This window comes from Micromys minutus (assembly GCF_963924665.1).
Source record: "Micromys minutus genome assembly, chromosome: 31".
In the NCBI taxonomy this organism is placed as follows: Eukaryota; Metazoa; Chordata; class Mammalia; order Rodentia; family Muridae; genus Micromys; species Micromys minutus.
In genome coordinates this window covers 22,913,521-22,974,479 of record NC_137966.1, presented here as the reverse complement: position 1 = coordinate 22,974,479, position 60,959 = coordinate 22,913,521, and the positions used below count along the sequence as shown (strand labels likewise).

At 41.2% G+C, this 60,959-nt stretch overlaps 1 protein-coding gene and 3 pseudogenes across 5 annotated transcripts; 3 read left to right on the top strand and 1 right to left on the bottom strand.

Annotated features, from left to right (window-relative positions):
* The first annotated feature begins 6,594 nt into the window (after window positions 1-6,594).
* Window positions 6,595-10,690, top strand: LOC308440446 (transcription factor Spi-C-like; annotated as a pseudogene). The gene is made up of 2 exons: window positions 6,595-6,712; window positions 10,080-10,690. The product of its transcript is annotated as a transcription factor Spi-C-like (transcript).
* A 5,972-nt stretch (window positions 10,691-16,662) lies between these two features.
* On the bottom strand, window positions 16,663-20,610 carry LOC308440198 (large ribosomal subunit protein eL39-like). 2 transcript variants are annotated; one of them, XM_080942211.1, is made up of 3 exons: window positions 20,564-20,610; window positions 20,055-20,138; window positions 16,663-16,849 (listed from the first exon to the last, which is right to left on the bottom strand). In XM_080942211.1, the coding sequence occupies exon 3, from the start codon at window positions 16,818-16,820 to the stop codon at window positions 16,665-16,667; it is 156 nt and encodes a 51-aa protein (XP_080798337.1). In that variant the 5' UTR covers window positions 16,821-16,849; window positions 20,055-20,138; window positions 20,564-20,610; the 3' UTR covers window positions 16,663-16,664. The 2 variants fall into 2 exon arrangements, with proteins under 2 accessions (XP_080798337.1, XP_080798336.1); XM_080942210.1 differs by lacking the exon at window positions 20,564-20,610 and adding an exon at window positions 20,284-20,402.
* A 2,279-nt stretch (window positions 20,611-22,889) lies between these two features.
* LOC308440225 (dynein light chain Tctex-type 3-like) lies at window positions 22,890-23,229 on the top strand (annotated as a pseudogene). The gene has a single exon. The product of its transcript is annotated as a dynein light chain Tctex-type 3-like (transcript).
* An 8,586-nt stretch (window positions 23,230-31,815) lies between these two features.
* LOC308440117 (actin-related protein 2/3 complex subunit 1B-like) lies at window positions 31,816-32,949 on the top strand (annotated as a pseudogene). The gene is made up of 2 exons: window positions 31,816-32,438; window positions 32,523-32,949. The product of its transcript is annotated as an actin-related protein 2/3 complex subunit 1B-like (transcript).
* The last annotated feature ends 28,010 nt before the right edge of the window (window positions 32,950-60,959 follow it).

The window sequence follows — 60,959 nt, the reverse complement described above, 5'->3', positions numbered from 1 at the left end:
AAAGCTATGAGCTATCTGCCAAGGAAAGCTTCACAAAAGGAGTAGAACCTGCCAGGGAGAGAAGTTTGTATGTAACTGAGACAATTTGCAAATAAATATCACACACCAAACTGACCCAAAGTTAACCCAACCTACTGACCTCATATACAATCAGTCCCCTACTTTAAAAAAAAAAGGAAGAAAAAGATAGTAAATATTTTCAATGAAATAATTTGACTTGGGGCCTTCCTAACTCATTCTTATCTATTGTTAGAGCCCTATAAAAGTTTTCTTTTTTTTCAGTCAGTTTTAGTAATTCATGTCTCTTTGGGATTCTATTTCATGTAACAGCACAGCACTAAACTGTAGTTATCTCTTTGGAATTTGTTTAAATTTTACTTTTATGTATATGAGTGTTTTGTCTAAATAAATGTATGCCTGTGCACCATCTGTGTGTCTGGTGCCTCTTCCTTCTTCCCTTACTTAGTAATGAGTTTGAACTAGTTACTTTTTTGATGCTGTAGTCAAGACCTGACAAGAAATAATTTAAAAGAGAAAAGGACTCTTCTGGCTTACAGTTTCAGGGGATGCAGGAGATTGTGATGAAGAGGGCATGGAGGGAGGAGGATAAAGTGGTCACACTGGTCCACATTAGGAAAACAGAGCAGACAGAAGTTGAGTTGGGCTATAAACCTCCAGGCTCATTCCCAGAGACTCTGGTTAATCCTATAAGACTATCTGCTAAAAAATTTGAAACCCTCCAAAACAGAGCCAGTAAGTGGGGACCGAGTATTTAAATACTTAAGCTTATAAGGCAAATGATTCTCAATTGGTGGGTGATGGTTACCCAAACCGCAGACTCATTATGATGCAAAAAAGCAGTAAAATTACAGTTATGAAGTAATGAGGAAAATAATTTTATAGCTGGGGAGGTCACTACAACATGAGGAACTGTATTAAAGGGTCATAACACTGTAAAAGTTGAGAATCACTGCTCTAAGGGACATTTCACATTTCAAACAGCAACATTCATTCCCTGGCCCACAGATATATGGTCATTTAATAATGCAAAATGTAGTTAAAAATCCCATAGTCTTTAACAGTCCAAACACTATTTAAAAAATCCCAATTTTTCCTGAGACTAGAACCAATTGATCTTTCTTTTGTTTGAGCCAGAGTCTTACTATGCAGCCCTAACCAGGACGGAACTCACTACACAGACTGACCTTGAACTCAGAGATCTACTTCACTCTGCTGGTACCACCATGCAGGTCATGGTAATCTCTTAGAGTTCGGATAAAACAAAACGATAAAACCAAACAAGTTACTTTCATACTCCATGACCCCTGAACATCTTCTAAACTGCAAACCAGTGTCATGTGGACAACAATTCTGCTGCCACTGTGGAATGTAGCCTTGCCCTTTTGTATCAAATCTGTAGTGGCCTCAGTACTCTTTGGTATCACAATCTGAGGAAATATTTTCCTAGTAGGTTGTTTTCGAGCCTGGAGCCTCTTCAACAGTACTCAAATTGAACTCTCTTCTTTTAAAGGCAAGTTGTAAGCCAGGTGGTGGTGGGAGGCAGAGGTAGATGGATCTATAAGTCTGTTCAGGGTAACGCACACACGCACACACGCACAAACGTGCAAATTGCCTTTGAAAACCCACTTAACGGCTTATAGGATGTGCAGTGTTCCAGGTTCCCAGCTGTGTGAGCTGTCACCCATGTTGGAGTGGACTTTGGTGATTCAGCCATCTTTTAGTCATTTCTACTACTATAACTAACTCTGAACACATATTCCTATAAGTAACCCCAATAAAACTCATTAGTTCACAAACTGGACTTTGGTGGTATTCATACTTTGGTCTATCATGGGTTCCCTATCTGGGCTGAGTAGACCTGGGTGTTGTCTCCTCAGCAAGGTTCTGTCATATATTATGTTGTAAATGTACACATATGGCCCAATGAGATTAACTTTCTTAGCTATGCTATTCATTAACTTCTAGCTATCAATAAAGCGAAATGCCAAAACCCTAAATTCGTGTACCTATTTTAAATTTTATATTACAATTTAGACATTTTAAGTGTGTATATCTGAGTGTATATGTACACTGTGAGGTAGGAAAGCTGTGTGACTTGGGGAACCAGTTGGGAGCAAAACCTGAACATTTCATCCTGGACTGGCAGAAGTAGGACTGTTTCCTCCTTGCTCTGGGCTTGCATGTCCCAGCACACGTAAGTCTTCTGACCCCCACCCCTGCACCTCTACCATCCTTGAGGTAGTCATGGAGCCTAATGGCCAAACTACAAGTTGAACTTCCTTTCTTCCTATAAGGACAAGTCCAGCAAGGTCCCAGAATTCCTCTTCATGCAAATGAAGCATTCCCACCTCAGCTCCAGCCAATGATGTACATTTACCCTACCCACTCCCTGAGGTTCAGATAGCCCTGTGCAGCCCCAATAAAGAGAGCTGTTTCACTGAAAATTTTCTCTGGAGATGGCTGTATCTCCCCCACTCAGGACTGATAAGATCTTGCTAACCTACCCTCTTGGCTAAGCTTCATACCTTCTAGTCCACCCCAGTCTAAACAGTGCCTGGATACCCTGAGGGCAAAAGCAGACTCCATGGGTAGTACCCATGAAGATCAGAAGAGACCAGATCATGAGATTCACTGAACTGGAGTTGATCCCTTAGGACAACAGGTGGTTATAAAACACCACGTAAGTACTGGGAACCGAATCCAGATCTAAGAGTACTCTTAAGCACTGTGTCAGCTCTTTAGCACCTAAAACTGCATTTACTTATTCATTTAATGTGTATGCCAATGCCAGGAAAAAGTGAGTGTGTGTATGCATTCATGCCCTGAGTATACCTGGAAGTCACTGGACAACTTGTCATAGTTGGTATCCTCCTGCTACAGGATATTTGAATACCGTACATAGAAAACCTAATTGTTAGCAAAATATAAAAGCTTAAATAGAGAGTGATTTTCAGATGCCTCTGACTTTTTGCTCTGCTTGGCCTTAAACTAACACTGGCAATCTTCTCTAACCTTCTGGCTCCTTCTTACTCTCTGGCTCATTCTGTCTTCACAGTGTCTAGCTTGTTCTTCAACCTGCCTCTGTAAAACTATCCTTGTAAAACTGCTCTTCTCTTTTTTGCTGGTTGTTCTTAGAGTTGGGCAGATCCTGTCTGACTCACTCTGTCAGATCTTCCTCCGATTTGTCACTTTGCCTGCCACTCAGTTAGACATCGCTTTCAAACATGGCTGCTTCTTCTACAACCCAAGTTTGCCTTTATTGTTTGGGATTAAAAGTGTGTACTAAAGACCTGTCTGTATTCCAGTCAGAGCAATTAAAGGTGTATGCTAAGTGCTGAGCCACAGCACAACCAGAAATAGTTTTTGGTTTTGTTTTATTTTTTGTTTTTTTTTTTTTTTTGTTTGTTTGTTTTTCAGTAAATAACACAATCTCGGGGCTCACAGCATGACCAAAAATCCTGCAATACAGGATGGCCTTAAATTCAGAGATCTGACATCCTCTACCTCCTAGGTGCTGTGATTAAAGATGAATGTTATTACAACTGGTCAATAAGTCTGAAATTCTAAGCATATCACCATTAACATTTTTTTAAATGTCAGCTATATCTGTTCTTTCTCATACAGTTGTCCCTTCATAGACCTGTAGGTTTCACATCCACATCTTTTCCTAATAAAGAGTTTGGGGTATATATATGACTGTACCTCCAAAGAATAGCTGATCTATAATCACAGCACTCAGGAAATAGAGACAGGAGAGTAGCTATTTCTAAGTAGCATGGAGGAACTCATTTGTTTTGTTCCTATACCTTCTACTTTTGAGACAAGATTTCATGTAAATCAAACTACTGTAGAATGTGCAGCAGACCTACTACAACTACCTATTAAGCTGGTTTTACAAGCATGAGTCACCACTTATGGGGCATTGGGGTTTGGTTTTCTTTTCTTTTTTAAGACAGGTTCTCATTATGTATCCCCAGCTGGCCTGGAACTTGATATGTAGACTAGGCCTGCTAGGAACTCAAGAGATCTGCCTCTATCTCCCAAGTGCTAGGATTAAAAGAGTGCCACACAACACAGGGCCCACAATTTAAAAAATAGATAAAATTATTAATTTCTCTACCTTTGTATGATTAGGGCAAAAAGAAATGGAGTACTAGAATAGTCCTCAGCAACTTTTACCATGGCTGTATCAAACTGTTTCACAATAGTACTAAACACAGTACTGCCTCAGAGGTATATTAATGGAAATTACATTTAAAAGTGCTCTATTCAGCTGGTGACTAGATTTAGAACCACAAACCTCACTCACACCTCACAGTCAAGACTTAAAATTATATCTGACCATCACTTCCCTTCCCCTCCCACTACTCCGTCTCTCTCTCTTTAATTTGGTGGGAATGTTTATGTACTCAGGACTGAATACATAGCTTCATTTATGCTCGGCATTTACCTTACTACTAAGCTAGAATCATTAGCTTTTTCTATACTATTTTGAGACAAGTCCTCATTATGATGCCCAAATTGGCTTTGAACAAACTGTAGTGTTTAGGTAGGCTTTTCAATTATGACCCTACTGGTTCACCCTCCTGAGTAGTTAAATATACAACCCTCAGCTCCTTAAAACTCAGTTTTTTCTTTAGATTCTACATAAGTTCAGAAAAGTTTACCTGTACTTATAAAGATGAGAAAAAAACTACCCAATTCTACTGTTATGTGTTATAGGACAGGTCCTGGTTTAATTTTCAGAAAGATAGCTCAGCAGGTAAAGGACCTTGCCATGCAAGCCTGATCCCTAGAATTCAGAAGCAGCAACCCCAAAGTTGTCTGCTGACCTCCACACATGAGCAGGGACATATACATGCCCACACAAACACAATACTTAAATGCACTTCTTACGTTTTTCTGCTGAGATAAGAGTTGATCTTAGAATATAGCTATCTAGAGCCATACTGTTAGGGAGACAAACTTTAGGTTAGATTCATCTTTTTAAAAAATACTGAGAGATAAAAGGCCACAGTCACAAGACTGTGCAATTAATCTTTCATCTCTTTTGCTTTCATGTTTGATTGATTGCCTCTGCTTTCCAAGTGCTGGGATTTAAATCGTGCCTAATGGAAGTCAAGTTTTTTAAGTAGAGAGACCTCTGTTGTTTCATTTGTTGAGACACATTCTTTGAATTGTTTGCCAAAACTGGAAAAAATGAGAAGAATAAAAAATTGCTATTTTCTTCTTCTGTTTTTAGGGATCATAAAAAAAAATCAACCTCTACCTGAAAGAAGTTCAGCATCCATTCACTATGTCCCAGTGTAGTGGGCTACTGGACTATAGTTACAACACCTAGTCCCAGTCAAAGTTTTGCTAAAATTGTCTTGGGTAAACTGGTTAGTGGTCTTGTAGACCATCCAAAAATTTCTGTACGAGGTGTGTAAGACCTTAAGGCTATGCAAACGGCCTGACCGCATAACTGCTGTCCGTCTGCTTCTGTAAACAATGCTTGCTTGCTCCCAGCCAACACCCATGGCTGTCTTTCAGAGTTCCTCTTTGCCTTTAAAATCTTTAAACAAACCCAAGGACCCGCTGCTCCCCTGCTCCTCTGCTCGGGGCAACCCTGCGGGCGGTGAATAAAATTTCCACAAATTTTGAAAAATCCAGGCTTGATGGGGTGTGGGGGATGTGTTACTCCAGACCACCACCTAGCCAGCTCCTGGTGCCAGCCTTTAACCGGTCCAAAGCGCTACCCCCACTCTGCCGTCTGTCCGCCTAACACAATTCAAGACCACAGGCTCCACCCCTCCCCCGACGCCCCCTCCAGAGCAAACGACCCCCATCCCTGTTCCTAAACACCTGACAATGATCTTGGAAGCGGGCTGTACCTCATCAGTTCACCTGCAGTGCCCAGGAGAGCACCCAGAAAACCGCACAAGCCCGCCCCTCCCCCGCCCGCCACAGGCAGCAGCCGCAGACGCTTCCGGCTTCCCCACCCCCGACCACCCCAGGGGTCCACAGAGCCAGGCTCCTCCAGGCCCCTCCAGTCCGGCCGGGCACATGGTGCACGCCTCATCAGGCCTCCGAGGGCCGAGCGCCGCCATGAAGCCGGCCGCTCCGCCAACCGCCTCGGTCTCGGAGCCATCGCCCGCCGCAACGTACCTGGAGCGACGCCGCGCCTCAGCCGCCCTCACCCGCCGCCCTCAGCCGGCCTCAGCCAGAGCCCAGACCCCAGGCAAAATGACCCCCGGTTGGGCAGGAGCTAGACTAAATCTCCCTCCCTCCGCCCCCGGGCCTCTTGCCAGCCAATGACAGCGCGATGGACAGAGAGCCCAGCCATTCACAGCGGCGGTGGGCGGGGAGCAGCGCGGCTGTGGATAAAGTAAACCGACCGAAGTCGCCCCTCGGTCGCCTGACCTGGAGCTTCAGGGCCCCGCGCTGGGCGCGAACTGGCGAGGGAGGCGTGGCGCGGAGATTTTGGCGGTGTTTGGGAAATTATTACTAGTGAAACCTTCTCCACAGAAACAAGCCCTGAGCAAAAGGGTTGTAGATTCCAACTGTGACAATTCTGCTGGCTTGGAACCCGAGATGGCGATTGGCCAGGGACCTGTGAATTCCAGATACCACAGTGGACTCAAGACTCTGCTGCTTCAGGGAGCCTTCACTGACATTCTGTGGGGCCTTCATTTCCATAGCTCTGTTCAGAGTAGGAACTGAAGAACCATGAAGAACAGTGTTTCTCATCACTATAGCTAGATGTGCTCAGGAGACAGAAAGTCTCACAGCCAAATGGGGGCTATTTGCAAAATGTCCTTGAATAGCTAAACTGCCGCCTGTCACAATCTTCTTCCACACACTGCCCACCATTAGGCAGTAAACAAAAGTCCATTATTTGCATGCTGTGTCTAGATAATTGGTCCACTTCCTTAATCTCAGCAGGTGGGAAGCAGGGAATGGCTAATCTGGGTGAGGTAAAGGCCAGCCTGAGTGAATTCCTGACCCACCAATCTTAAAATAAATTGTATTACAATGATGAGTATTGTGTTGGTTTGTATATGCTCGGTCCAGGGAGTGGCACTGTTGGGAGGTGTGGCCCTTTTGAAGAAGTAGATATATCACTGTGGATGTGGGCTTTAAGACCCTTGTAGCTGCCTGGAAGCCAATATTCTGTTAGCAGCCTTCAGGTGAAGATGTAGAACTCAGCTTTACCTGCACCACGCCTGCCTGGATGCTACCATGCTCCTGTCTTAAAGATAATGAACCAAACCTTTAAATCTGTAAGTCAGTCCCAATTAAATGTTGTCTTTTATAAGACTTGTCTTGGTCATGGTATCTGTTCACAGCAATAAAACCCCAACTAAGACAATATGGTACCAGGGAATGGGGTATTGCTGTGATAGGCATGACTATGCTTTTATTTGGAAAAATGTGGGTTTAGAGACTTTGAGTTTGGAAAGCAATGGGATGCTTTAAGTGAAGCTTAATGGGCTATCCTAGTAGGAATATGGAGGACTTTGTTGCTGAGATTGATTTGAACTATGCAGACCTGGCCCAAGAGGTATCAATGGAGAATTTCAATATGTGACCTGGAGACTGTTTTTGTGATATTTTGGTGAAGAATGTGGCTGATTTTTGCCCTTATATGAAGAGCTGAGGCTAAGGTAAAGAGATTTATATTAAACTGACAAAATCTCAAAACAGCTCAACAGAGACTTTGCTTTCAGGTTAAGTCTCATGAAGAGTATTGTGAACAAGCATAGCAAACTTAGAAAGGAAAAATATAAAATACATAGTTTGAGTATTAAATGGGGCACCAGGAAATATTTGGAACTGGATCTTGTGTTCAAGGATTTTTGAGTTGAATTACAGGTGTAGTGACCTTGGGGCAAATCCCACATAGCTAAATTAAGATCCAGGCAAGGACGAACAGATCTCTGAATTCAAGGCCAAACATATCTCTGAGTTCAAGGCCAATCTAATCTAGAACACAGCAAGTTTCAGGTAAAGAAAAGCCTAAACTTTGGGGAGCACACCTTTAACCCAAGTGCTTAGGAGACAGGCATGCAGATCTCTGAGTTCAAATCAGTCTGTAGAGCAAGTTCCAGGACAGCTAAGTGCAGTGAAGCACTTAGAAGACAGGAAGCTGGTGATAATGTAATAAAAGAAGGGAGCGGGGGGAATATTCCAGCCCCAACAAGCAGCACAACTTGGCAGCTTTGGCCACATGGCTCTAGATTTAGAGTCCATATAGAAGGGGCGAATGGAACGATAGATGCTGGTCAGCTGGAGCTAAGAAATTAGTGGTGATTAAGAAGAGACCAGCATCACTGAGGTGAAATCTTCTGGGAAGTGTCTTCTGAGGACACAAAGAAGTTGTGTTCCAAAGATAGCCAAGGTTGTAGCTCGTGCTGCAGTTATCTTGGTAATGTGTAAGAGTCACCCAGGTGGTACTGGTTCTGAAGGCATGATGGGATCATGAATAGCAGCTGGCTGAGGCTTGGCACTGAGAGGCCAGGGAAGGGCCATTGGTGAAGGTGCAGCCTCAGTTGCAGTTGACAGCCCAGGACTGAAGGAGCCATGCAAAGGATTTGAGGCTTGGCACCATGAAGATAGCCTATGAGAGGCTATTGGTAAAGCCTAGTTGTAGCGGAAGACCCCAGTGTATTAGAGATGCCAGGATTATGGGATGATCTCCAAGAACAGCAGCAGCAGTGGAGTGGATCAACCTAAGCTCAGAGTGTCACAGAGGGCAGAGCTGGAGAAGTGACAACAGCTCTTTGGAGGAGCCCAGAAGATCATGTGTGGATTCCAGACATTGAAACAAGAAGCTGTAACACTGGAGACCCCAAGATGTTCAAGATGCCAGAGTCAAAGGCTACCTGCTGAGGAAAGCTGCTAACAAGGTGTGGGACCAGCCCAGGAGAAAGAAGTTTGTTGCAATCAACAAAGATGAAAAGGAGTGGGAGCTCTGAAGACCTCATTGACATCAGACGTGGAGATGCAGAGTTTACCCAGCTGGTTTCCTGTCTTGCTTTGGGATTACAGTTAAGTAATTGGGTGAATCTCAGAAAAGAATTTGAACTTTGGACTTTTAACATTGTTGAGATTTCTATAGACTATGAGTCCTTTTGAAGTTGAACTAAATTATTTTGCATTATGCTCTTTAGGTATGGTCCCCATAGATTCATATGTTTGAACAAGACTATGGGGTCTAGGGAGTGGAATGTGCTGGTTTGTATAAGCTTGGCCCAGGGAGTGGCACCATTAGGAGGTGTGGCCCTGTTGGAGTAGGTGTGAATTGTGACTGTGGGCTTTCAAACCCTCCTCCTAACTGTCTGGGAGCCAGTATTCTGATAGCAGCCTTCATATGAAGTTGTAAAAACTCTCAGCTTCTCCTGCACCCTGCCAGCCTGGATGCTGCCATGCTCCAATCTTGATGATAGTGGTCTGAACCTCGGAACCTGTGAGCCAGCCCCAATGAAATGTTGTCCTTTATAAGACTTGCATTTGTCACTGTGTCTCTTCACAGCAGTAAACCCCTAACTAGGACAATCCTCATTACTGAGTTTTCCGACGTCAGCCGCCTAAAGTTTTCTATGTCAAATGGCCTTTCGGGCAGAAGAAATGGTTCAGTGGTTTAGAATACTTGTCCTCATGCAGAGAATTCAGTTCCTAGCAGTCCACATGAGGCAGTTCATAACTGCCTGTAATTTAAATTCCAAGGGATCCAAAACCCTTTGGCTTCTGAAGAAACATGCACGCATTTGATACAAATAAGTTCATGGAAAAACACTCACATATTTATTTTAAAAAAATTTAAGAGGATTTCAGTGGAGGAATTTGTCTGCGACTTGCACTATTGGACAGAACTTGTTATTGAACCCAGAGCCTTGTGCAAGCCAGTACACAACATGCTTACTAGCCCCTGAGTTTCTCAACCCAAGACCCAGCCAAGACTCTTCAATTCATGAATGATTTTCATTGAACAAGACAGTCTGGGTCAAGCATTTGAAGACACCTTTGAGGTATTGACCCAACATTCAGTTGAAAAATTCAGTACCCCCCCCCCCCAGAACGTGAAAATTACATGGCTGTCATTGACCCTTGCCCTCACATCAGAGGCAACTCTAGTTACTGTGGAATGTTACCCACAGAGGAACCGCCCCCTCCATGACTGGAGAAGTGTAACAAATAGTTCTGCAGAACTGTATTTGGAAGGAGGCTTCCATCAATCCCTGCAGAACACAGCTGAAAGTCAGCTAGTCAAAGCTCCTTCTTCCAGCAAAAGGGAGGAAGAGGCAGCAGGAAGCTTCGGCTATTTGAATACCTTTTGGATTCCCTGTGAAATTCAGAGATGGTGACTTGTATTCAGTGGGTCAACAAAGCCAAAGGCATCTTTCAGTTTATATCAAAAACAAAAACAAAAAAACAAAAAAAACAAAACAAAACAAAAAACTCGCAGAACTCTGGGGGAAAAGAAAGGGCAACCAGAAACCTATGGTTTATCAGTAGATAGCCAGGGCCCTGAGGAATTATGCCAAATGGATCACGAAAATCTGGAATCTGGAGAAAGCTGACCTACCAGTTCAGTGAAGCTGTTCAACAACTTGTTCCATCTCACTTTCTGGGAAAAGACCTCTTCTACTCACAATATGTCCAGCCTGACCAGCGCGATCTCATTTAAGCCACTGACCCCATCTTTTTGCCTTGCCAGTGTCAGAGAACCCAAGCTTTAGAATTTTTTTCCAAAGACAATAAGGTCTTCATTTTTAGATTCCACATCAATAAGGCAAAAACAAAAACAAAAAATAATAGAAAGAACATAAACAGGACATGTTTAGACTTTTCTAGTCCTGACAATGTTTTAGGTAGTCTTTGCACTATATTGGTGTTAAAGGGGACCTAGATGTTTTAGAAGGGTGCTTACAATTCCTGTGGATACTTTGATACTTGTAATAAATTAATAGGTTTAGTGTCCATAGATTGGGTACCGAAGAACATCCTGCAGCCAGAAATGTCTTAAGAAAAATGTGTGGAAGACACACAAAGAGCCACGTGGTAATTTTAAATAAACATGAATTTGAAGCACACACACACACACACACACACATACACACACATACACATACACACACACACACACACACACATACACACACACATACACACACACACATACACACACATACACACACATACACACACACACATACACACACACACACACACACATACACACATACACACACACACACATACACACACACACACACACATACACACACACACACATACACACACATACACACACACACATACACACACATACACACACACACACACATATATATAGTGTGGCTGTCTAGGGCTTAAGGGTCACTGTGTGTGCGTGGTTGGGCTATATGCCAGATTTGGCTACTCGTCTGCCACAAGCCAAATAAGGGAACCAAATATATAGAGGAAAGCAAAAAAGATCTATTCAATATAGCCACATTGGGAAGAGCAACAAAAAAATCCTGAGACTTCCCTAAGTCATTATTCAAGGTATAATGGGGATCTGACTGTGTTAGCTCAGTTGGTTCTGTAGAACAGGCAAGATATTGCCTGGGAAAAACTATTAACCAATATATGAGAAAGCTATAACTCAGAAAGCTTCAGGAGACAGGTTCCTAGGCAGAGTCAGATTTAGTGAAGCCCTGTGTTTATTAATGTCTTCTTGGGGAAGACCATGTCCTTATGGCCTGCAGCACTGCAGTTGTTTAACAGTTTCTTCCAACATTCCATTCTGTTGAAGCTTATCAAACAGAAGTTAAACAAATCAAAATAGCTTCAGGAAGTCCCTGAAAGTGATTAGATTTACTAGGCCCTTCCCTGCCAAAATAAGAACGAAAAATTGAGGGTCCCTCTGAGACTAGCTGAACATACCTGTAAAGAGGACTCAAAAAAGCTGTTTCCAATATCCCCTATATAGCAGATTGCCAATAAAAGTTCTATTGCCTTTCCAGAGGACTCGAGTTCAATTCCTAACAGACGTTACTGGCTTACAGTCTATAATGAATTCAACATTAAATGATATAACATCAATAAAGTGGGGTGGTTTAAATAAGAATGGTCTGGGCTGGAGAGGTGGCTCAGCGGTTAAGAGCACTGTCTGCTCTTCCAGAAGTCCTGAGTTCAATTCCCAGCAACCACATGGTGGCTCACAACCATCTGTAATGAGATCTGATGTCCTCTTCTGGTGTGTCTGAAGACAGCTACAGTGTACTCACATAAATACATAAATAAATCTTAAAAAAAAAAAAAAAAAAGAATGGCCCATGTGGGGTCATTTAGCTGATGCTTAGTCACCAGGGAGTGAGACTCTTTGATTGCATTATAAAGATTAGGAGGTGTGACCTTGTTGAAGGAAGTGTATCACTTCCTGCAGAGGCAGGCAGATCTTTGAGTTTGAGGCCAGCCTGTTCTACAAATCAAGCCCAGGGCAGCCAGTGCTATTATGCAGAGAAACCCTGTCTCAAGAAACATAACAAAACAAAGACGCTTCCTTTTGTAAGAGTTGCCTTGGTCATGGTGTCTGAAGATCCAGGTTGGTATCAGTCCAGGACACTCCAATACCAAGTTCTCAGCACAAAGGAGATTATTTGCCTCATAGGGACAATAGATAGGGTATAAGAGACAAAGGCAGGAGAAAGAGGGTGAGAGAGAGAGAGAGAGAGAGAGAAGGGATATCTATCGTGGTGAGGGGTGTGGGAAAGGCAACAGAGGACAGCCTCTGGACAGAGAGAAGACAGATGTGGGCCATAGGCAAACAGTGGTTTATAAAGGTAAAGGGTGAAGCCGCATGTTAGGACGAGGTGTTTAATTTTAATTGGAAGTGTTATTTAGGTGAGCCAAACGGGGCTTTCTTTTGATTATTGTACTTCAGTACTTTGATAGGTGGACCTTAGAATTCAGCCTTAGCAGGAAGAATTTGCCAAATAAGGGAATAGTCCTATTAGTGGCTTGTGTTAGGAATGCAATCTAAGGGATTTTAGCAAGGAAGAGAGAATGGGGGAGAAGGGCAAGACCTGTCAGAACCATGTTTGCTATGACTGGGCTGCCTAAAGTTCCTTCTTCACAGCAATATGAAGTGGAATTTTTTTTTTGAGACTCAGTTATGTCATTCCATGTTTGTCTGGAAGCTGTCTTATGAGAGGATGTCTTTGCTGAATTAGACCAGCAGGAAGATGTTTTACTGAGAACAGACACTTGGTGATTTTTGTTTGTTTGTTTTTCGGAAGCGGCCTAGAAAAGGGGCATGTGAAGTTTTGCTAGAGCAGATGCTTGAGAGAACATGTTTGGAAAGGGTGTAAATCACCCAAATACAGAGGACAGTGCTGTATGTTATTGGGTCATTGTTTGTTGTGACTTTGTAGAGACAAATGCACCGAAGAACTTCTCATGATATTTCAGCAGCTTCTTGTGACTTCCATGGACTCGGGCTGCTCAGCAGAGCCTTGGGGTTTCTTCTTGATCAAACTGCTGTTGCTGATTCATGAGTGGTGGTTGTGAGGTGATTAAGCTACGGCTGCAGAAGCTCATGAACTGCACTGCTGATTATCTGACCACAGATTGGATTGGCTACAAAAAAAAACTATTTCTAAACAGACCCACATCTTTCTTTTCCCTATTAACCTTTCCTTTCTACTACCTCTGGTGAGTAGTGGGCTAAAAGGGAGGTTAAAGTATTTAAGTATTCTTATTAAAATATGGCTTTGAAAAATATAAGCCTACAGAGTAGAAAAGTTATGATTAGTTTTGTGTTCCAGCACCCATGTTACTGGCTTACAATGCCTGTGTGAATAATATGTTAAATGAGAGCATAACATAGATTATTATGGTTATGTTAGCAAGATTATGGTATCCAGAATTACTATGAATTACTACTATATAGACTCACTATCTATGTTCATCCCTCTATTTGATTCAAGGAGATAATCCTCAATAATGTGGGTGAACCTCAACTAATTAACTTACTATCAAGGCCTTAATAACAGAATCAGATTTGCCAGATTACCAGGACTTCTGCCGCCACGGGAGTTTCCAGGTTGCTAGGCTGCCATACAAAATTCAAAAGACCACAGCATCCATTTTGGGGGTTTGTTTTGTAATTTTTTTTTTTTTTAAATCAGCTCACTATTTAACTCGGGTTATCCTTGAACTGTGTAGGCCAAGTTGGCCTTGAATTTAGAGACCTTTCTCTACCTCCCATTACTGGGAATAAAGATGTACACCCTGTGCCTGGCTCACAGCATTGATTTGTTTGAATCTGTAGATTTCTCTTAACATTTTACATTTGATAGCCTCCCCGCAACCACATGAGCTAATTATTTGTAAATCTCTTCATATATTTACATGTAGTATTTACTATACTAGTATATATAAATGTCCTACTGTTTCTGTGGGGAACTTTCATTTTTGTGTGGTGGTAGAATAAGGTGTGTCTATGTGTCAATAATACATGTTATAAAGTCAGAGGATAATTTTATGGAATAAATTCTACACATCAAATTCAGGTCACCAAATTTTAAGTGTCATTACTCACTGAATTATCTAACACTCTGGGGAAATATCTTGATAGAACTCTAAAAATCTAAATATAAATGGGACTATCATTTTATGACTATTGGAGGTAGAGGGATAGGAATGATCTGAATCCTTGCCCTAGATAAATCCAGGTATATCTGGAAATACAAGCCTTTATTTACTATCTTGTCACAATGGATCAATGGAATGTAGTGTAATGCTTAATATTTTACTATGGGGAGCCGAATGCAGACGCCATTACAAGATGGCGCTGCTCCCTCACGGTTTGAGGTAAACAACTCCATATATAGTAATGCTCTTGTCAGCTAAGGCACTGCACCCTACGCATGCGCAGTATGTAACCTATCTCCGGCCAATCCTGAGGCCTCTGGTGTTAGCAGACTGGTGACAACCAATCATGGCAAGCCTGTATCCGCTTCTCCCTATGTAAGCGACAACTAGGGTAGTTCGGGCCCCTCGCTTCCTGCTCTCCCCTTCAACCAAGAGGCTCCCACAATAAGCATGATCTGAGAATCCTCTGGTGGTGGTCGTCTTTCCTCGCTGGTCGAGGAGCGCGCCACATTTTACTGTATTGTATACTATGCTCCACGTAGGACACAGCTGTTGTCCTGAAGAAAATCTGCACAAGATCAGGTCTGCTAATATTTTATCATTTAGTGGGGGCCAGGCCTGTTAATATTACATAATTTAGTGGGGACAAGCTCAACAGGCCATATTCCTCCACAGAGGTCAGTTAACAGTTGCTAGGGAAGAGGGACTCATGAGACCCCTCCCTTCCCTGAAGAGAAGTGGCAGTTAATTAACAGTTGTGGGGGTGGGAGCCTAGAGAGAGCTTACAGAGCCCTACTCTAAGGATCTTTTAACAGCAGTTGCTGGGAGTTTTCTTTAGTGATGCAGATACCCAAAAGTCACAGGTTCTTGAACTAATTGGTTCACTAAGCTACAGGTGAAGTTGTTTTCACTGCTCCTGCCCTATGTGGAATGAATAGACTTTTGTTTACATCTCTGTAGCAGAGCATGTATTTTCATACCTATTAGATCAGGATTGATGGAGGCAACTTGGAAAAAACAAACAACTCTAAAAGCAGAATCATTGTTTTGATCAGAACTGAAGAGCTGCAGTCACTCAATGGGAAAAAAGGCACCGTCCACACGGCACAGGGGTCTTGTGGTTTTGTAATGTACTAGGTCACTAAACAAACTATAGTTATATCATGTTGTCAAAGAACTCTTTAGAAAAACCTTTAGGTGCTAAAATTATCTTGAGTACACTGGCCACTGGTCACCAACACTAGCCAAAAATTTCTAAACAGTGTGTCCCTGACCTCAAGGTTATTAGTTAAGCCTGATGCTTAATCCCTGCTTCATGGATCCCTAAGGCACAGTAATTAAAACAGAGCTTTGGCTCTCACAAAAATCACTAAGGGATTAAAGAGCACCAGAAACATTTACAGAGAAATCAGAAATGTGCCAAAAGATTTGATGTCACTTATTCTGGAGACAGTCTAATTATAGCTCAGGTCTGGAAGTAGCTTTGTAGGCCAAGCTATCCTCAAAGTCACTGAGACCCACCTGCCTCTGCCTCCTCTGAGGCAACAGTCACTTTTTAACCATTGTTAAATAGGATGTAGATCAAGGACCAGAGAGCAATTATTGATTGAAAAAGGAATAATCTAATTTCAGTAGTCACATGAAATGTCACTCAGGTCTGAAGTCTTCCAAGCATTCAGAAGGCTGAGGAAGGAGGATTAGGAGTTTGAGGGCAGTACGGATAGATGTATCTCAATCCCAAACTACCCAAACAAGACCCAGGATAGCTCACCAATAGAATACCTGCCTATTATGCAGGTGTTCCTGAACCACAAAATAAAACAAAGTAAGTTGTAACACACAAGCAATTTTCTTCTAAAGGCTTCACATATTTATTACTGTACTACTCAATGAACCCACAAGAGCACAGAAAGGAAGAAAACATATTCCTAATAAACACACTCAGCTGTCTAGACAATGGTAATGCTGTAAACTTGATACGTTAGTGATAACCTTCAAACAGCTTAAGTACATGTGGTTCCTTATAGACCCAATTTGGTTCGTCTCCAATGTCTCCGCTTGGAGTTGTACATGATTTTATTGCCAGTTTTCATCTGAATCCATTGTGGAATGGGACGATTTTGCTTTTGTTTCTTAGCCAGGAATCGCTTGATCCTGAAGGTCTTGTGAGAAGCCATAGTGAAGAACCAAGTCAGACAGGCACACACTGTGTGAAAGAGATGGGCAAAACGTCTAGTCATTAAAAACACGACAATCAAAGAAGCAATCAAAAGCACAAGCAAGTGAAACACCCAGAACACTTGATCCAGAAAATGGTGGTTACACAGCAAAAACTCCACTAAGAATCCAACCAATAAATGAACATACAGTCCTCAAGGTCATCCACTGATATATGAGACCTGGCCTTTAAAAAAAAAAAAAAAAAATCAAACAAGGGAATGGAGAGGAAAAAGAAGCTTCTCAGTCAATTCAGTCAAAGATTTTGATAATAAGAAAAAGGTTTATACTAAGTAACTTTCCCTGTGGATCAAGAAATTGGCAGAAATATAGTCTAAGAATGACCTAGGAAGTTTGTCCTATGCTGTGTAGGTTAAAGAATTTTATAACCCTTCTCTAAGACGTTTTTAAAATATTTTAAAATCTTTTGAGTGTTAAAATGACCAACTATTTTTTACTGTAATATATCAAAATTAGTTTTAAAAATGCATCAAAGAAGCAAACTATTCAATTTTGGTAACACGATGATTAAATTTTATTTGAATAATTTGAGTATGCTATAAAACAAAAAAAGAAGAGCCAGGCATAATAATGTATGTATGCCATTAATATCAGTATTCAGGAGGCACGAGAGGAGGCAGGAGGATCTCTGAATTCAAGGCCAGCCTATCTACATAGCAAGATTCCAGCCATCTTGCCAGTGAGAGCTATAAAGTTAGGACTTGTCTTGGAGGTAAAAAAAGGAAAAAAGGAGAGAGACCATTTCTTTTGTTATCAAAATAATACTTTGATGGTGTAAAGGATAGTTGGAAAGTATAGACAGAAAGGGCTGGAGTTAAACAGTATTTTTTTTCTTCAGAAGAATCCAGTTCAGTTCCTAGCACCCACATGGCAGCTAATGAACTCCTGTTCCAAGGGATCTAATACCCTCTAGCCTGTGTGAGGAGGCACAAACAGTACATTTGCATACATGCACTTATACACATTAAAATAAATGTAAAAACAAAAATGAAGGAGACAGAGTGCTGAAATTCTCCATCACAAAGGCAACGTCACCTAAATAACTTCCTACATTGAAATCATGATCTAATTTTATCTGAGATTTTATATTCATTTCCTAGCTTTTTCCACTGGAAAAGAAAAATGACTGACGTTCTGAACAGACTCCCCCTAATGTATCATCTGTGGTGGCTTTACTAAGATGTCACCCCACCCATCCCCAGTTTCATAACAAGAAGTGGGACTGTTTTAAAAGCAATTTGGAGGAAGTGTGTCACTGTAGGGGAGCTTTGAATTTTCTAAGCCCACACCAGACCCAGTATCTGTCTCTGCTGGCTCTTAGCTGCTCTTTTAGCACTTTCCTACATCCTACCATGCTCCTGGTCATAATAATGAACAAAGCCTCTGAAAATATATGCAGCCCCTACCCCTTGCTTTGGTCACGCATCTCTTAAATTCCAGCATTCGAAAAGTTGGGAAGATCAGGACTACAAGTCAGGATGCACTCTGAGATTTGATGTAAGGTAGACACTAGTAGGATTGAATTAAGTCGAATTAGCAGTTTAGGTTGGTATATTGATGTCTATATGTAATCATAGCCCTTGGGAGTTCGAGGCCAGGCTCAACAGTATGAGATTTTGTTTCTTTCATATTCAAACAAGAATGGAATTAATTAAGATTAAATAAATGGTAATCACTTTTATTCTTCTCAGAGACCTACTTATCTCTTGCTTTTGATAGGTGGGATTAAAGGCACATACTACCATCCCTGGCTTATGGACATATTTTGAAACCAACATAAATCTAATCACTGTAGCACTGTTACTGTTTAAATTGCTTGTGAGAGGATCTCATGTAGCTCATATTACCTCAAGTTCTCTTAAGTATGAAGGATGCCTTTAACTGTGGATCCTTTTCCTTCCCCTTTGTATAAAATAGTGACTTTCAGACTGTCCCTTGCCTGGCTTGCCATCTGAGAATAACCTCAGAGGCATCTCCTTTGAACACAAAGATGCTACCTAGCATAAGGCTCAAAGTGACAAAACTATAAAAAAGACAACATTACATGAGGACAATACGGGCACAAAGGCGTAACTAGACCTCAAAATGAAAGGCCCCAAATATGTTGAACATTTACCAGACAAATGAAAGCCTTAACACCTTCAAATGGACCCCTGCCATGGTGACAGTACCACTGAGGTGTTATTAGACCACCAAGCATGTGGGTCTGATAGGAAACTTCCAGCTCTGTGTACCAACCAATCAGATCTGGCCCTCCATCTCACCTAAGAAGTCCCATGCCTCTGTGGCTTAAGTTTATCCTGTAAACCTCCAGCAGTTCTCCAAATGTGTTCCTTAATATTTTACTTGACCAAATGCAATGACTGACTGCATGTTTATCAACCATTGGAGTGATTCTACCATATATCCAAAAGTATGAAAAGTTGTCATTTCTGTCTTCATTTTCTGTTTTAGTTTGGTTCAGGATCCTGCTTGATTTCCAAAAGCATGGTAATCACTTCATGTATCAATCACATCTCTCAAAACTGGTGTTGGCAACTAGCTAAGCTTTAACATGCTTTAGAGGACACTGGAGTCAGGGCCCGCAAGACACATATAATCAACCTTGTATAAAAGCAGAGGATTCACATTGCAGTACTCTTTAAATACTAGTCACAGGTACAGGACCTGAGTCATATTGCTGGCCCCATAAGAAGACATGGTATCCTAAATTGTGTAGAAGATTCTAACTAGATATCTAAATCCGGTTCAAAAGCCCCAAGCATTTTAACTGTCAAAGAGATTCTCTAGTACACAAGGGGACATCACTAGTCCGTTCTGTAAAATCAATCCAAACGGGGCAGCAGGGCTGAGGATGTAGTTCAGGTGGTAGTTGTACAGCATAAAGGAAGTCCTAGGTTCAATCCCAGCACTGTATAAAACAGCTGTGGTAGGAACTGTAATTTCAGCGTTGCAGGAGAGAAGAAAGGACCTTTTTCTTTTATAAAGTCAAAATAGAAGTGTATCTTGGGGATGAAATCATCACCGGAAATGTTTGTAAAGGAAACAAAGGGACCGAGGAAGGGAGAGGGGGGAGGGGACCACAACCTGAACTCAGGAGAAAACCCAGAACCTAAAAGGAAATTGCTGGGCTTTTAAAAACCAACTAACTGCCATATAGTGTTTCCTCTTACCTCCTACCGGTGAGTCTGAACCAGTTGATTAGAATAACCTGGAAAGGCAGGACGGGAGTTGGGCGTCTGACACTGCCAGGTTTCCTAGGGGGGGAACGAAAGAGATTCCTTAGCGGTGAGACAGAGGTCTTGAGCCCCAAAGCTGAGGTGGTGGCTCAGGCCCGGGACGCAATGCCCCCACCCACCCACCTGGGAGCGCTGCACAGCGGGGAGCCCCTGGACCACGCACCGAACAGCCAGCCTGGCTTGGCAGTTAAAAGAATGGCGGCCGCCGGAAATCCGGTAAGGCCTCGTGGCCAGGGAGAGGCAGTGGGTGTTGTCAGTACGCAGGCGCAGAGTACAGAAAGCAAAGTCTGGAGCGCTCGCTTCCGGGTAAGGAGAATTCTGGGACTGCGTCTTGGGGCTTTGTGCTTGTAGCCTTCCCAGGATGGCGGATGGAACTGTTAGTGCTTTAGGAGCTTGGGATCCAGAAACTGCCACAAACTATTGTGCAGGACGGAAGTGCCCACCTCATCAGAATAACAGGAATGCCGCTCTCCATCCCCAAGACTCAAAATGTTTACTAGTTGTAGATTATCTGCAGATTTTTAAAAAAAAAACGTTGCAGACATGAAAGGAGATAGAAAATAACATATGCTGTGGTGGCTCTTGTTCATAATCCCAATATTTGTGAGGTGAAAGAGAGAAGAAAAAGTTCAAGGTCACTCGTGGCTACACATAGCAAATGCTAAGTCAGCCTGGGCTAAATAAGAGCCTGCCTCAAAAAGAAAAATCACGTGTCAAAGCCACGTGTACGATCCTTGCCCGTAACTAAGTCCAGGAACGAAGATTGGCAAAGCTGAAGAATCCGGCAAAGGCTTCTGACCTCAAACTCACACTTAAAGAGAACCCGCATAATAGTGGCATTCTGCCAAGTACACAATCTACAGTGGATTCAGTCACTGTTGATTTGGGGGTTCTACGGACATGTAACGTCAAGTATTTTGTGCTTAGTTATAGCTTCTGTGTCCAGTGTCAGCCGTTTTTTCTCTGACTCACGCCATGTTGTCTAAAGATAAACTGGTCCCCATTAAAGGGTAAAAATACCTCCATCTGACATGGAAGCTTCCCACACTCAGCGGTACCTGATAGCACAGATGGTTCCTATCTGAAATCATGACTTAAAGATAGATTTCAGCACAAATGCTCCTTATCTGAGACTGTGGGGTAGAACGTAAGCCAGTTTTCTACTGGACCGCGTCATTTCTGCTTCCAAAGCCCACAGTGCTTTGTGCTTCTGTGCACGCCCTTCATTCTTGCGGACAGCTTGTCTTTCATTGTCTCTATTAGAGGACAGTCTGCTTCCGGTGAGCTGGAGCTATACTCATGTTTCTTTGTCACATGGTCCCAGGTTTTTTTTGGGGGGGAGGTTTGTTTTGTTTTGTTTGTTTTTGGTCTTTTTCTGTTTTTGTTTGTTTGTTTGGTTGGTTTTTTTTTTGGGGGGGGGGGTAATTTCCAGGGTAAGGATTGGTGGGATTTCAAGCCCTGAGCTTGGGTCAAGCTCAGTGATTGGTGGGTTTCTTTGGCAAGCTCAGGGATTAGTAGGATTTTGTTCCTTGGCCCTTGTGCCTGGGGCCAAGTCAGGATTAGAGTGGTTTTTCCTTTAGCCTTTTCCTACTACTGTGCTCAGACATAAATCTAAGCCAATAGAAGGGGCAGGGTATTTTTCCTTGGCCCTGGTCCCTACAATCACCTCATTCAATGTAATATTTTCTAGTTCGACATAACTGCAGATTTTATATCCCTTTACAGCTGAGTGTATATGCACCACAGTTTCACCATCCTTTCATCAGCTGAAGGATATGTGGATGTAAAAAATTTCCTCCAAGAGTGAAACATTCCATCATGCAAGGGATGTTTTTTAAGCCAGGAGGTAAACCACCCCAAAATAGCTTCAGGAAGTCCCTGAAACTGATCAGATTCTCTAGTTTCTCCCTCCCAGCAACAGAAGTGGAGAATCCGTACCAGTCAAAGGAAAGCAGGCTGCAAGGACTGAGGATAGACTGGAAGAAACAGAAACTAGCCAAGCTTCCTGGAAAAGGTTCAGACTAGAGTCACGTGGAAAGGACACTCTTCAACCTGTTGAGCTGCTTGCAGGCTGTGCAGTGTGCTCAGATCCCTAAGCTTTTATTAGCTGTCACCAGGCCTTAGTGATGCAGCTGTCTTTAAGTCTCTTCTGCTCCTGTGGGCACTCAAGCCCCCTCACCCGTATCCCTGCAATTAACTCCAGTGAAACTCATGGACCAACCAAGTTGGACTTTGATGGTGTCTGTATTTTTGGTTTGCCTTGGGATCCCTGTTATGAAATATAATTCAGTGAAAGCTTTACTTTGGCAGCCCAAGGCAAAGTATACCCCTTAGAAATTACACCACGAAACAAGTCTGGTGTAAAAGAAGTTTATGGGGGGGGGGGGTGGGAAGGGGTAGAGACAGACAGATAGACAGACAGAAAGATGGGGAGCAGTAAGAGAACCATGAGGGCACACACACAGGCGGGGTGGGGGAGATAGTTGCAGGGAACAGAGAGAAGGAAGATGGAGGGAAGTCTGGAGTTACTGGTTGTTCTTTTTGTCTGCAACACTCCTGCAATCCTGGTGATAGTGGCGGGTGACAGCCGCAGATGATAATGTGAGCAGTTTCTAGGTCCCTGAGAACAGGTCAGTGGAACTGCCTGTGCTCTAATATTTTTCCCTTTTGTTTAATTAAAAATGAGGAACTAGGGGCCTCCGCAGAGGCCAGTGCGCTACTGAGGAGCTGAAGCAGAGGTTTGCTTTACCCGGGACTACTAAAGCCAACATGGACGGGTACCACCGGCCCTGGGACGAGGTTGGCTTCAACGCTGACGAAGCACATAAGAGTGTGTTGATGGAGTTTTGGGTAGTACAATTACAACCAGAATAACATCAACCAGTGGACCGCAAGCATAGTGGAGCAATCCATAGCCCATTTGGTCAAAATGGGAAAAGCTTACAAGTACATTGTGACCTGTGCAGTGGTCCAGAGGAGCCCATATGGATTTCACACAGCTGGCTCCTGTTTCTGGGATACAACATCTGATGGAGCCTGTACCATCAGATGGGAGAACCGAACCACGAACTGCATCGTTAATGTTTTTGCAGTTGCAATTGTCCTGTAACCTGTAACACACTGACTGTTGGGTTAAAGCCTAAAGCCATTAACTTAAGTTTGCGAGTGTGTCCTTTCTAAAGAGTAACAATTACATATTAGTGTGCTGGATGGCAAGTGTGCTGCATGCTTCAAAGCTATCAACAGAGAAATGAATGTGCTAAGCAGAAGTCTAAGAGGAGGTTGGCAGATTGTCTCATACTCTATACAGCATTATTTGAGGACATAAAATGTTAGCCAACAATTAATGCAGAAATATGGCTGACCTAAAAATAGAATCTTCTACTTATCCAGGCCTTTCACTGGTATTATGTTCCCATAGAGATAGGGAAATCTATTTAGATATTAACCTTATCTATAACTAGAAAAATAACAGGATAAATATGTGTATATAAAAACCACATGGATCAATGCAGAGAAAATGTCATGAATTAGCCAATACCTTTCTGGTTTAAGTTTTTTCCTTTGTTGAATTGTGTATAGTTCATGGAAAGTGATTTTGACATACACCCCCAGCCCCATCTAATGTTATTGTAGCTGCCATAACTCACCAGTTTCGTTGTCCTGAGAACTGGCAAATCCATTGATTTTGTTTTTTAACATCAGTTTCTTACATTTACACTTGAAGTGGAATTAAATATGATCAACCAGATTTCCTAGACAAGCAAAATTACTTTAGTGTATGATCAGTGGTTTATGATCATACAACTGCCTTACAATCCACTCCTTCCACGAGAGACAGATATCTATTGAAAGTGTGCTCTGCATGTTTCTCTGCCGGGCAGACAACTCTTAATGTGGTTTTCATGTGTCAAGTTTGTTTTGGCAGCTGTTCAGTTGGAAAACCAGTGTCTAGGTTTGAAGGAGAACAAAAGAAAGAAAGGAAGAGAGTCTGGCTCTCCATGGAAAATTAACCAGAAAGAAAGCACAGATTGGTGACAGAATTGTAGATGTAGTTTTTGAGGGTTGCTTCCCACAAAGTAATATATCAAATATGCAACTCTTACTTAAAGGCCTTATTAGTAGTCTTAGCTATACAGTAATAAATTATCATTGAATTAGTTTCAACTGTGTGTGAATAATTTAAAATACTTATGTAGAGTTAGGACAAGCAGAATAGAATACACATTAAGAGTGAACAATCATTAGCAGGTTATTTAATATCTCAGGGCTTATGAAATATAGTTCAATTTATTAAGAAAATCAAAGATAAATATTAGGATACACAGCTCGCCACCAAGTGCAAAATCAGTCTGCCATTTAGCCTTGAAAATGAAATCAATTTTGCTTATTACCATTGACACAAAATCCACATAAACACTGGAGTCACAATTCATTGAATTTTTCGGGTAAGGAAAAGTTGAATGTTAATGGTAACAACAAGGCAGGATTCTTATATGAGGACTGCATGCTTGGTTGACATTTTGCTGAATAACTGTAACTTGAAGAATGCAAAGGCAGGGTTTAATGAGGTGACCTGTAGCTTTGGCACATCAGGAGTTCTTTGTCATTACCTTTATGTTACTTTATGCTGCTGGCTCTTGTGCCTCTGGAGATTGTAACAGTGACCAAATTACCTGTGCAGTTGAGGCTTATTCTTTGATTATTGTTGTCAAAGGCTTATTTGAAAATTATCAAATCATACCTGGTGAGCTTGTACCTGCAGTGTGTAGGTACAGGTACAATAGAGACTGTCCCATTGTGCTGGAAAAAAAGAGGAACTAGGAAGGGGTAGTGAGGCAGGAGTGAGGGTGATCTTTAGACTGCTTCCTGCTGTCTGGGGGTATCAACACCTTTAGGGACCCTAAGGAAATTAGGGTGCTGGCCACGTCCTTGGAGAGGTAGTTGTTTCCCAGGCTTTTGTTTCCCAGGCTCTTGAATAAAGCCAAGTTATTGTAATAAAATCTGAATCTGGAGCAAGAGAAAGATAGTGTACTGGCTGGTTTTGTGTCAACTTGACACAAGCTGGAGTTATCACAGAGAAAGGAGCCTCAGTGGAGGAAATGGCTCCATGAGATCCAGCTGTAAGGCATTTTCTCAAGTAGTGATCAAGGTGGGAGGGCCCAGCCCATTGTGGGTGGTGCCATCCCTGGGCTGGCAGTCTTGGGTTCTATAAGAAAGCAGGCTGAGCAAGCCAGGGGAAGGAAGCCAGTAAGTGACATCCCTCAGTGGCCTCTGCAACAGCTCTTGCTTCCTGACCTGCTTGAGTTCCAGTCCTGACTTCCTTTGTTTATAAACAATAATGTGGAAGTGTAAGCTGAATAAACCCTTTCCTCCCCAACTTGTTTCTTGGTCATGATGCTTGTGCAGGAATAGAAACCCTGACTAAGACAGACAGACAGACAGACAGATTTCATGAGCTTAGCTTAGCACAGGCTGACTGCAGAAAGTCAGGAGGTGGGAAAGCCAGAGGCACGTGATGAACACAGCTAAAGAATTAGACTCTGGAGTTTGGAATCAAATTCACAGACAAATGACCCACACATACCTCCAGAGTTGTTTTGAGAGCAGATGTTGTGCAGGTAGTGTGTGTAGTGTGTGCACTGCAGTTTCTGCTCCTAACTCCAACTTCTAGTCATTGCACACTTACAGCCAAAACATTTATGCAGTGTGGGGAGGGAGACCGGACAGAAAGAAACAGGGCTTAGAGCAAGGAGAAGGGACAGTTTCTTGGTTGTGATTGGTGTGAGGGTGCCCAGTCCACTGTGGGTGGTGTCACCCCCTGGGCAGGTGATCCTAAGTTGTATAATAAAGCCGACTTGAGCGAACCATGAGGAACATGCCAGTTAACGGCCCTTCTCCATGGCTTCCGCTACAGACCCAGCCTCCAGGTTCCTGCCAGTTAACGGCCCTTCTCCATGGCTTCCGCTACAGACCCAGCCTCCAGGTTCATGCCAGTTAACAGCCCTTCTCCATGGCTTCCGCTACAGACCCAGCCTCCAGGTTCCTGCCAGTTAACGGCCCTTCTCCATGGCTTCCGCTACAGACCCAGCCTCCAGGTTCCTGCCAGTTAACGGCCCTTCTCCATGGCTTCCGCTACAGACCCAGCCTCCAGGTTCCTGCCTTCACTTCTTCCTGTCTTGACTTTCCTCAATGACAAACTTACTTGGAAGTGAAAAATGCAACAAGTCCTTTCCTCTACAAGCTGCTCTGGTCAGGGTCTCTAAAGCAGCAACAGAAATCCCAACTCAGCCCATTGTTTGAATGGATGGCTGATGTAGTGTAGCTGATAACTTCAGGGCTAGAGATTTCTTTGCCCGGCAATTGTGTTATCTGGTAAGTTTTAAAATAATAAATCGCTCTGGTGCTTTTCTTCTGTGGAGTTAAGGTGGGCAGGAGAGAGTGAAGACAGGGCGCTTGATGGCAGTTTGGTGAAGCTAGCCAGGAGGAAGAGATCTGCAGATAGCAGCTCCCAGCTTCCCCAAGTTGGGGATTGATTACTAGTGATCCAGAGCTAATCCGGAGTGAGGGCCATGGGCCCGGTCAAAGGAGGAAGCATGTTTTTAAAATTACACACACACTTTCTAGTCATTAATCCTCTAACAGATGTATAGCAGACAAAGACTAGTCTCTGGGCTTCCTCATCACTCGATTGCTTCCTTAGCTCTGCAGAAGCTTTGTAGATTTATGAGGCCCAACTTGTTGATCATTTTCCTGAATGCCTTGGGCGAATGGAATATTATTCAGAAAATTCCCTGCCTAGACCTAGTTCATTTTTTATTCTAGCAGTTTCAGCATTAAAGGTTTCACAGTGAGGTTTTTGATTCATTTGGGGTTAGTTTTTATGCAAAGCAATAGATACAGTACTAATTTATTTCCCCTACATGTATCCATATCCAGTTTCCTCAGAACCATTGTTTGGAGGCGCTTTTGTGGTGGCTAACATTATGTTGATGGCTAACTTCTTGTTTAAAAGTTTAAGTTACTGTGCTTAAGAGAACTACAAAGCAGAATTAGACTTCTAAACGTCTTTTTATTTTTTGGTAATTATCTGGTCTTATTTCTGCAACTCTTGTTTATGCAAGATAGTAGGTTACAAGGTTAATTGCTGTTTCTTTTTTTCATTTTTTAAAAAATTATTTATTCATTTATTTATTTAAGTACACTGTTGCTGTCTTCAGACTCACCAGATGAAGGTTTCAGATCTAATTACAGACGGTTGTGAGCCACCATGTGGTTTTTGGGATTAAAACTCAGGACCTCTGGAAGAGGAGTCAGTGATCTTAATCTTTGAGCCTTCTCTCCAGGCCTTAACTGCTGTTTCTGCTTCTGTAAACAAAACCTTGTCTTACTGGAGATAACCAGGACACCTGCAAGACATCTGTTTTGAAAAACAGAATGTAAGCTTGTGTTTGCATGATGCATTTCATTCAATGGAATACAACATTATATTCCTAGCTACTGTGGCTGGGCATTGCATTTGGTATTCCCCAGTCCCTGTTATGGTCCTGGTGTCCATATTGTTAAAAAAATTTTTTTGTTAAGTATATTCATGGTCAGACAGATGAATCTATTTACTTATTTTGGGGAGATGGGGTCTCTATGTAGCCTGGCTGCCCTGGAACACACTATGCACACCAGGCTGGCCTTAAACTTACACAGTTCCACCTGTGTCTCCTGAATGCAAGTGCTAGGATTAAAGATGTGTGGCACCTTTCCTAGTTCCACAATACATCTTGAATTCTGGAATGGCAATGGTAATCCCTCTAGCATTTTGCATGTTTTATCTTAAGGATTGATTTGGTTATCTGATGTTCTTTGTAGTTACAAGTGAAGTTTAGGATGTTCTTTCTATTTTTGTGACTGCAACAAATCTGCAAATAGCTTTTGGTAGAATGGTCATTTTCACATCATTAATTCTACCAGTCCATGAGCATGGAACATAGTTGTCAGAAAGCCATCACACAATGACAAGAGGACAGAAGGAAGCTAAGCAAACAGTGGCACACAAAAGAAACACAGGGTACCTCAAATGAATCATAGACAGAGCTCCCAGTGACATTAGAATAACTTCGGATTCTTCTGGGGGAAAAGTAGGGTTCCCGGAAACCTCAGCTCCTTCAATACCTTTGCTGCAGCCTAGTGTGGACTTTGGCAAGTCTGCCCCTGGCAAGGACACAGAATTATTTTTCTCTCCATCCTTTCATTGTGGCCTCTGAGGAATATTTATATCAGCTTGGTTACCAACACATTTTTCTTTAGAAACTTAAAGTTTTCATTGTAAAGGTTTTCCATTTCCTTAATTAGGTTTAATCCTTGTTTTCAAGTTTTCATTGCTGTGAAGAGACACCATGACCAAGGCAATTCTTATAAGGGACAACATTTTATTGGAGCTGGCTTACAGTTTCAGAGGTTCAGTCCATTATCATCATGGCAGGAAGCATGGCACCCTGCTGGAGACACAGTACTCAAAAACAAACTGATCTTGATCCGAAGGCTGCCAGGAGGAGGCTCTCTCTTCCACACTGGGTAGAACTTGAACATGGGACTTCAAAGCCCACATCCACAATGACACACTTTCTCCAACAAGGCCACACCTACTACAACAAGGCCACACTTTCTAATGGTGCCACTTGCTGTGGGCCAAGGATATTCAAACCACCACGATCCTCAATATTTTGTTTTTCTTGAGGCTGTTGTGAATGGGAATATGTACATTTCTTACAGTGTTTGTTATTGTGGCATAGAAGAATTATTTCTTTTTTTGTTTTGGATAAGTTATTTTGTATTCTGCCACTTTTCTAACAATGTTGATCATTTTGTGAGACTAAGATGGGAATGATCTACCTTGCAGGTTAAGGGGTCTATTTGCAGGAAAGACAGTTAAGAATACGTTCCTGTATGTCCCATGTAAGGTCTTACAAGTTAAAGTTTTTATTTGTAATTAAGAAGTTCCTGTTTTTGTTAAATCCTAGTTAAAAAATAACTCCCAGCCAGGAGGTGGTGGTCAATGCCTTTAATTTTACCCCTTGGGAGGCAAAAGCAAGTAGATTTCTGTGGAGAGCTCTTAGGACTTCTAGAAATTTGGCAAGAATTTGACATTGGGCTAAGACAAGGAAGTAGGCTCAAGATGGATACAGCTGAGGAATGTGTTCTTTGTATCTTAATGTATCCTGTTAAGACGCTGAATATAGTAATCATGGAACCTTTATTTACTCTTTGTTTGTCCCTTAACTACTTTGTTTGTCTTAGGACTGACCTTATTCCCAGAATGAGTAAATCCACTTCAGCCTCAGCACTGGCTGGAGTCATGTTACAATGTTGTCTAATTGTCTTTTTCTTTTCAATCCTCACTCCCTCTCTTGAGACCCCGTATGGCTGACTGAGCTGGCTTGATCAGATGGTGCCTGAACCTTGGAGATAAGGTACAGGGGTTTCAGTGAAGGATACTGCAGGAAGAGATGCACAAGTAAAGGAAAATTCAAACCAGTGGTGAATAAACTCTGTAAAAAGGGACAAGGTATTGGTAGAATGCTTTTCTTGTGTATGTATTTAGAGTTATGCTAAAATTTAAAGGAGCAAAGATAATTCTCATAGATGGTTTTAATCTTTGGACCCTGGTTACAGATAGTTTAGACTATAGACTTGAGAGAGAGAATGGGATTCAGAAAAGTAGTTCTCTCCCATGTCTGGGAAGCTTTGTCAAAAGAGAAGAAAAACAAACTAAGCTGTTCCAGAGCTCTCCTAAGGACTGGAGGGGGTCATAAATATTCTACTTCCTCTCTGGCTCTTACTGGGGGAATGCTTAGCTATGATTCTGGGTCCCTTGGGTAGGATATCTGGGTCCCTTTGGTGGCATATCTACTTCTCTTCCTTCTCTGTATATTGTCTGTCCTTGGCACAACACTCTGTCCATGTTTGTCAGTTTATGTCTGTGTTTTCGTTTTATTGCTTGATTGGTGCTCTGTGTTTCATGTTCAAAAGAAAAAAAAATGGTTAAAACCTTATCTTCTGGTCATTCACTGCTTGCTTTAGTTTTAATTTATTAAAAAAAAAAAAAAAAAAAAGAGTCCTGCACCTGCAGCTAGGCATCTAGCTGGAGAAGCCCTACCAGGGGCTGATTGTTGTAGTGAAAGACCTCCGAAGGGAGACCCTCACTCAAATCTCAGGAGAGGCGCGCACCCAGCGAGGCACCAAGACCAGACTTGCTGCAATCGCATGAGGAAGTTTATTGAAAGTGAAAGAGTGAGATCTCAGGCCAGCATGCTGGGGTCGAGACTCATACACCACACAGGGGTAGAGGAGTTCGACCCCGGCCTGAACTTGTAACAGGCTTATAAAGGCAAAAATTACAAAGAAGGGGGAGGACAGGCAGAATGAGGAAATTCAAAGGGGAAGAATCATACATTTTTTTATCAGTACACCCCCAGGCACACCTAGGGCGTTGGGACATTCCACAGAGGTCATCCGGACCTTCTGTGGTATTTTGGGAACTCAATTCTCAAGAAAGTGGGATTTCCTGGGTGGGATTTCCTGGGAGCGGCAGAGGAAATCCCTAGGGCAAGGAATCAGTGTCCTTTGACAACCTTTTACTCTTCAGTAGCAACTCTTAAAGCGGCCAACAGCTTCTAGGCTTTTCTGGATAGGAAGTTGATAGCCATTTTCCTTAGAAAAATACCTGTGACCGTGTTTATTAGGTTCAGCTGGTGACAAGGTATGTCGCCCTTGAAATTACAGCTATAAAAGTAAGAAAATTTTGTCTAGCTTAAATAAGTAAATGTGTGTATCCACTTTATTTTGTTTCTGACTTTTCATTAATGTATAAATATACTCTGCATATATCTTGGTTATAGATTATCGGCTTATAAGGTATTGGGTATGGTTAAGGATTTGTAGCATTGGTAACAGAAAGTTTACAGCTGGCAACTCAGACTAGAGAGATAGATGGCTCAGTGGTTAAGAGCACTGACTGCTTTTCCAGGGGTCCTGAGTTCAAATCCCAGCAACCACATGGTGGTTCATAACCATCTGTAATGGGATCTGATGCCCTCTTCTGGTTTGTCTGAAGACAGTGACAGTGTACATATATATAAAATAAATGAATATTAAAAAAAACAAAACAAAACCTGCTAACTCAGGGTTGAGTCATTCTAGACAGAAGCACATGACATGAGCCCACCTAGGAGAAAAGGTCCCTAAAGACCCCTCTAAATAGTCAGAATACTTTGTGTAATTCCTGTCCTAGAAACAAGACTTCCAAACTTGTAAGATAGGATTTAAGACAATGTTTTTTAATGAGATATTAAAAGTTGCAGCATCGTGCATTCCTATGTAAGAACTGGCAGCCAAATTGTTAACATGAAAGTAATGAACTTTTATTGATTTTAGAGAGAAAGGATGGTTTACACTGTTAGAAATTGGTTTTGCCTTCCAAAATTGTGGTTATGCTCTGATATTGCAAAACAAACTTTTAAAAATTACAGTTATGTGTATGAAAAGCTAATGGGACATTGGCAGTTTACAATTCAATTATGAGCTCAAGATTTTAATCCGCCCTGGAACTTAATTTGTAATTAAGAAAAAATCGGGCAGGTTCGGCGCGCCGACTGTCCAGGTTCGCGGCCGAGAAGACTCGAGGTCCAGGAGACAAGTGACTATGGCCTACCACAGCTTCCTAGTGGAGCCCATCAGCTGCCGTGCCTGGAACAAGGACTGTACACAGATTGCCATCTGTCCCAGCAACCACGAGGTGCACGTCTATGAGATGAGCGGTGCCAAGTGGAACAAGGCTCATGACCTCAAGGAGCACAAAGGGCAGGTGACAGGTGTCGTCTGGGCCCCTGAGAGTAACTGCGTTGTGACCCGTGGCACAGACCGCAATGCCTCTGTGTGGATGCTGAAGGGCCGCACATCCTCCGGATTAATGGAGCTGCCCTCTGTGTGCGCTGGGCCACCAGTGAGAACAAGTTTGCCGTGGTTGGTGGCTCCCGTGTCAGTTCCATCTGTTATTTTGAGCAGGACAATGACTGGTGGGTGTGCAAACACATCAAAAAGCCCATCCGCTCCCCTGTCCCCAGCCTGGACTGGCATCCCAATAGTGCATTCCTGGCTGCAGGCTCCTGTGACTTCAAGTGCGGGATCTTCTCTGCTTCTATCAAGGAGGTGGAGGAACGGCCAGCTCCTACACCATGGGGCTCCAAGAAGCCTTTTGGGGAGCAGCAGCTGTGGGTTAGCCATGATAGCACTGTGTGCCTGGTAAATGCTGAGATTATGGCATGGGTGTGGAACCAGAGAGCTGGGGAGGGTAAATGCAAAAATGCAACTGAACCTGGGGAGGGGGAGGGGATGATGTAGCTGACCCAGTCTCTCAGCTTGGCAACCCTGGCCTCTGAGACATTACCACTGCTGGACATCACCTTCAGCACAGAAAATAGTCTAGTGACAGAGGGCCATGACTACTTCCTGGTGCTGTTCACTTATGACAAAACTGCTGGGACGTTGAGCTTTTGTGGCCGGCTGGATGTGCCCAAGCCGAGCTCCCAACGTGGCCTGACAACCTGAGAGCGGAGAGTGCTTCCAGAACCTAGACAGGAAGGCCAGCTCTGAGGGGGGTGTAGCTACGGGGGCTGGTCTGGATTCAAGGCACTAGAACAGCTTCAGTAGAATCTTGGTGCTCAGCGGGGGGCAAGGCCAAGTGCTCACAGTTCTGTACCACAGGCATGGATGGTGGTGTGAGCATCTGGATGTGAGGGGCTTGAAGTCAGCCTTGAAGGACCCGAAGATGAAATGAGCTGTGAGGAGTGCTGCCCTCCTCCCAACGGCTGGGGAGGAGGGGAAGGGGGTTGGGAGGCTAAGGGCTGCTATGCTGAATGCTTCTAGGGTACAGTACAGGTCTGCAAAGGGGATGCTCTCTCTCCAAGGAGGGAAAGAGGCAGGTGGGAAACTTCCTGCCTATTTAACAAAATTGTGCCTTTTAAAGAAATGCTTTCATTTATTGCAAACCAAAAACAAGACAAAAAAACAAAACAAAACAAAAACAAAAACAAAAAACAAAAAAAAAAAACACAAAGCACAGTGCTGGCCATGAACTGTTTCAAAATGTGGGCTAATAAACATACCAAATATGGAAAAAAAAAATCAGGCAAGGGGAGATTATTGCAAGACTTACCAAAGGTTAATGAAACTATGAAACTTAGGGGAGCGTTACAACCTGGCTTACCTTCACCAGCTGCCATTCCAAAAAATCCATATAAAATTATCATAGATTTAAAGGATTGTTTTTATACTATTCCTTTACATCCTGATGATTGTAAAAGGTTTGCATTCAGTGTGTTTACCTGTAATTTTTAAAGAACCCATGAAGCAATTTTATCAGAAAGTTTTGCCTCGGGGAATGGCCAATAGCTCTACATTATGTCAAAAAATTGTTGCTGCTTTACAAGAGGTGAAGATTTTGAATCCTTCTGTGTATATTATTCATGATATGGGTGATACTTTATTAGCTGATCCCTCTGATGGGGTTTCACTACAAGCTTTTGCTCCAGAAAAATTAAAAAAATTCATCTTTCTTCATCTCCAAAGAAAGTCTTAATGCTGTATTATGAAGCTGTGGCTGTGTTAATACAGAATTGTATTTTAGAATCATATCAGTATTCTGGGAAAAGAACCCGATAAAATATTTATTTCTTACTTAAAACAGCAATTAAATGGGTTATTGTAGAAAACTGATATTTGGCCTATTGCATGTGTAAACTTTTCAGGCAAAATTGATAATCATTATCCAAAAGACAAGTTGTTGCAATTTGTCTCTAGGCATGCTTTTGTCTTTCCTGTAATCTTACAAATGCAGCTCATAGAGAAGGTGCTTGTTGTATTTACAGACAGCTCATCTAATGGCAAGGCAGCATATAGAATAGGATAGCATGTTTATTCTCTTACCTACTCCCCCCTTCAGCGAAAATAATTTAATTATGTGCTGTAGCTAATCTTGAAATGTTGGTAGCTCACAGTTTACAATGGCTTGAAACTGTTCCTTTTTTATAAAGATACTGCTAATTTTTAAATTTTGCAATTATTTATGCAAATGTACCTTAAGAGAACTTACTGTTTCTTACTTTATATAAAATTTAAGAGCTCATACTGAATTACCCAGACCCTTAGTGAGGGCAATGGCACAGCAGATGTGTATACCAGGCATATTATAGGCTTTACACAGAAACAATTAACCAAACAACCCTCATTTTTAAAAAAGATTAATTAGTTATAAGTACACTGCCACTGTCTTCAGACACACCAGAAGAGGGCATCAGATCCCATTACAGATGGTTGTGAGCCACCATGTGGTTGCTGGGAATTGAACTCAGGACCTCTGGAAGAGCAGTCAGTGCTCTTAACCACTGAGCCATCTCTCTGCCCACAATCTCATTTTTTACATCATCAAAAATAGCTTGAGACAACAATCTGGTATTTCTAGAGAATGTGCACATCACATTGTAAATACTTGTCATGAGTGTCCTCAGTTGCTTACTGTGCCACAGAATGGTGTTAATTCCCGAGGACTGGCACCTATTCAATTATGGAAAATGATTGTTATTCATATGTGATTTTGGAAAATTAAAATATGTACATGTGACTATTGACACTTTCTCAGGCTTTCACAGGGAAGCAACTAAACATGTAATTATTTATGGCCTATGTTTTTCTATGGTGGGTGTTCCAAAACAGATAATGGAACTGGCTATTGCAGTCAAGCATTTGAGGTGTTTTGTAGGCAATTTAATGTTCCCATATTACTGGGACTCCTTATAATCCACAAGGACAAGGTATTGTGGAAGTTCAAAACAGTATCTTCATAAAATAAAAAAGGCTGAATTATATTCTTGAATGCCACCAAATTAATTAAATCATGCTCTTTTTATTTAAACTTTTAAAAATGTGGATGCCAAGGAACTCTCTGCTGAGTGTCTATGGCACCTACAACCAGGCACACTTATGCCGAGGTGAGATGGAAGGATCCCTGTACTGGCATATGGCAGGATCCCAGTCAGGTATTTAACATGGGGAAGAGGGCACAGTTGTGTTCTTTCTGCAGGATGCTGAAGGAGTGTGGTGCCTGCCAGAGTGATTGGTGAGACATCTGATGCTGGGACTAAGAATGAGGCTGACTGTGAGCTTTCCGAGTGCCCTGACAATGGTGGATGGGAAGCTGTATTGGACATAGGTTCCTGACCCACATTTGTTTTAACTCAGGTTGGACAAGTTGCCTTGCCTTAAACTTTTAGAACTTGTATGAGAGAACATGAGGACTATGGAAACTGCCTTCAAAAAATTAATCAAATAGCAAAGTTGTTATAATGACTCTTCTCTTTCCTTTAATGTGACCAGTTATATTGGCTCAACCATGGACTGGTCTGGGAATCAACCAAACATTGGGCAAAAGGAAATGTTCATAGGTCTTTGGCAGTCAGAAGCAGACTATTTCCAACAGCCTATCCAGAAGTTATTTGCAGATCTCTCTACGAAGTTACATTGGCAATAGACAAAAGCGGGACAGGATATGGATAAATGTTAGTGCATGTGGTAAGGCTCTTATTCTTTTATTAACTGGTAATGTTAAGGGCTGGAAAGATGGCTTAATGGTTAGGAGCACTGACTGTTCTTCCTGTGGTCCTGAGTTCAAATCCCAGCAACCAGATGGTGACTCACAACCATCTGTAATAGGATCTGATGCCCTCTTCTGGTGTGTCTGAAGACAGCTACAGTGTATTCACACACATAAAATAAATCAATAAAACTTTTTTAAGAAATGGCAATGTTAATATTACTTTTGTTTCTTCTACTCTATTTAATGTAAGTTGTATTGATTATACAGTTTCTAATTAGTGTTATTATATTGTAATTTGGCATGTCTGTAATGGGGATCTATCAACCAGCATTTGTTTTATTGCATGTGAATATGACAGAACCTTGGTATTCTGAAAAATGCTTACAAATACCGGAAAAAATAAGTCAGGCTTTAAACAGAAGCAAGAGGGTAGTGGGCTTGGTTATTGCTGGTATAGCAGCTTTGACTACATTAATAGTTAGCACCATTGCTTCAGCAATTGTGTTGACAACTGCTCTTTATAATTCTATCCAAATTCTTGGAGGGGAGGTTCAGAGTTTAAGAAGCCATATAAAGTGTCATGCTAAATACCAATGGACTGTGTGACTTCTAAAATTTACCATGATAATCACTATCATTGGGAGAAATTCAAAGGACTTGCAGGGTGGTTGGCATACTTCTAACACTTCTCTGAATGTTTTAAATTTGTATAACAAGAATATGAATTTTAAAAATGCTGCTCCACTGAGTTTTAATACTGCAGATATTGCTGATAAAATTATTCATGGTTTAAGATCTGTATTTCCATCTTGATCAAGCTTCAAGAATGGCTTATAAAGCTTGATCATGCTAGCATTTCTTATCCTGGGAACACTTTTATTACTGTCCAATGTGATAAAACTTGTCGTTAACAGCATAAACCTATTTGTGGCCAAAATACATGGCTTGAAACTAAAAATGTAACCCATACAGAGTCATTAATTTAACAGGTTTGAGGTTAAAGACAGGTAAGATTCTGCACAGAACCTTACCAACCTAAGACAGAAATGCATTGCTTGATTTTGCCACCTGGAACAGCGGAGATCCAGGGACACAGGCCTGGTGAGACTGCTCTGTGAGTAGCCAAAGCTCAGAGAGGGCAAGGTGGAGCACGCTGAAAACGCAGCCCTCCACTTGGTTCAGGGGAGCAGGAACTCTGCCATAGGGACTCAGTGTCTGCCCGGAAAGCCCTTGCGTGTAGACCAAATGCTCAGGTCATTTGCCACCTGGAACAGCGGAGATCCAGGACCAAAGGCCTGGTGAGACTGAACTGAATTCAGGTCCACGGGAGAGATGGGTAAAAATCACTGACAACAAGATGGCAAGAGGAAAGCAAAAGAACCTAAGCAATGGAAACCAGGACAACCTGGCAGCATCAGAACCCAGCTCTCCCATCACAGCAAGTAGTAGAATGCCAAACACTTCAGAAAAAGAAGACTCAGACCTGAAATCATACTTCAAGACAATGATGGAGATCTCTGAGAAGAGCGTAAATAACTCCCTTAAACAAGCACAGGAGGCCAACCATAAACAAATAAAAGCTTTTAAAGAGGAAACATAGAAAACTCTCAAAGAAATACAGGAAAACAGAACCAAAAAGATGAAGGAATTGAAAATAAAAATAGAAACAATAAAGAAAACACTAAAAGTGACAAACTTGGAGGTAGAAAACCCAAAAAAGAAATCAGGAGTCACAGATGCAAGCATCTCCAACAGACTACAAGAGATGGAAGAGAGAATCTCAGGGGCCGAAAACAATATTGAAAACATAGACAAAACAGTCAGAGAAGATACAAAAGCCAAAAAGCTCCTAACCCAAAATGTCCAGGAAATCCAGGATACAATGAGAAGACCAAACCTAAGGATAATAGGAATAGAAGAGGGCAAAGAATATCAACTAAGAGGTACAGTAAATATCTTCAACAAAATTGTAGAAGAAAACTTCCCTAACCTTAAGAATGAGATGATCATGAGCATAAAAGAAGGCAAAAGAACTCCAAATAGAGTGGATCAGAAAAGAAATTCTTCCCGACACATAATGTCAAAACGCCAAATGTTCAAAACAAAGAAAGAATACTAAAAGCAGTAAGGGAAAAAGGTCATGCAACATATAAAGGTAGACCAATCAGAATTATACCGGACTTCTGAACAGAGACTATGAAAGCTAGAAGATCCTGGACAGACATCATACAGACCCTAAGAGAACACAAATGTCAACCCAGGCTGCTATACCCAGTAAAACTCTCATTTACCACAGATGGAGAGACCAAGATATTCCAGGACAAAACTAAATTTACACAATATCTGACCACAAATCAAGCCCTACAAAGAAAACCCAATACAAGGAGTAGAACTACATTCTAGAAATAACAAGAAAATAACTAAGCAAGAAAACCAAAAGAAGAAAGACAAACAGACACAATTCTACCTCTAAAAGCAAAAAGAACAGGAAACAGCAACCACTATTCCTTAATATCTGTTAATATAAATGGACTCAATTCCTCAATAAAAGGACATAGGCTATCAAACTGGATACATGAACAGAATCCAGTATTTTGCTACATACAGGAAACTCATCTCAGAGGCAAAGACAGACACTATCTCAGAGTAAAAGGTTGGGAAAAAAACCTTTCAAGCAAATGGGCCCAAAAAACAAGCTGGAGCAGCAATTCTAATATCAAATAAAGTAGATTTTCAACCAAAACCTATCAAAAAAGATATGGAAGGACACTTTTTACTCATTACAGGGAAAATTTATCAGTAAGAACTCTCAATACTTAACATATATGGTCCAAAAACAAGAGCACCCATATTCATAAAAGAAACCGTTCTAATGCTCAAAAAATACATTGCACTATACACAATAATAGTGGGAGACTTCAACAGCCCACTGTCATCAATGAACAGATCATGGAAGCAGAAACTGAACAAGGATGCAGTAAAACTAGCAGAGGTTATGAACCAATTGGAATCAACATACATCTACAGAACATTTCACCCTAAAACAAAAGAATACACCTTCTTAGCACCTCACGGTACCTTCTCCAAAATTGACCATATAATTGGTCACAAAACAAGCCTCAATAGAAATAAGAATATTGAAATACTCCCATGCATCCTTTCAGATCACCATGGTCTAAGGCTGGTCTTTAATAACAACAAAGACAACAAAATGCCCATATACATATGGAAACTGAACAATGCTCTATTAAACAATAGCATGGTCAAACAAGAAATAAAGAAAGAAATTAAGGACTTTCCAGAATTTAATGAAAATAAAAATACAACATACCCAAACCTATGGGATGCAATGAAAGCAGTACTAAGAGGAAATCTCATATCTCTGAGTGCTTCCAAAAAGAAACGGGAGAGAGTATACACTAGCAACTTGACAGCACAGTTGAAAGCTCTAGAACAAAAGGAAGCAGATACACCCAAGAGGAATAGACGGTAAGAAATAATCAAACTCAGAGCAAAAATTGACCAAATAGAAACAACCAACCAACCAAACAAACAAACAAAAAAATATTCAAAGAATCAAAAAAAAAAACAAGAGCTGTTTCTTTGAGAAATTAACAAGATTGATAAACCCTTAGCCAGACTAACTAGAGGGCAAAGAGAGAGTATCCAAATTAACAAAATCAGAAAGGAAAGTGGAGACATAACTGAAACTGAGGAAATTCAAGAAATCATCAGATCCTACTACAAAAGCCTATACTCAACAAAGCTGGAAAATCTGGAGGAAATGGATGAATTTCTAGACAGATACCAGATACTAAACTTAAACCAGGACCAGGTAAACCATCTAAATAATCCTATAACACCTAAAGAAATAGAAGCAGTCATCAAAAGCCTCCCAATCAAAAAAAAAAAAAAAAAGCCCAGGTCCAGATGGGTTCAGCGCAGAATTCTATCAGACATTTAGTGACGACCTAATACCAATACTCTCCAAACTGTTCCACAAAATAGAGTCAGAAGGACCACTACCTAACTCATTTTTCCAGGCCCCAATAACCCTTGTTCCTAAACCACACAAAGACCCTACAAGGAAAGAGAATATCAGACTAATCTCCCTTATGAACATTGACACAAAAATACTCAACAAAATCCTTGCAAACTGAATCCAAGAACACATCAAAACGATCATACACCATGATCAAGTAGGTTTCATCCCTGGGATGCAGGGATGGTTTAATATACATAAATCCATCAACGTAATCCACCGTATTAAAAAAAAAAAAAAAACTCAAAGAAAAAAAACACATGGTCATCTCTCTATATGCTGAGAAAGCATTTGACAAAATTCAACACCCCTTCATGTTAAAAGTCTTGGAAAGAACAGGAATTCAAGGCCCATACCTAAACATAATAAAAGCAATACAGCAAACCAATAGCCAACATCAAACTTAATGGTGAGAAACTTGAAGCAATCCCACTAAAATCAGGGACTAGACAAGGCTGCCCACTCTCCCCCTACCTATTCAACATAGTACTGGAAGTCCTGGCTGGAGCAATTAGACAGCAAAAGGAAATCAATGGGATACAAATTGGAAAGGAAGAAGTAAAAACAGCACTATTTGTAGATGACATGATAGTGTATGTAAGTGACCCTGAAAATTCCACCAGAGAACTTCTACAGCTGATAAACAAGTTCAGCAAAGTGGCTGGATATAAAATTAACTCAAACAAATCAGCAGCCTTCCTCTATTCAAAGGACAAACGTGGAGAAAGAAATTAGGGAAAAGATACCCTTCACAATAGTCTCAAACAATATGAAATACCTTGGTGTGACTCTAACTAAGCAAGTAAAGGACCTGTATGACAAGAACTTCAAATCTCTGAAGAAGGAAATCGAGGAAGATCTCAGAAAATGGAAAAATCTCCCATGATCATGGATTGGAAGGATCAACATTGTAAAAATGGCCATCTTACCAAAAGCAATCTATTCAATGCAATCCCCATCAAAATACCAACCCAATTCTTCATAGAGCTGGAAAGAGCAATGTGCAAATTCATCTGGAATAACAAAAAACCTAGAACAGCAAAATCCATCTTCAACAACAAGAAAACAACTGTGGGAATCACCATCTCTGATCTCAAGCTATATTACAAGGCAATTGTGTTTAAAACTGCATGGTACTGGTACAGAGATAGGCATGTAGATCAATGGAATAGAAAAGAAGTTCCAGAAATGAACCCTCACACATATGGTCAGTTGATTTTTTAACAAAGAAGCTGTAAACATTCAATGGAAAAAGGCCACCTTCTTCAACAAATGGTGTTGGTTCAACTGGCACTCAGCATGCAGAAGAATGAAAATAGACCCTTTCTTATCTCCTTGTACAAAGCTCAAGTGCAAGTGATCCAAAGATCTCCACATTAAACCAGGTACACTGAAACTATTAGAAGAGAAATTAGGGAAAACCTTAGAACACATAGGCATAGGGGAAATTTTCCTGAACAGAACACCAATGGCTTGTGCTGTAAGGTCAAAGATCAACAAATGAGACTTAATGAGATTGCAAAGTTTCTGTAAGGCTAAGGACACTGTCAAGAAAACAAAACAGCAGCCAACAGATTGGGAAAAGATCTTTACCAACCCGACATCTTATAGAGGCCTAATATCTAAAGTATACAAAGAACTCAAGAAGTTAGACACCAGAGAATCAAACAATCCTATTAAAAAATGGGGAACAGAGCTAAACAAAGAATTCTCAATTGAGGAATATCAAATGGCTGAGAAGCATCTAAGAAAGTGCTTGACATCCTCAGTCATCACGGAAATGCAAATCAAAACAACCCTGAGATTCCACCTCACACCAGTCTGAATGGCTAAGTTCAAAAACTCAGATGATAGCAGATGCTGGTGAGGCTGCAGAGAAAGAGGAACACTACTTCACTGTTGGTAGAGTTGTAAACTGGTACAACCACTCTGGAAATCAGTCTGGCGGTTCCTCAGAAAATTGGACATAGTACTACCTGAAGACCCAGTTATTCCACATCTGGACATTTACCCCAGAGACGCTCCAACATACAATAAAGACACATGCACCACAATGTTCATAGCAGCTCTATTTATAATAGCCAGAAGCTGGAAAGAACCCAGATGTCCTTCAGTAGATGAATGGATACAAAAAGTGTGGTATATTTATACAATGGAGTACTACTCAGCTATCAGAAACAATGACCTTATGAAATTCCTAAGAAAATAGATGCATCTACAGAATATCATCCTGAGTGAGGTAACCCAGTCACAGAAGAACAGACATAATATGCAGTCACTGATAATTTGATACTAACCCCAGAAAGCTCTGAACACCCCAGAAACAACTCACAGGCTATATGAAGCTCAAGAAAAACAAAGGCTAAAAAAATGAAAGCCTCAGTCCTTCTTAGGAAAAAAAAATTATAGTACCCTCTTAGAGTGTGGTAAGCCTGGACCTTAAATCATTAATAATCCAAGATCTAAGATAATAGCCTTGTGGCAATTTTTGGTATTCACAGATCATTAAGCTTAATCTATACTCAACATGAAATCTGTTTCCTACGTTCTCTCCTACATGTACTTTATGCTTATGGTAACTAGTGGGATTTCAATGCATGCTATCTATCAAACCTCTAAAATATTTAAGTACTGACAAAAATATTCATATAATGTTATGCCAAAATGCCTTTAAGTATCTGCATATGTATTCTTCTTTTTTAAAAAATAAAGTTGTAAGAAGAAAAAAAAAGAAACTTAGATATAAAAAAAAAAAAAGAATTGCATTGCTTTTGATAATGCATATTTCATGATGGGTAAGGAAAACATACTTGTCAGAAACTAAGTCAGATGCAGTCTTGTTTATGAAATAAAAAATGGGGAGATGTGGAGAGCGCTTAGTGCTGCTTGTAGAAATTTGGTAAGAATTTGATATTGGAGTAAGACATGGAACTAGGATCAAGATGAATATAGTTGAGGAATGTGTTCTTTGTATCTTGATGGATCTTGTAAGACCCTGGACACAATGATCACGGGACCCTTGTATATGCTTTGTTTGTTCCTTAGCTACTTTGATTATGTCTCAGGACTGACCATATTCTTTTTATGTACCTAGGATTATATAAAAGCAGACTGGGAAAAAATAAACCTCCTTCAGCCTCAGCACTGGCTGGAATCATGTTATATTGTCTACTTGTCCTTTTCCTCTCAATCCTCATTCTCTCCTTGAGCGTCTGTTTGGCTGACTGGGCTGGCTGGATCTCTATTTGATCACGGCCAGATAGAGAAAGCCTGTCTTGAAACCACCCTCCTTCCTCCCATAAAATAAGTTCATGTTTTACATGTGTTAAATCCTTGCAAGTTAAGGTTTCTATTTGTATTTAAGAATAAGTTTCAGCTTCTTAGATCTGATGTGTAGTGGTTTGAATAAAATGAACCCCATAGGTCTACAGGGAGTGGCATTATTAGGAGGCGTGGCCTTATTGGAGGAAGAATGTCACTGGAGATAGGTTGTGAGGTTTCAGAACTCAAGGCAGACTCAGTATCTCACTCTTTTCTTCCTGCTGCATTTGGATCCAGATGTAGCATTCTGAGCTACATCTCCAGCACTGTGTCTTTCTGCATGTTGCCATGCTTTCTGTATGTCAAAAACAGACTAAAACTGTAAGCCAGACTCAATCAAATGTTTTCCTTTATAGTAGCTACTGTGGTTATCTTTCTATAGCAATAAAACCTAACACCAGCCGCATTCACATGATGCATATAACCTTACCCTAGTCTGTCTCTTTCATTGTATTTTTCTAACAATGTGTAACAACCAACTTTTCCCTGAGAACACCTTACTTCTCCCATAAAAGGACTTCAAGAGATCACCAGAGACTGCTCTCTCAAATTTTGACTTAGGGTAAGACAGCAGCTGGCCAGTCCCAGGTACACCCCAAATACATCTTGGTTTAACTGTGCAATTGTGGATTTTGACTTTTTTTTCTTTATGATTTTGTTGGAGTCCAAGAATTGCCCACAAACCACACAAACACTAATCTCAGTCAGACAGGGGTGGTTTATTGAATGTATATCTTGAGACTGGTCGATCAAGGCTGTAGCTCAGAATGCAGGGGCTGAAGCTGCAACCTTGAACATTTCTCAGGGCCAGCTTATAATGGAAACACACACACACACATTATGAACTCATGTGCAGGTACAGAAAGTACTGCCCAGTGGTTAGTGTTGACCCAAGGTATTTTGGTTAGCTAAATAGAACTATTCTAGCTGACCTTTATTCTGATTGTTTCTAAGTGGATTTTAAGGTTATCAAAATTTTCAAGAACATAAAGGACATAACAGGGTATGAGTTAGAGTGACTCTGCTCTGAGTCGTTATTTTTCTGCATCAATGATTGGCAGACACATTACAGCAACAATATGAAATCGTTGGTGGGCATGAAAAAAATGACTACAGCTATGCTCACGTTGGGTGGGTGGCAGGACTGTTGAGGTTTCAGGTTTAACAATTTCTTGATGTTTCCTGGTGAAGTTTTTGGGATCTGCTACTTATAATGTATCATCTGCATACAGGGATGCTTTGACTTCCCTTCTGTTGGTGTCTCTGGGTTTCCCTCCTTTGCCTTATTTCTCTAGTGTTTTGAATTCTGTGTTGAAAAGGAGTGTGGATAATGTAAAGTCATGTCTCATTCATGATTTTGACTGGGCTGCTTCAGGTTTTTCTCCATTTAGGATGATATTGGCTGTAGACTTATCATAATATAGCCTTTGTTATTTTGAAGTTCAATTGTTTCTCAGCCTTTTGGCTAAGATCAAGTGTATTTTGAAGTTTATTCCCTTATCCTACTCTCTGTAGGACTTTAATCATAAGCCATATTGGATTTTTGTCAAAGGCATTTTTCCCCCTCTATTAAGATATATAATGGCTAATACTGGTTGTCAACTTGACAATATCTGGAATAAACTACAATCCAGAATTGGAGGGCTTACCTATGATCTAGATCTTGAGAATGGAAAACACAAGTTCCTGACCTGGATCTTGGCACAAGGATCTTGAGTCATAGTGGCTATGAAAAGCTTAGGCCCAGGCAAAGTAGTACATGCCTTTACCCCAGAAAACTAATGCAGAGATCTCTGAGTTCAAGGTCAGCCTGGGAAACAAAACAAGTCTGGGACACACTATGGAGAGCTTTTGGGTCACCTTCAAGGAAGTTGGCAGGAATTTGACATTGGGCTAGGACAAAGAAGTAGACTGAGGCAGGAATTTGTCTTTGTGCTAAGACTCTGTAAGTAGGCACGAGATGAATACAAATGAGGAATGTGTTCTTTGTATCTTGGTGGGGCGAGTTAAGACTCTGAATACAGTAATTGTGGGACCTTTGTCTATGCCTAGTTCCTCAACTACTTTGTTTATGCCTTAGGACTGACCATATTCTTTGCACATACTTAGACTGATTGAAAAGCAGAATGGAAAAAAAAATCTGCTTTCAACCTCTGCCTTCTCTGGAGTCGGGTTATAGTGTTGTCTAATTGTCTTTTTCTTTTTAGTTCTTACTCCATGCCCCTTGAGACCCAGTGGAGTGACTGAGCTAGCTTGGTTACCACACCTTCTTCTGGAGACCTACATAAGGACATTGAAAGAAGGAAGATTTACTCTTCTTGCCTACTTGCATTTTATTTGCCAGCACATTTTTGGAACCTACAGAAGAGTAGCTGAAACACTAGCCTCATGGGACTGAGTAACTACTAGATTCTTGAACTTCTCATTCATAGCTACCCATTGTTGGTTTAGTTGAAATACAGAGTATAAGTCATCACAACAAATTTCCTTAATATATAGAGACATTCCACAAGTTCTGTGACTCTAGAGAACTGTAACTAATACAAGATAATAATGTAGCTTTGTCTTTAAGTCCATAATTTATTAAATTTATTGCTGGGGACAGCATACCATAACAGGGACTGCGAACAGTAGACCGGGATGGAGACATCTCAGTAGCCCATGACAGCTATTTGTAAAAACAAAAAAAAAAGTTGTTTCCATTTCTCCTAACCTTAGCCCTGGACAACACAATGGCTGTACAGATTTCTTTTGTGCATGACTGCTTTTTAGTTGGCCTTAGTGTGCATAATTATTCTATTATATCTGACTTTTCTATTTCTCCTTCTGCTCTGTTGAATTCTGTGAAACTAGATGTTCCTTTATGTAATTACTGTTAAACAATTAATAATTGAGGCACAGGGGCACAGCATAGAACAGTCCTAATGGCCCAGGTGCATGCTGCGTGTTCTCATCTTGGAAACTATTTAATAATTGCACAATGGTAGTTCCAGATTAATTCTGACTTGCAAAGAAAGTTTGAAGAAATTATTAGGAAATGAATTAGAGCCATCACTGGAACCCTAAGCAAGGAAAAAGTTAATAAAGTTATGAAATAAGTTTTGCAAACCATTTGAGAGTAGTTCCTCGATAAGGAAGTATAGAATGTGTAAGATTACATACTAGTAAAACTAAGTCAAAATACTGGGATTATTAGGAGAGTCATTGTGTACAATGTAGAGGAACAGAAAACTAATGGACTACTGAGTTAAGGGTTAACTTGATTCTTTCTGGCCACTGCCTGGCAGATTTGCCCATGTCATTTATCATTAGAGCTTCACAGGAAAATGCAGGTAGCTGACCTCAGAGCTGAAGTAAAATAAGTTAAAAGTTGAAGTTTAAATAATGATAAGTTTGCAATCATTACTATTTTGGCCACAGGCCTGGAAATAGGGAAAACTTGAAACATTAGGAAACAATTGTAATTCTTAATTCTTTGAGGGATGTGGTTATTCTTTTGAATTTGATTTGGCAATGATTATATAATTTTTTCTACCTGCTTTTGGAGTATCAATAAAAGATTGGGGCAAGAGAGCATGTATGAGGCAATACATCTTTTTCTCTCTCAAATCTCTCATCCATAAAGAGATGAAAGGGCTTAGTCACATCTGGCAACCCAAAAACTGGTTCAGAAATTAAGGTTTTTTTTTTTAAGGCATCGAAAGCTTTCTGATGTCCTGCCACCCAGACAAAGCTCTCAGGAGGCCCTTTGATAGCTTCATATAGTGGTTTGGCGATTTCTGCAAAAGCCTGCTGTCCATATTCTGTAGAAACCAGCAGACTCCGAGAATTCCCTTACCTGGCAGAGAGTTTTGGGTGTCAAGAGGCACAGTTTCCTTCCTGTCTTCAGAGAGCTCATCTGACCTTTCAGTATATAACCAAGGTAGGTCATCTGTGGTTTGTAGAGTTGGGCCTTCTTAGGGAAGGCTCAATATCCCAGATTCCCCAAGGCTTCCAAGAGGTCATGGGTCCCCTCTAGGCATTCTCTTTTGATGTCTGTCACCAGGAGGAAATTCACATATTGTAAGAGAGTCCATTTAGAATGCTGGGTTCTTTACTTAACTGAGGTCTTCATGAACGCCACATTAAAGATGGTAGGTGATTTCTTAAGACCTTGGGGCAGATGGGTCCTAGTTAACTCTGCTAATCCCATGCTCAGGATATTGCTTTGCTCAGAAAGCTGAACTAAAGGCTCTAACCCAGGCTTTAAAACTGGCAAAAGGGGGGCCATAGCTAACATCTGCACTGACCCCAGATATGCCTTTGCTATGACCCATGTTCATGAGTCCACGTACCAAGAGAGGGGATTATTGGCTACTGAATGAAAAGCCATCCAAATGAAGGAAAGAACACTTGCTTTAATGGAGGCATGGTGGCCATAATTCATTGCCCTGGGCTCAGAAAAGGGCATCAGAAATTGTGCAAAAGAACAGGCTATTGATAAAGCTAAAAATGATGTCCAAGCTTCCACTGCCAACATCTTGGTAGATATGCTGCCCCCTGAGCTTCCAGCCATCCATAAATATACTGCTAAAGAAGAATGAGATCGGGTAAAATGCCAAGGAGTTTGCAGAAGAGGCTATGGTTGCTGACCTCTGAGGGCTGCACCATCCTAACTGAGGAGTTTGGCTAAGCAACTCATCCATCTGATTCGCAAGCTTCATACCTGGTAACTAAAAACAAAAGGAACTGCTTTGAAGGGCAAGGTACAAAATATTTGACTTAGGAACCAGAATCAGGGGTCAACAGCCAGGGACTAATTGGGAAATAGATTACACAGAAATAAAACCAGGAACACATGGATATAAGTATTTGCTAGTTTTCATAAATACCTTTTCAGGATGAGTAGAAGCCTACCTTACAAAGAAGGAGACTGCCAACATAGTGGCAAAGAAGCTTCTAGAAGACATCATACCAAGGTGTATTAGTCAGGGTTCTCTAGAGTCACAGAACTTAAGGTAGTCTCTATATAGTAAGGGAATGTGTTGATAACTTACAGTCTGTAGTCCAACTCCCCAACAATGGTTGGCAGCAGCTATGAATGGAAGACCAAGGATCCAGCAGTTGCTCAGTCCCACAAGGAAGCAGGCAAAGAAACAATCTTCCTTTGTCCAATTTCCTTAATAGGTCCCCAGAAGAAGGTGTATCCCAGATTAAAGGTGTGTACCACCACACCTGGATCTGGGACTTGCTTTGTCTCAGATGACCTTGAACTCAGAGATTTCCTTGCCTTAGTCTCCTGGGATTCATAACCACTGTGCCTCAAGATCTCCATGCTAAGATCCAGGTCAGAAACTTGTATCTCCCAGTCTCAAGATCAGGATCACAAGCAACCCTTCCAATTCTGGACTGTAGTTCATTCCAGATACAATCAAGTTGACAACCAGGAATAGCCACTACAAAGGTATGGTTTTCCTACTCTGCTTGGGTCAGACAACAGACCAGCATTCATTTCTCAGGTAACTCAATCTCTAGCACAGGTTCTGGGACCAATTAGAAATTACATTGTGCATACAAGCCCCAGTGTCCAGGGCAAGTAGAAAAGATGAATCAGACCCTGAAGGGGGCCTTGACCAAATTAATCCTTGAAACTGTTGGTAACTGGGCATTCCTCCTAATTTATGCCTTATATAGGGCTAGGAACACACCCTGTACTTTAGTTATCACCCTCTTTGAGATCCTATATGGGAGGTCCCCTCTTATGTTGCCTAACCTCCAATCTGACATCTTAGCTGAATATGACCAATATAAGTTTTTAAAAACCTTAGAAAAACTCCTTAAGGTCCAGAAGCAACTCTGGCTTGCCATCTGCCAAGTTTATGACTGCTCCTCCTCCTAATGCCCATTGCTTTGAACCAGCTGTCAAAGTCTGTATTAAGAGACATAACCCCAAGACTTTGGAACCTCGTTGGAAAGGATCTCATACCATGACCCTGATTACACCCATGACTCTTAAGGGTCAGAGTCGTACAAAACAATTCCTTGTAAGGGCATTCTTAAGCATATTTAACTTATCTGATTACATATTCCAGAGGGTAGAGGCATAAGTTTTAGGACTATACAACAAGATACAGTATATAAATTCAAGAGTCAGGGTTGCATAAACAGGAACAATCAGACTAAACAGTCTTAAAAGTAAATTGGTTGTCCTAGCCTCTTAAAAGTTTGTATTCCTAGGTCTTATGTTATTGAACTTTGGGGTCACAATTTCTTGTACCCCAAGCCAAGTGTACCCTTTTTCAATGCTAAAAGCAAGTTTGAGGTTAAAAGCAAGGTCTCAGAGAAAGAGACTGTGACTTCAGTTAAAGAGTTAGTACAGGGCAAACAGTTCTAGATCAAGACAGTGTTTGAAAGAGCAAACACTGATGTTAAATCTCAAACCTTGGAACAAAAGACTGAGGGGCTATTTAACATCAAAGCAGACCTGGCTGCCAGGTTATTTCAGCATTTCTCAGTTTCTACCTGTTTTAGGATATGGATGACAAACTCTGCCGTCTAAGGCAACTTCCTAGCCCAGGGTCTGGGTTGTCCTTTCCCAAATGGCTCTTCTTTTACATAATCCAGCCATTTTGGTTACCTATGTAAGATTTGAACCTTAACTACTGGGAGACTCTCATAAATGAGATGAGAGATTGGAGTTTGATGCAAAAGCAACAGGTTTATTAGTCCAGCGCACTGGGGTTGACCTACAAGCAGCAACCCCATGCTATTTGTTAGTATAACTTTTATACATTTCATAAAGGGTGGACTATAGCAATGGTGGTTGGGCATGCAAGCATTGTTGGGTTCAGTTGACCTTTAAGGTGATTGGCTGCAGCCAACATGGGGCATATCAGGGCCTTGACCTACATTCTAGGGGCTGCTGTTAGATACAGATGGGACACTTCTTTCTGGGAAGAAGGGCTGCTTGGTGCCCTGGAGACATTCCAGGAACAGTGGCTAGATAAGATTGAAGCATTCCTTCCTGGAGGGAAGTTGTTGCTTAGCACCCTAAGGCCATTAAAAAATTATTAGCTTCTTTTCCTTTTACCTGCCCTTTTTGTACCTCTCTCCTCTTGACTGCTGTACCTATTGCCCCTCTCTTCCCTCTCCTTTCCCCTCCCTTTCCTTCTCTCTCCTTTCTCCTTCTCCATCCCTTCATAAGGCTCAGGGTCATGTCATGACCACTCTGGAATCTTCCACATGTGTCTGCCTCTGGCTACATTCTCCCTTTAATCTACAATAAACTGTCTCTTTCTTGATGCCTAAGGGTGGTCATTCAGTTTTCTTTTTATTTCTCTTTTTCCTTTCAGTTTCTACTTTAACTCAAGGGGTGTTTGACCTTTTTCCACTAGCTGGGGTTTGACTGAATTGACTGGTCTGAAACGAATAGACACACAGGAAATGGAATGGGAAGAAGAGGGCATCACTGCTCCTGGCCATCAAATTCCTGGGTGGCCATAGTAAATATTTGTGTAAACACAGGTTTTGTCAGGTGTGGGGATTTAAACATTTGCATTAAATTCTTCAAATTTTGGGGAGATTAAAAGAATTGTTTTTGTTTTTGTTTTATCCTTGTCTTATTTAGGGTTTCATTGCTGGAAAGAGATATCATAACCATAGCAACTCTTTTTTTTTTTTTTAAGATTTATTTATTTATGTTATGTATGAGTACATTGTTGCTCTGAGGGCATCCCATCCCAGATGGTTGTGAGCCACCATATGGTTGCTGGGAATTGAGCTCAGGACCTCTGGAAGAGCAGTCAGTGCTCTTAACCACAGAGCCATCTCTCCAGCCCCCAGACCATAGCAACTCTTATATAGAGAATATTTCATTGAGGCTGGTTTAAGATTTCAGAGTTCATTCTCCTCACGGTAGGGAAACATTGCAGAGGGCAGGCAGGCAGGCAGGCAGGCATGGTGATGGAGGATCCGAGAGGCTCCCATCTGGAGGTGACAGTAACACAAAGAGATTATGTACCACAATAGGTGTAGCTTAAGCATATATGACACCTCAAAGCCCAGCTCCACAGTGACATGCTTCCTTCAAAAAGGCTATGCCACTAATACTGCCATGCTCTATGGCCAAACATTCAAACACATGAATCTATTGGGGGTGGGGCATTCCAATTCAAACTACCACATTCTGAAATACAAATCTTATAGTATTTGATGGGAAAAGGCTCACATTGAACATTGTTGTGAGTGAAATCCACCAGAGAACGTTCACATACACTCCTAAAGCAGAATAGAAAGTCTATGTTCGAGATTGGTGGCTGAGAGGAAAAGTTGCATATGTAGCTCTCAGCTTTACAATTTTGTGTTTGTTTCGTTGTTGTTGTTGTTGTGTGTGTGTGTGTGCATGTTATGCAAAAAAAAACCATATCCTGATTGACACAGTTTAGTTTGCAAGAGCAGTTAGCAAGAAACAAAACCACAGAAGCCAAAAAACAAAGGGACCTTCCTGAGTCCTGGAACTATGGGTTAAGCCTTTTGTGGATTAGGCCTTTGTCCTGATTTTGGCAGGTGTTGGAGTCTATCTGCTGGGTTTTAAGGTCTGAATGGTGCCTCTAACATGCCTTCATTGTGCTGAGGTATTGGGACCTGTTACTACAATTTCTAGTGCTGGAAAGCAGTGAACAGAGATCTCTTCAGTGTGGCCACATTGGGAAAAGGGAGATCCAATGAACAGCCCATTTGTGATCCTTAAATAAGATTAAAGTTTAAAAAGAGGTCGAAGGAAATACATATCTAAGCAGAACCAGTCAAGGTTTGCTCTTGTGTGAGGTTCCCAGCTTCCATCTCAAACTAAAAGGTGGTCTTACAAGGTGTCCTGTGTCCAGGATGTAAGTTCCCCTGGGAGGGGCCTTTCCTTTCTCCCAGCATGAAATTCCCAGAGAAATTCCCTTTCCTTTGGGTCCATTATTTTGAAGGATCAGGAGTTAAACGGACCCCTGGTGGACAGACATATAAAAGACTAAATAATAAAGGCCACCACCAACCTCCAAGATTCTTCTTCACTCTTCAGACTTCAGACAAAAGCTTGGCAGCTTAAAACCAAGGCTTCAAAGGCCTTATTCCTGCTGCCAGCCGGGCCTGCCCTGGACTGGGGACAAGTTACATAACAATTAAGGGCCACTCAGCCACCCTGGTTTCTTCAAACTGACTTACCCTAAATTAGGGAGAAAAACTCTTCAGAACTTTAACCTTAGTTCTCCAGAAGAAGCTGGGATTCTCAGCCTCCTGAGCTCCCCTTCTGCTTTGAGGCTCCTCTTCTCTGTGTGTTTGCTCACACCAATAAATGCCTCTCTTCAACTGCTGATCTTGTACCTGTTGCAGGGTTTGTGATTTTTTAACAGGCAGAGAAAAATAAACCTCATCAAAACCAGTAGATGGTAACAGTTTCAATAGCTCCCAAATCAAATTAAGATACACAATTGTGTAATTGTTTCTATAAAATACCTTTATTTGTGTTGAAAGAATAAAGGACAACATAAGCCCTGTTTGTCTCCATTTAAGGACCAGGCTTGATTCTGAAAAGAAGGCCATAAGGCTCAAGCTCCAGGAATAGACCATAAAATCCAGAAACAAGGTCATAAAACCCACCCCCCAAAGAACATCCTGTCGATAACTACAAAGAAGGGGGAATCTCTTATCTCAGAACGGGCCATCTGCTCTGGACAGCCCTAATTTATCACATGATGGAAAGCTCATGGCATAGGAATGCACCCGTGATCCCCTAGCACCCACCAATGACATTTTAGATTACCTAATCCTTCTAGAGAGCTTCTCCAGGCCCCCTACCAGCAGGCCTGCCAGCCTTTGTTTGGGGCAACCATTAAAAAAAAAAAAAAAAAAAAAAAAAAAAAAGACTGACCTCTGCATGCTGGTTCTTTCTGCAGAATAAAAGCTCTTTGTCTTTGCATACTATCAGAGTCTGGGGTCTTCCTTCAGTGATTTTCAGACCCTTATACTGTCAAATCTGGATTGTGATGAAGGGTACAAATCTATTATCTGCTTATATAGTAAGTTAAACCCCAGACTGGCCTATAGAGGACCCTGTCTTTAATAATATTTCAGTGTATAGACAAATAAGTAAAGTAAAAAACCTTAAAGAAAGTATGACAGCTCTGGTCATGACTCCTTGGACAAAGGAGGGAATGCTTACTGTGTGATAAAACTTTTCCTGGAGAGATGGAAGAATATGCCCATTCACCTCAGACAGAGAGGCCACAAAAGATTAGAATACAGATTCCATCTCTGCTGGTTTTAATAGGTATGGTCCCTACAGATGCATGTGATATTTCAATGCTTGACCTGTAGAGATTGGCATTTTAAGGAGGTGTGGCTTTGAAGAAGCATGTTACTGAGGAAACACTTTGAGGTCTTACATGTGCTCAAGCTACATCCGGTGGGGTACACAGTTCCCTTCTTGATTCCCTTTGAATCAAGGTGTAGAACTCTCAGCTTCTCCTCCAGCACCATGTCTGCCTGAACACTGTCATGTTTCCCACCATGACGATAATGGACTGAACCTCTGAACGATAAGCCAGGTCCAATTACGTTTTCCTTTATAGTAGTTGCATTGGTCATGGTGCCTCTTCCCAGCAATAAAACCCAAACTACGACAGAGCTGGTGCCGGGTACTGTTGGACTGGGGTATTGTTGTGATAGGCTTGACCATGTTTCTGTTTGGAGAAATATAGATGTTGAGACTGTGGATTAGAAAAGCAGTTGAGACTTCCGGCCTCCATCTGCACTGAGAGCTAGAGGCTGCCCACCACCATTAGGATTCCTGCCCTGCCCAAAGAGAGCTGAGCAAGAACTTAAGCAAAGGAAACCAAGACAACCTGGCAACATTAGAACCCAGTTCTCCCACCACAACAAATAGTAGATATTACAATACACCAGAAAAATAGGATTTGGACTTAAAAATCATACCGCATGTTGATGATGGAAGGCCTCAAGAAGTGATGAATAACTCCCTTAAAGAAATACAGAACACAGGTAAACTAGTAGTGGCCCCTATAGCAGAAACAGAAAAAACATGAAAATCCTTTAAAGAATCACAGGAAAACACAAGCAAACATGTGAAGGAATGGAACAAAACCATCCAGGATCTAAAAATGGAAATAGAAACAATAAAGAAATCACAAAGGGAGACAACCCTGGAGATAGAAAACCTAGGAAAGAGATCCAGAATCACAGATGCAAGCATCACCAACAGAGTACTAGAAATAGAAGAGAGAATCTAAGGGGAAGATGATACCATAGAAATCATTGATATAACAGTCAGAGAAATTGCAAAAGGGAAGCAGCTCCTAACCCAAAACATCCAGGAAATCCAGCACACAATGGAAAGATCAAACCTAAGGATAATAGGTAAAGACTCCCAACTAAAAGGCCCAGTGAATATCTTGAACAAAATTTGTCCGAGGCTAGCTCAGACAGCCAACTTGTGTTCCCCCCAGAGCCAGAGCGAGGATTGAAAGAAAAGGGAGACACGGTTAGTTAAAGCTGTGGCATGACTTTGGCCTGACTTGAGGCCTAAGCCTCATGGCCAAAACTGAAGCCTGGTTTATTATTCTTGTTTTAAACCACAATAATTACATGCAGAAAGATTACATCAGTTCTAAGGCAGGGAACAAGCAAGTCAACAATCAAAGAACCTGTAAACATCTTTCTGGAGGCCAGGTGTGAAGACCAGGGACAAAAGGGGGTCTCAAAAGACAAAGAGACTGCTGAGTACCTTCCTGGGCTTTAGCCTTAAGTTCTCTGAACTTCAGATGCATATGTGCTTAATACTAGCCCTTACAGGGCCAGGCACAAAAAGCCAGTTTCCTGCCTAAGGTCCGCTTCAAGGTGTCCTGAAAAATTAATATTTCTCCACTACCAACTGACCAGAGGTGCCAAAAATGCTCTCCACAAAAATTATAGAAGAAAAATTTCCCTAATCAAAAGGGGGGAAAAAAGCCTCCGGACACATGACACATAATAGTTCAAACACCAAATGTTCAAAATTAAGAGAGAATATTAAAAGCAGTAAGGGGGAAGGGTCATGTAACATATAAAGGCAGACCAACTAAAATCACACCAGACTTCTCAACAGAGACTATGGAAGCTAAAAGATCCTGGAGAGATGTCATACAGACCTTAAGAGAACATAAAGGTCAGCTAGGTTACAATACTCAGCAAAACTCTCAATTACCATAGATAGAGAAACCAAGATATTCCATGACAAAACCAAATTTACACAATACATGACCACAAATCCAGCACTGCAAAAGATAATAAACAAAAAAGTACAACACAAGGAGGAAAACTACACCCTAGGAAAAGCAAGAAAGTAATCTTCTTGTAACAAACCCAAAAGAAGAAAAGAACACAAACATAATTCTACCTCTAACTTTGATAATAACAGGAAACAACAATAACTGTTCCTTCATATCTCTTAACACCAATGGACTCAATTCTCCAATAAAAGGACATAGACTATCAGCCTGGAAATATAAACAGAACCCAGCATTTTGCTGCATACAGGAAACTCATCTCAGCTACAATGACAGACGCTACCTTAGATTAAAAGGCTGTGAAAAAATTTCCAAACAAATAGTGCCAAGAAACAAGCTGGAGTAGCTGTTCTAATATTGAATAAAATAGATTTTCAATCAAGAGTTATCAAAAGAGATAAGGAAGGTCACTTTTTACTCATCAAAGGAAATAATCTACCCAGATGAACTCTCAATCCTGAACACCTATGCTACAAATGCAAATCTACCCACATTCACAAAATAACCTATACTAAAGCTCAAAGCATATATTGTACCACAACCCATCAATACACAGATCATGGAAGCAGAAACTGAACAGAAACACAGTGAAACTAACAGAAGTCATGTTCCAACTGGATTTAACAGACATCTGTAGAACTTTTCATCCTAAAACAAAGAAGATACCTTCTCAGCACCTCACGGTTCCTTCTCTAAAACTGATCATATCACTAGTCACAAAAAAGACTGCAATAGATGCAGAAAGAATGAAATAATCTTATGCATCCTATCAGATCACCATGGACTAAGTCTGGTCTTCAATAACAACAACATAAGCCCACATACACATGGAAGCTGAACAACAACGCCCTACTCAATGATAACTTGGTCAAGGAAGAATAAAGAAAGAAATTAAGGATATTTTAGAATTTAATGAAAATGAAGGCACAACATACCCAAACTTATAGGATACAATGAAAGCAGTGCTAAGAGGAAAACTCAAAGCTCTGAGTGCCTCAAAAAAGAAACTGGAGAGAGCATAAACTAACACCTTGACAGCATAGCTGAAAGCTCTCAGACAAAAGAAGCAAATGGACCCAGAAGGAGTAGATGGCAGAAAATAATCAAACTCAGAGCTGAAATCAACCAAATAGAAACAAAAAGAACCATACAAAGAATCGACAAAACCAGGAGCTGTTTCTTTGAGAAAATCAACAAAATTGAAAATCCTTTGGCCAGACTAACTAAAGGGCACAGAGAGAGTACCCAAATTAACAAAATCAGAAATCAAAAGGGAAACATAACAACAGCAACTGAGAGAATTCAAGAAACCACCAGATCCTACTATAAAATCCTGGGCTGGAGAGATGGCTCAGTGGTTAAGAGCACTGACTGCTCTCCCAGAGGTTCTGAGTTCAAATGTCAGAAACCACATGGTGGCTCACAACCATCTTTAATGAGATCCAAAGTTCTCTTCTGGTGTGTCTGAAAACAGGTACAGTATACTTATATGTAATCAATCAATCAATCAATCAATCAATCAACCTTTTTTAAAAAAGTAGGGCTGAGAGATGGCTCAGTGGTAAGAGCATTGGTCACTCTTTCAGATTGCTGAAATTGCTGAGGTCAATTCCCAGCAACCACATGAGGGCTCACAACCATCTATAATGGGATCTGGCACCCTCTTCTGGTATATCTGAGTATAGCAACCATGTACTCATAAAAAAATTATAAAATAAATAAAAATTTTAAAAAAGAACATTTCTATGGGCGGAGAATGGAACTTGCTCTAGCCTTGTCCCCAGGTGGGAGGAGGAAGCTGTAAGGAGGGTGTAGGACTAGTAAAGCCCTTAGGGTCCCTTACCAGGAAGTGTTTATATAGCTAAATCTTATGTTAAAGGAGATAAACAGATTAAAATTATTAAATGAAATAAAGAAGTTGTGACCCCTGAGTAAAGTCCCACAAAGTTAATCTTACATTTTATAAAAAGGAATTAAAGAAAAGTTCAGGCATGGTGATACCTTTAATCTCCACAATCAGGGGTCAGGGCCATGCAGATCTCTGAGTTCAAGGTCAGCCTGGTCTATAGAGCAAGTTTCATGACAGCCAAGGAAAGAAACCATATTCTTATCTGAGCCTGCTTCCCTACCCTAGCCCAACGTCAAATTCCTGCCAAATTCATAACAAGGTAGACCCCAAATCTCTCCACAAGAATAATTACATTTGAGCTAATGCCAGGCTCAAGGCAAACACAGCCAAGAAAGGTGTGGTATTCTTGAATCTTGGTCATGCTGATGAACCCGTTGATACAGTGACCTTGGGGCTTTGTGTGTTATCTTGTTTGATTATTTTGTCTTTGATATAAGAACTGACCCTGTTCTTTGCATGTGCCTAGAAGGGTACAAAGGCAGTTGTGAGGAGGGAAATAATGCTGTTTCAGCCTGGAGTCATGTGATAAGGATGTCTCATTGCCTTTTCTTTAATCCTCCCTCCCTGCAGACCCTGTTGATTCACTGATCCAGCTTGGTCACCTAGTGATACACTTTCACCTTCAACAGGCCACATCTCCTAATACTTCTGTCAAAAATGTACTCCCGATCTGCCATGCGGACTGCCAGCTCCTAAGGTTGAGAGACTAGTGAGTGGGAGATCTGGGCGGCCGGGGAGCAGAGAGATCTCTGCAGAGTGCGCACACACGGGGCGCACCCTCCGACCTGCCGGATCCAGGGAAAAGGAACAGAACTTTGGAACCTCTGTTCCCACCCAGCGACCCTGAGGCATAGAACAGGGCTGGGCCCATCTGCCACCTGGACCAGTGGAGATCCAGGGACACAGACCAGATACAAGGGAAAGGCTAGAACATATCACTGACAACAAAATGGCAAGAGGAAAGCAAAAGAGTATATCCCAAGGAAACCAAGACAACCTGGCAACACCAGAACCCAGCTCTCCCATAACAGCAAACATCGGAATTCCAAACACTCCAGAAAAAGAAGACGCAGACCTGAAATCATACCTCAAGATGCTGATAGAGATACTTAAACAAGAACGGGAGGAAAAGCAAAAAAGATTCAGAAGCTTTTAAAGAGGAAACAAGAAAAACACTCAAAGAACTCAAAGAACTAGAGGAAAACAGAACCAAAGAAATAAAGGAATGGAAGAGGGAAATTAAAACGGAAATTGACACAATAAAGAAAACACTAAAAGAGATAACCCTAGAGGCAGAACACCAAAAAAGAAATCAGGAGTCACAGAAGCAAGCATTTCCAATAGTTTACAAGAGATCGAAGAGAGAATCTCGGGGGCAGAAGACAACATTGCAATCATAGACAAAACAGCCAGAGAAGATGCAAAAAACAAAAAGCTCCTAACCCAAAATCTCCAGGAAATCCAAGACACAATGAGAAGACCGAACCTAAGGATAATAGGAATAGAAGAGGGAGAAGAGTATCAACTAAGAGGCACAGTAAATATCTTCAACAAAATCGTAGAAGAAAACTTCCCTACCCTCAAGAATGAGATGACCACAAGCATAAAAGAAGCCTTCAGAACTCCAAATAGGTTGGACCAGAAAAGAAATACCTCCTGACACATAATAGTCAAAACACCAAGTGCCCAAAGCAAAGAAAGAATACTAAAAGCAGTAAGGGGAAAAGGTCAGGTAACATATAAAGGCAGGCCAATCAGAATCACACCCGATTTCTCAACAGAGACTATGAAAGCTAGAAGAGCCTGGACAGACATCATGCAGACCCTAAGAGAGCACAAGTGCCAGCCCAAGCTGCTATACCCAGCAAAACTATCAATCATAATATCAAACAAAAAAATCCAATAGATGGAGAGATGAAGATATTTCGAGACAAATCAAAATTTACACAATATCTGACCACAAACCCAGTACTACAACGAATTATAGGTGGAAAACCCAATACAATGAGGGAAAATACAGCCTAGTAAAAACAAGAAAACTCCTAAACAAGAAAACTAAAAGAAGAAAAAGACACAGACACAACTCAACCCACAAAAGCAATAATGGCAGGAAACAGAAACAACTGTTCCTTGATATCTATTAACATAAATGGACTCAACTCCCCAATAAAGAGACATAGGCTATCAGATTGGATACATAAACAAAATCCAGCCTTTTGCTGCATACAGGAAACTCATCTCAGAGACAAAGACAGACACTATCTCAGAGTAAAAGGGTGGGAAAAAAACTTCCAAGCAAACAGCCCCAAGAAGCAAGCTGGAGTCGCTATTCTAATATTGAATAAAATAAATTTCCAACCAAAAGTTATCAAAAAAGATAAGGAAGGACACTTTTTACTCATTACCCGGGAAATCTGTCAGGAGGAACTCTCAATTCTTAACATATATGCTCCAAATAAAAAAGCACCCACATTCATAAAAGAAACCCTACTAAAGCTCAAAAAATACATTTCACCCCACACAATAATAGTGGGAGACTTTAATACCCCACTCTCACCAATGGACAGATCATGAAAACAGAAACTGAACAAGGATACTGCAAAACTAGCAGAGACCTTGAACCAACTAGAATTAGTAGATATATACAGAACATATCACCCTAAAGTAAAAGAATACACCTTCTTCTCAGCACCCCATGGCACCTTCTCGAAAATTGACCACATAATTGGACACAGAACAAGCCTCAATAGATATAAGAAGATTGAAATACTCCCATGCATCCTCTCAGATCACCATGGTCTATGGCTGGTCTTTAACAACAACAAAGACAACAAAAAGCCTACGTACACATGGAAAGTAAACAACGTTCTGTTAAACAATAGCAGGGTCAAAGAAGAAATAAAGAAAGAAATTAAGGACTTTCTAGAATTCAACGAAAACGAAAACACAACATACCCAAACCTATGGGATGCAATGAAAGCAGTACTGAGAGGAAAACTCATAGCCCTAAGTGCTTCCAAAAACAAACTGGAGAGAGCTTACATCAGCAACCTGACAGCACAGCTAAAAGCCCTAGAACAAAAGGATGCAGATATACCCAAGAAGAGTAGACGGCAAGAAATAATCAAAATTAGGGCAGAAATAGACCAAATAGAAACAAAAAGAACCATTGAAAAAATCAACAAAACCAAGAGTTGGTTCTTTGAGAAAATCAACAAGATTGATAAACCCTTAGCCAGACTAACTAGAGGGCAAAGAGAGAGTATACAAATTAACAAAATCAGAAAGGAAAGTGGAGACATAACAACTGAAACTGAGGAAATTCAAGAAATCATCAGATCCTACTACAAAAGCCTATACTCCACAAAATTGGAAAATCTGGAGGAAATGGACAAATTCCTAGACAGATACAAGATCCCAAAGTTAAACCAGGACCAAGTAAACCATCTAAATAACCCTATAACACCTAAAGAAATAGAAGAAGTCATCAAAAGCCTCCCAACCAAAAAAAGCCCAGGTCCAGACGGGTTCAGTGAAGAGTTTTATCAGACATTTATTGCGGATATAGCACCAATACTCTCCAAACTATTCCAAAAGATAGAATCTGATGGAATGC

Bases quoted from the DNA above. Each gene is read 5' to 3' on its own strand.
- LOC308440198 (XM_080942211.1), bottom strand. From the start codon at position 16,820: ATGGCTTCTCACAAGACCTTCAGGATCAAGCGATTCCTGGCTAAGAAA.